Source organism: Panthera uncia (genome assembly GCF_023721935.1).
Source record: "Panthera uncia isolate 11264 chromosome C1 unlocalized genomic scaffold, Puncia_PCG_1.0 HiC_scaffold_3, whole genome shotgun sequence".
In the NCBI taxonomy this organism is placed as follows: Eukaryota; Metazoa; Chordata; class Mammalia; order Carnivora; family Felidae; genus Panthera; species Panthera uncia.
Window position 1 is genome coordinate 52,021,419 of NW_026057584.1, and position 72,089 is coordinate 52,093,507.

General features: G+C 37.8%; 1 long non-coding RNA gene across 1 annotated transcript; it reads left to right on the forward strand.

The window, feature by feature from the left end:
• The first annotated feature begins 27,243 nt into the window (after nt 1–27,243).
• Nucleotides 27,244–57,176, forward strand: LOC125911514 (uncharacterized). Its single transcript, XR_007454346.1, has 3 exons — nt 27,244–27,350; nt 54,762–54,959; nt 56,462–57,176. It is a non-coding gene; the product is annotated as an uncharacterized LOC125911514 (long non-coding RNA).
• Nucleotides 57,177–72,089: the final 14,913 nt, after the last annotated feature.

Consider the following 72,089-nt stretch of genomic DNA (forward strand, 5'->3'; position numbering starts at 1 on the left):
ATTAAAAAAAAGAATTTGAGAAATGAGATTATTTGCTGTGTTTCATTTACATATATGGTCTATATTTTATACTTTATGTATCTGTTTGCCAATATTTAATAAACCCTCTTAATTATCAACTTTCAAATGTTTACTTTTGTATCAGGATTCTGGCATTTCTTAGCATCATGTTTTCTAAGATATATTTTTTATATTATTTTATTTGAGAAAGAGAGAGAGAGAGAGAGAGATGGCAAGTGGGGGAGAGGGGCAGAGGGAAAGAGAAAGAGAATCTTACCCAGGCTCCATGTTCAGCACAGAGCTTGTTATGGGGCTTGATCCCACAACCCTGGGATCACGACCTGAACCGAAATCAAGAATCACATGCTCAACAACTGAGCCACCCAGGTGCCCCCTAAGATATATTTGAAATAAGTCAACACACTGTAGGAAATCTTTTAGTAAGTGATAAAGCACCTTCTTCCCACTTGCTTTCCAACTTCAAGAGAGCCACTGTAAAGAACAATTATTACATTTCTTACACAATTCGAGAAAAGATTTGAGGTGCCAACTATTGTGATTCGTTTGCAAGGTATAGTAGAAAAGTTTCTTAAGAAATTATATGTCATTCCTATCCCTGATGACATCATAAAATATATGAGGAAAAATAAAGTAGTGAGCGAGAGTAAGAAGTGCCCACCACATAGGAAGTGAACGCTGGGAAATGTGAGGGAGCGTTACAACAAAGTATCTGTGTAAATAAGGAGTTGACGATCAGACAGCGGGAAGCATTTTCCTGGGGTTCCACCTGTGTCCGAGCCCACTAATTTTGGGTAAATGAAGTTCCGCTCAAGTTCCTTAGAGTCTTCAGCTTTGAGCTTCTATAAAAATATGCCTTAATTGATTTTGAAGAGTTAGGAATATTTCACAGACACTAACACTTATTATTCATTTGTGTTTCAGCCTTTACTTTCACAGGCCTTATAACAACTTATTGAATAAGTTGTTATAAATATTTATAAAGACACTTCTCATATCCTGGAGTAAATTTGGTGTTCTGCCTTCTATGAAAGCAGGTAAACAGAAACAGAGAGGAATTAAATGAATTTTTTTAAAAAGATAAGAGAAGCTTGAAGATACACAGGCAATCATTCTAAACTATCTTCCCTACAAACTATTTCCTTTCTACCAAACTTCTGAAAATGAAAGGATTTTCCAGTTAAAAAGGAGGAAATGTCTGAAATCCAACGAGGGCCACATATAAGCATCAACACATAATTTTCCTCTAACAATTTAAACATTGATTGCCAAGGCTCTATAAGACTGGTGATAAATTAAGATTTAATACCAAAGAAAAAGTTAAAAAATAAAACTTTAACCTCATTACAGAGTTAGGCTTTATATATTTATTCTTTTTTCCTCTTTAAATTCTGTTTAACTTTATATGTAATTTGTAGGTTCTCTGCTATTTTTCAATAATGCCTTTGTTTTCCCAAATAAGAGATGTAATGATCTCATGAATTCGCTCTAAATTAAAGTTTTACAGAGACGCCTAGGTGGCTCAGTGAGCATCCAACTTTGGCTCAGATCATGATCTTGCAGTCTGTGAGTTCAAGCCCCGCGTCGGGCCCTGTGCTGACAGTTCAGGGCCTGGAGCCTGCTTCTGATTCTGTGTCTCCCTCTCTCTCTGCCCCACCCCCACTCATGCTCTGTCTCTCTCTCTCAAAAATAAACATTAAAAATAATAATAAAAATAAATAAAGCTTTACAGTAAAACTCGTTACCTCTTTATGTTGTTCGTTGCTTTTCTTCAGAAAACAAGTTTGAAAGTTAAATACCTCCATCACAAGCCAACAGAATATGATCAGTTTTTTTTTTTTTAAACTACTGCCCGATGCTGCATTTGGGGCCTCTTTCGCAAATGTGTGATTACATTTTTATGCAATTGAAGCAATAACAATTTCTCCTCCAAATTACTTTGTATCCCCCAACCAAGTGGGCTTTAGTGTATAAAACAAAAGTTTACTGAGGTTTGAGAAGACTGTCCGAGACTGTCCTATTCAGAGACTTGGCTGATTTAATCTGAAATGAGTGCGTCTCCATTTTTTACTCACTGCAAACAAAGAGCTCCCAGCTTTTTGGTAGCAACAATGAGAAACAATTAAAGACTGGTGAGTCACTGTTCAAATCATCAGCCCAGCTGAGGAATTGGCCATTGACAGCTGGACTGACGGAATATTATGAGTCGTCAAAGGAAGCCCATAAGAACCATATGGAGTGACATACCAACACTTTTAATGTGCCCATCAGAAACTCCCACAGCTGATGGTGTTCACACAGCTGTAGGTTATTAGGAAGGAGCCTTAAATGAACGAGGGAGCCCTCTTTAGGGTCATTTGCTATCATAATAATGTTAACTAAAACCTGCTGGTGGCAAAGCAACTTCATAGAGAGGAACCATATATCACAGTTTTTTGACACCTGACATAAGCTATAGGGAGTTCTATCTTTTGTGTGTTTTGAGAAATTAATTTTATGTCGGAGTTTTATAGTGATCTCCTAGGGCTAATAAATGTAGCTTTTTTACCTGACTTGCAGAGCTCTTAAAATTTCAAAACATGCCTTTATTAAATACATAAAATTTTACTTAAACTACACGTAAAAAAAAAAAGAGCTAAAAAAATAAACACAAAGAGCCTCTAAATAATTTCTTGAATATCTCAAGTAAATAACCAAATAAATTTTTTGGTCTACAACCAACATGAAAGTTTTGAAATATTATTCTGAGTAGCCAAGGCTCCATTTGAAGGGAAGATATAGGAGTAGGTGCACTTCTCTGAAAATTATTTCTATAATGTTACCGATAACAGGTTAAGGATATATTACTTATTAGTAAAATCAACCACTAAGTAAAGAGTAGTTTTAGGATAAACCCAACCTGTAACTGTCATTCTACAGTGGAGAAGCCAGGTTCTTTGCCCATTTGAATTTCAAGTATGCCAGAGTTTAGAAAATAATGGTAAAATAAGTCTCACATATCATAGTCCAAAAACATTCTGTGACTCTCTCTACCGTTCTTTCAACAAACACTTAGTAAGCACCTGTTATGTGTAGGATCCTAAGATCCCCATAATTAATAACTCTGGCTCAATTTAAGAGCTTCTGTTTCTGGACATGGCTAAGAGAAATGAAGTCAAGAATTAGGCTAAACATATTGGCCTCTTCCAATAAGGAAAGCCAGAGAACCACTCATGGCTCATTGTAAGATAATGATCAGATTTTTCTCATATGTATAGATGCTTTACTCAACAAGGTTAATATGGTTGAATCAATAAAGCACTTAATCAAAAAGCACCACCAAGAAACCTATTAACTAAAAGAAAAAGAAAGTTTTTAAGGTTTCCTTTTCCATTATAAGGCTTCTCTATAGACGAATAGCACCTGAATTAGGACCAAGGCTAACAGAAAGCATTACTTTGATGCAATACCATTTTTTCCTCTTTCCTACGCACAGCTGTCACTTTATCCACAGACCACCACATGTGGCATTCACGTAGATGAGAAGCTGCAGCCTCAAGCAGGTTTAGCTGCTGACAATCCAACGAGCAAATGTCTAAGAAGCATATTCAGGGGAAACTTGGTGGAAAGTGACTCCCAACTCCAGGACATTCCCTTGATTCCCCTCTTGATTTTTAAGTTTTTCCGTTCTCAAATTTCTGTTTTGTATTATTTTATGACGTGGTCAGGGATGGCCACAGGAGGAGACAGAGGAGGGACTCGGGAAAACAACATTCACTGTACTCACAGGTGGTAGAGACAGGAGGCACGGCAGGGCAGGGCACGGTGTGCAGAGCCACAGGGAAGCTCACCAGGTGGCCAGGAGGCAGAAGACAGGAATGAAGGCAGAGCTTGGGCCTCAGAATTTACTGGGGTTTCTGCAGAAAAAGCAAGCCAGGGCAGATAAACGGTTTGGGATTGGCTTGTTTGAATAATTTCAGCAGTCTGTGGACTATGGAGATGCTTCTCCAGCTGTTCAGGACCGGGCCCTGGGATGAGTAAGGCAAAGAACTGTTATTCCCGGGGTGTAGGAGCCAGATAGAGATGTGGCTCTGGGTTGGATGGTTTGTATATAAAGGCATGCTCTGACTGGGCCCTCCGCTATGCTGTCTCTTAAGAATTCTCTAGTCCCAAGAGGAACAGAGTCTCCCCAGCCAGAAAGATTTTTGTTAAAATGTCAAAACATCATAATATACAGAAGATATATATATATATCCACAGACACACACACACACACACACACACACACACACACACACACACAACACATTGCCTTAGAATGAACTCAAATAAGGAAGAAAACCCTTACATTAATTTATCTTTACACAAAAACAGTAAATGATGGCCATTTATACATTAGGCTTTTCGGGGTGCTTTAATAAGACTGATACTGATTTCTTCCCCATCCACTTTTTTAAGCAGCAATTTTTTTCATAATTAAGCAGCAATTATATCATAATTCAGCAGGGGGCGCCTGGGTGGTGCCAGTTGGGTGTCAGGCCCTTGATTTCAGCTCAGGTCATGATCTCATAGTTTGTGGTATGGAGCCACCCATTGGGCTCTGCGCTGATAGCAGACTCTCTCCCTCTCTCTCTGCCCCCCAAAATAAATAAACATTTTTAAAAATAATAATCAGCAGAAAAACCAAATAAAGACTCAGAAGTCCCATGGTCTTAACCTCACTTGTTGTCTCACCTTTGAGCTGTGTTTCCAAACCCCATTTTTCTTTCCTTCCTCGTACACTACATGAAGACTTGGATACGTAATGTTTGTTTCTACCTAAAATGGAGCACAGCATAACAACCAACTCTTTTGACACACACAGGTTGAGCACAAAGTGTTCTCTGGCTGAGACTCAGACTTTTATGGAGAAGACAAGCAAGGAATTTTTGAGGCCCACTTTGGCGAGGCTCCAGGCTCTGGGGAAAATGTGTGAATAAGTGCTCAAGGCTGAAGAGAAAGGGACTAGCTGAAAATGTTCACATCAAAGGATGTAAAGACCCACAAGAAATAGATTATGTCCATTATTTCTGAAGTGATAAAGACTCTGGGAAGATTTGCCTTCTCTATGCTGCATGGCTAGGTGGTCACATATCTTGTTGGCCCCTTTCCCTGCCGGTTTACACCTGTTGTTCCGGAGAGTTTGAAAGTGTCCTGATGCTTTTAATTTAGACTCTAGCTCCACTGTTTTCTAGGAAAACTGGAGCAAGTTTCTTGATGTCAGTTTTATCATGTGTAAGTGGTAACAGTGGTACCTCCCTCATAGGAGGCTTATGAGAACTATATAAATGCCTGTGATGTGCTCAGAATAGCGTCTTGTACTTAGCAAGTACTAAATAATAGTTATGATTTTCTGTCGTGGCATTTTTTTTATGAATCAAGAACTATTATGTGGTGGTTTCTTACATTTTGGAGTCATCATGGGTTATCTGCCTGTAAATGTGAAATAAATATCAGATTTGGTTTCTAGAAAGAATACACATTCCCATGGTCTATAATGTGTAATTTTTTGGCCAGAGGTAAATTAAAAAAATATATTAGTTGATTCTTTTTTTTCAAGTTTTTATTTAAATTCTAGTTGGTTAACATGTTAGTTTCTCTGATTCATCACTTACATACAACCCTCAGTGCTCGTCATATGAGGTGCCCTCCTTAATACCCATCACCCACTTAGCCCATCCCCCACCCACCTCCCTCCATCAACACTCAGTGTGTTCTCTATAGTTAAGAGTCTGTTTTATGCTTTGCCTTTTTTTCCCCACTATGTTCATTTATTTTGCTTCTTAAATTCCATTTATGAGTGAGATCATATGGTATTTGTCTGACTTTTTTCACTTAGCATAGTACTCTCTGACTCCATCTACATCATTGCAAATGGCAAGATTTTATTCTTCTTTGTAGCTGAGTAATATTCCAGTGTGTGTGTGTGCGTGTGTGTGTGTGTGTGTAGGTTGATTCTTTTAAATTGGAGTTTTTGTATATAAGTAAATGTAGAGTATGCTATTCAATACGAAGATATATTTTTCTTTCAATAACTCTCAATTCAGAAAATAGCTTGCAATCAATGTATATAAAAGTGTGGTATTCGCTATTCCATAAATTTGTTTTATAATCATGAGATTTAGAAACATGAAAATAATATTTGGAAATATATACACACACATATATATGTATATATTTATATTATATGTGTGTATATATATCAAATATCACCTTTTCATATGTGTGTGGATATGTGTGTATAAAGTGGCTTAATTAATAAAGATACTGACACATTTGACCATATTAAAATTAAACAACATTTTAAGAAAGTGATAAAACTAGCCACAAAATGGGAGAAGGTGCTTGTAACACATATAACTGAAGGTGACAGTATCAAGAATATATAAAGGCATACATATCAACAAGAAAAAAAATAGAAAAAACAGGGGAAAGTCAGGAATAAGTATATCATATACAAGAAACACATTTGGCCAACAAACAGATGAAGTTGGTCGCTGTCATGAAACACCTTGACAATGTATATTAGACCACAGTGCAACATCATCTTTCAAAATATGCAGCCAAAATTAAGAAGCCTGAAAATACTTGGGGCGCCTGGGTGGCTCAGTCAGTTAAGTGTCCCACTTCAGCTTAGGTCATGAACTCATGGTTCTTGAATTTGAGTCCCACATCCAGCTCTGTACTGACAGCTCAGAACCTGGAGCCTGCTTCAGATTCTGCGTCTCCCTCTCTCTCTGCCCCTCTCCCTCTCATCTGTCTCCCTCTCTCTCAAAAATAAATAAACATTAAAAAAAAAAAGAAGTCTGGCAATACCAAGTGTTAGAAAATGAAACTATCTCAGCAGTCTTATGAAAGCAACTTGTAAAGTTGTAGGTCTTGTAGATTTGAACATTTGTATCCCCAAGGCCAGCAAGTGACTTCCAAGGCACACATGCAGGGTAAATGTTTGCATGTGTGGACCAGGCACCAACACGAGAGAGCTCCTACACCGCACTTCAGGGTGGCAAAAGCTTTGAAGATGCCAAATGTCCATTTGCAGGAAAATGGGCTCATTGTGGTGCATGTTCATGTGGTGTATGTTTGTTATAGACTAATTTAAAAGTGAATGAATTACAAATACGACAACATGGATGAATCCTAGTTACATACATGTTGAAAAGAAGCAAAAGTAAACAGAATCAAACAATGCGTTGTATAGATATATGCAGATCTTCATGCTTATGTATTTATGATGAAACTATTTGTTAAAGGGGATAAGTTGGGGTGCCCGGGTGGTGAAGCGTCTGGCTCTTGATTTTGGCTCAGGTCATGATCTCATGGTTACTGAGATCAAGCCGTACGTTGGGCTCTGTGCTGACAGGGCAAACCCTACTTGGGATTCTCTCTCTCCTTCTCTCTTCCCTTACCCCGCTTATGCATGCATGTGTGCGTGCTCTCTCTCACTCTCAAAAATAAATAAATTTTAAAAATAAATAAAAGGGATAATAAATAAATATGGGATATCGGTTTCCTCTGAGGCAAGCGACGAGGGTCGGAAAAGAGTGTACGGATTGACTTAAGATAAACATAATATTCCGGTTTTGGGCTTAGGTTGTAGGCTCATGGGCATCTTTATATTATAAAACAAACAAAAGAAGGTCATGCTTATTCAAATGATGATAGTATATCCTGGAGCAAAAAGTATGACTAACTCAATTCCAAGCATCTGGGGTCAAGAAAAGACAGCAATTGGCTTTAAAGGATTAGTGGTGAGTGGGTTATTTGCTTTTACAGACTTCGCTTGAGCATTTTGTGTCATACTGAGTATCTTACGAGGGTCACTCCACATGTCATTACTTTGCCTTTTTGTAACCAATGTCAAAAGTTAGAGTTTTACAGAATAGGAAAACATGTGCTTTGACATTTTACAGTATCTACTATGGTGATCACTGCTTGGCAGGGTGTGGAGAGCAGAGGTGATGCCTTCAAACCTGTTTGGGTAGCATAAAATAAGACAGAACAAGCAAACAGACTAAAAATAATCTAGAAAAGTCTATTTGTTTTTCTTAATTTTTCTTGCCAGTCACATTTATTTGGCAGATCTTTGGGTGCTGCGGCTGCCATGTGTTCCGTGTTCCCAGTGAGAAGCACAGATCAGGTGGAGGTGAATAACGTCCATTGTCAAATTTGAAAATATGAACGTGGGGGGGTACCTGTGTGGCTTGGTCAGTGAAGCAACCGGCCCTTGATCTCAGCTCAGGTTGTGACTTCACGGTTCGTGAGACTGAGCCCCATGATTGGTTCTGTGGTGACAGTGTAGAGCCAGCCTGCTGGGGATTCTCAGTCTCTCTCTCTGCCCCTCCCCGGCTCTCTCTCTCTCTCTCTCAAAATAAATAAATAACCATTTAAGATACAGGTTTATATTTTCTCCCCCCCCCCCCACGTTTTGGTTTAAATTCCAGTTAGTTAACATAGAGTATAACATTAGTTTCTGGTGTAAAATTTAGTGATCACTTAACATAGAACAACCAGGGCTCGTTACGAAAAGTGCCCTCCTTAATACCCATCTGTAGGTACAATCGGAGAGAAAAATGTATGGCACAAAATGGTTTTAAAAAGACTCAAGGAGAAAGAGCTTTTGAAATTCATTAATCTTCTAATTATTACTCCCTACATTCAGAATAAGATGTTACAGAAAAGCACAGCTTTAGACACATTATGTTTTGTACTTGGTCATTTAAAGTTTAAAATTAAAATTCGCTACTGTGATCAACTGAACTCCTGGCAACAGAACAAAGAATACATAATTTCGAGGTGTCCTAAATGTAATAAAATATCGTAGGCAGATCAATATACTGAAGATAAGAACATAAAACCCTGAATTCGAGCCAACCTAACAAAACCTGTTCATAAACACCTAATTATTTACTCTACATAGAATAATCTTGACTAATTCCAGAAATGAAAAGGCAGCACTTTTCTCAGAACTTTAAGACTATGACAACAGACTTGGCGTTTGATCAAAATCTCCAAATTAGTGATGTCAAAAAGTTCAGCTGAGGAGCACATGTGCATCTGTTTCCTCACATGGTCGCTTCCGCGGCCACGCTTCACGAGTCATCTGTGCTTAGCCAGAGAGCTTTCTAGTTCAAGAGGAGTTGGGAGTGGGGATATAATGAGCAAGAAGGGGGGAAAGACCTGTGTGGCATTCCTTCATTTGTGCAATAAATATTTATTCTGTGTCTTCCACGTGCCACATGCTGTGCCGGTTGCTAGCAAAACCGGCTGAGCAAAAACAGCAAGCCCCCTCCCCCCACGCCCTGCAGCTCACCAGGCGAGGGGGGGGGGGGGGGCCTGCAGCCCGGAGAATGGAGATACAGACTGCGGAGACACGTGGGCTGTGACAGAAGCACCGGGGGCTATAATGCTTGCAGCAGTCTGAACTTTTAACAGTCCACAAACACAGGGGTGCCTGGGTGCCTCAGTCGGTTTAGCGTCTGACTCTGGTTTTGGGTTCGGGTCATGATCTCATGGACATGAGATGGAGCCCCATATAGGATTGATTCTCTCTCTGTGTCTCTCTCTTTCTCCCCCTTGGCATCTCCCTCTCTTTCTCTCCAAAAAAAAAAAAAAAAAAAAAGACAAAGAAAGAGAGAGAGAGAAAGAAAGAAAGAAAGAAGAAAGAAACCCACAAACATAGTCTCAAATCCAAGTGTTCTTGTGTAAGAGTAAACCAATGCCTGCACATTAGGACCACCTAGGATTGTTTATTTATTTATCTATTTATTTATTTGAGAGAGGGAGAGAGAGACTGTGTGAGCTAGTGGGGTCTGGGGGTGGGGCAGAGAGAGGAGGACAGAGGATCTGAAGCAGGCTCCATGCTGACAGCAGCTGTCAGCACAGAGCCAGATGTGGGGCTTGAACTCACGAACCGCAAGATGTGACCTGAGCTGAAGTCCGAGGCTCAAGTGACTGAGACAACAAGGTGCCCTATCTCCTAGGACCTTTTTAAAATTGCAAAAGCCAGGGTCACCCTCCAGATTGACCTAAATGATAAGCTCTGAGGATGGAACACAGGCTTGGCAAATTTTTAAGTCCCCCCAAGGGATACTAATGTGTCCACAAGTTTGGGAATCGCCAATCTAAAAACAGGAAGATAAACAAAAGCCAACTGGAAATGAGCTCTGCATAATGGACTCGGTATCATTTTCAGACTACGAACTACAAACCCTATGTAAATGACTGCAACTTCTCTTTTAAGGCCCCAATTGCACAAGGTGGCTGAAGTTTCTCTTACATCTTCCCTTTGTTCTCAATTCACTAGGGCTGGGGATGGGGAGAACGATAAAATACCAAAGCAGCAGAGAGGCGTTGGCAGTGATGAGGTTCCATCTCACCTCCAGCTAACCTCCACCCATGTTGACTCCACTGGGTCCCCTCAACACACATCTTCTCCAGTGTCAGTTTCTGAGACCCTAGTGCGGCTGCTAGGGTCATGCCATCCACAGGGACTCTGGGGCCCCTAGGTCTGCCGCTCCCAGCCTCACCGCTCCTGGCCAAGGCCCAGACATTCTGCTCCACCCCACTTTATATTGACGTTCAAGGGGGCAGGGTCGCCTTTAAAAACAGTGTAGGAAGGAATTACTGGGAATGAAAAGCACTGTTTAATAATATATCAAAATAAATCTTGATTCTTGTTTCTCCCTATCCTCCATTAATTAGGCAAAGAAACTTTTACATTAAAATGTGCTTTGTCTGTATTATCAATATTATCTTCAACCCTCTGCTTCTTGCCTGAACTGTTTTTTAAGCCACTTGTCCATTTGGTCAGGGATGATTTTTTTTTTAATTTAAAATACAATCCATAAACCTCCTTAATTGAATGCACAAAGCTGCAATACTGTGCAATATTCTGAAAGTTACCAAGCTGGGAGGATGGCTCTATCAGACTGTCCACTTCAGAGAACTCCCAGGATGCCCTCCAGAAACCTCCTGAATCCCAGGTGACTCAGACCTGGTTAATAAGGCAACAGTGTCAATTCCTTAAGAGCAAATTTTTCATAAATGCAGGTTAAGCCCATGTAAAGATGAATACTGGCCAGTTTCCGTCTCGCAGTACTTTAGTTCCTGTGTGAATCTCTATTTTGCAAACTCGTATCAGGATTGTGTTTCCAGCATCAGCAAATAATAAATGATTGAAGTGAGAGCCTGTGTCTGTGGTTGGCGAAATTATTGTTGATTTGTGATTTTGTGATATTTAAGCTTTTAATTTCATTAAAAGAGGGAACAATCCACTGGAATATACCAGGATCATTTTTGTTAGGTGAGGAAATATTTAACATGAAACATAATAGCAGTTCAGCGAAACTTTTACCAAGTATGCTTACCACAAGGTAAAAGGTGTTTGCAGATTTGGAAAAATACTAGAAGGAAACAAGAAATCAAATTAGTGATTATGTGTAAGGTAGCGGGGACATGGGCATTTTTCTTTGAGGTGTCCTTGAATCCTTTAGTGATTATTATAACACTCCATATTTTTAATAGTGTCTTGATGCTTATTATGCTAGATATAAACACAACTACAACTCTGCTCACTAGAATATAGTTTAGGGCGTGTCCAGGCTTGAGTAAAGTTTCTTAAAGTAGACTAAAACTCCCAAACTGTTTATAGTCTGTGGTACGAGAATTATGATAGTCCTAAGCATCAGCATTGTAAAGGACTACTGCTTTCTACACAGGCTTGTCTACATCTGAGAAGTAAGGGTTCAAAATGGTAGGCTTATTTTTAAACCGCAATATGGTGGTAGGGCATGCCAAAGCATTTATCATTCATCAATAAAAATTGTGCTCAGGCTGAGTGCTTTTAAATATGCATGACTAAGTTCCCAGTGTACTCTGTGGTCGTTTATTTGCTATGTGGCAGCTTGCCTGATTGCCTGTTATCTGATCAGAAGCAGTCCAGAACTCGAGGTAGAATAGCAGAGAAAGTTCAGGTTCAGAACACTAATTCTGAAGAGTGAGTGCTACTATATGGTGTCTGAAAGAGGAAATAAAAAGTTCTAGGTGAGAACAAGAATGAGCAAATCCGTTGCCTTTGCCTTTTTACTGAGAAAGGAATGGGAGAATCATCTTGGCTAGGATCAACTTTCCAGGAGCATCACCCTGGCTAGGATCAACTTTCCAGGAGCATCACCCTGGCTAGGATCAACTTTCCATCTCCCAGATCTTCCTGTACAGTGATGCTTTTCCTCCTTGAAATAAGCAGATTCCAGGTCACAATCTGAGCCACAAAAGTGAGTTTTTGCAGACATTGTGGATGTAGTATCTGGGCGGTGAGAGAAAGAAGAGGGTTGGATGGCCCCACCTTCTTTTGTTAAGAAGTAGATAGACTGTAAGTTCTGAATGAAATGAAAATACCCAAACACAGACACTCTTTCTTCCCTCTCTTGGCAAATGCAAATCAGACCAAGCTTCAGCTATATTTAGGTGCTATTGACAAAGACTGTGCGATTCCAGAGACGGTCTGACCTCATGCATCTTCTAGTCAAGTAAGAGTATATAAGTGTAAACAGCTAATGTACAAGGGAAAGTTAAGGAATGGGCCACAGAAGAAAGGACTGAAAGTTTGAAAGAAACTAAGGAGGCTGGCCGAGAGGATGAGGAAGAGTTTGGGGGGACATAAAATTTGAGGTGGACTACCATGATAGGTAAGATTTCAATAGACTGGATGTCAAGAAGACGTTCCTGGGAATAAGAACTACAAGAACAAAGGCTAAGAGGTGAGACCATGGAGGTCACAGTGGGAAAAAAGGCAGGACATAGAACTTAAAGTCTATATAGGAGAGAAAAATATACTACATATAGAAGGAACACACTTTCAGACCATAAGCTGAATTTAGCTATCTAATGACTTGTTTGACCTGGTCAATATTTAGTTTTCTTTTTTAACTGAAAAGAGAGAGAGTTTTGTTTGAATGAGCTATCAGTATCTAAATAATGGGAAGTTACACATAAAACTCTAAATGTTTGGCTTCTCTTGAAAAAATCTAAAGTTCTGGCAGCAATGCTAGGCCTGTATTTCCACATATCAGTAATTAGTAGAGATGAGAAGCAGACCTCTGAACAGGGCCCAAAGTCTGTTGATGGCCACAGTTCTATCACTTCCTATCACCTCTGCAAATGTCAGTTACCATTTATTATTATGACTAGGCTGCCTTATTCTTGTTGTCGTTTGTAGTAAAGACACAAGTTTTTCTTAAACCTTGCTTCCCATATGTCTGATGCCTGTAGGGTATTTGAGTTGTTTTACCTCCAACATAAAGGGAGACATTGAACATCAGCTGGAAGCATTTATTCTTCATTTGGTAGCCAGTAAAACTTTGAAATATTTGGAGGATTTAAGTGGCTGAATGGCCTGTGCCTTAAGAAGTGTAATCTAGAAAAGGAAAATGAATTAATGGCAGAGGGAAAATCGAGGTGGAAAAAACAATGAGAGGCCAATTCTTCAGTCAACTAAGAGTAAAGAGGGTTGGAGTTTGGCGGCATGAGTGGGGAAAAAAGACACACGTCAGAGATACTGCAAAGATAGGAGCAAGCAACTACTGAATTGGAAGAAAAGATGAAGAAGGTACAAGCAATTCAAATGACACTTAGGAGCTCCTGGTTGGTTCAGTTGGTTGAGCACCCAGCTCTTGATTTCAGCTCGGGTCATGATCCCAGGGTTGTGGGATGGAGCCCCACATTGGGCTTCATGCTGAGCATGGAGCCTACTTAAGATTCTCTTTCTTCCTCTCCCTCTGCCCCTCCCCCTCCCCTGCACACACACTCTCCAAAAGAAAGAAAGAAAGAAAGAAAGAAAGAAAGAAAGAAAGAAAGAAAAGGAAAATGACAGTGAGATCTGAGACCACAGTAGAATGGTGGTTCCAATAACAGAAATAGAAGTGAATTAAGTAAAATACAGTTAAGTTTAGAGTGGCTGCTATTTTTTGCCAGGGGAAACTATCACTTGCTTTGAGGCATGGTGAGTTTGTGTTGCCTGCTGAACATTCTGGTACAAAAATTCATCAAGAGGTGGAGCCTTTTCTAAAAGTCAATAGAGCAGAGCAGTTAAAAGCATGGGCTTTGGAATTAGATAGAGCTCAGACCCCTCATCTATAAAATGAGGGTAACATAAGACCCAACTTTCCATGAGAAGCTTAACAAGAAAATGTGTAATGTACAATGGCTGCTTAATTAAAAAAAAAAAGTTATTGGGGCACCTGGGTGACTCAGTCTGTTGGGTGACCAACTATTAGTTTTGGCTCAAGCCATGATCCCACAGTTATAAGATCTAGCCCCACATCAGGCTCCACCCTTACCATGGCGCCTGCTTGGGATTCTCTCTCCCTCTCTCTCTGCCCCTCCCCTGCTTGCATGTGCGCTCTCTCTAAGATAAGTAAATTAACTTAAAAAATTGTTAAGTATTTGAGCTGAGAATGGGAGCTATGAGAATGGAAGAAGCTAAAGAAAAGACTGTAGAAAGAGAACACGTGTTATGGATGTCACTAAAAAAAAAAAAAAAAAAAAAAAACTAGAAATGCAGTGATAACTAAGCCAAGCTTTCGGTGATTTGGGATTCAACATAGCTTGACAGTCCCTGGGTGCAGAGTTAGGGACCAGAAGTCTCAGGGAAACAATATACCTGCTCTTAAACTTCCAGGTGGTCTCTCCTTTTTGATTGTTAATCTGTTTGTACATGTATGACTTGAAGACTTATCTCCAGAAGTATCTACTGGCCTCATGTCACATCCCTCCTCGATAGACAGGACTGGTGACAGAGAGGGGAGATGATGGATTGAATAGTACTGCCAGAAATTAAAAGGATTTTGTCAAAAGATCTTACCCTAAGTTACAGATACAGTAGACTCCTGAATTAGTAAATTTAAACTTTTCACTTTTTAACCTCTCACAAAAGTCAGTAATAGTCAGACAAAAGAGAAAACTGGCTAGTGAATAGGCCTAGTGAAGTGTCGCCTTTTATCTCAACATGTCTCTCTTGGCAGATAAATAAGTAAAATAACAAACAAACCATTTCCAACTTCTCTTCCCCAAGATCTTTAACCCTAGAGCTGGCAATAGAAGGAAAGGAGCCAATGAAAGTAGGCTGTGATGAAAGGTTGTCTGTAAGACTGGAATGTTCGATTCAGCAGTGACTTAGTGTCTTGGATTAATACGAACATTTCATATAGAAGCAAGTTCAAGCAGTCGAAGAGCAGTCTTCACCTATACTCCAGCCAGAATAAATGTTGTTTACTTAGCAAGAGAGAAAATTTCATTAGAAGTTGGAAAGGTGGTTAAAATGTGGTAAGTGGCACAAATATTCACTTGTTAATTTAGGAAATCAGGAGATGTCCTGGGTCAAGGGTATACAAATAGTGGTGAAGGTGAAGGGGTTAAACTGAATGACCTCTAGTTTTGAGACCTTCCAGCTCTGACAATTCATGATACTCTATAGAAATAGGTTCTCCAGTATATACTGTGTTAGTTTTCCATTCTTTTTTTTTTTTTTTACACATCTCTAAATTGTATGTTTGGGATGCATAAAAGAGCTTCATCTGCTTCACAGAAAACATTGATTTTTGTTAATTTCCTTCAGTACTAGGTTCCAGAATGACTATAAAATGGAGCCATTAGACGAAGGCAATTTTCCAAGTGAATAGTTGGAATAGGGTAGCCCACAGATCACTTCCCAAAAACAAGATATGTTTCAAAGAATTTCTAACCAAGAGAATCACAAGGGACCTCTCTAAGCTTCTCTTTGCACATAGTTCAGTTAGACCCTTAGCCTCCTATTAGTTCCTCAACAGAGGCCAATATCTACCTGGACTCTGCTCTGCTTGCCAAATTCCCTTATTCAAGCAAGAAGCAGTAGTGCAAAGTTTCAAGGCACTCAAAAGTGCCTCAAATTAGGATATATAATCTAATATTACATATTTTAAGTTTATTTATTTATTGTGTGTGTGTGTGTGTGTGTGTGTGTGTGTGTGTGAGAGAGAGAGAGAGAGAGAGAGAGAGAGAGCGAGCGAGCAGGAAGGGCAGAGAGAGAGGGAGACAGAGAGAATCCCAAGCAGGATCCTCACTGTCCATGCAGAGCCCAATGTGGGGCTCAAACTCATGAACTGTGAGACCATGACCTGAGCTGAAACCCAGAGTCAGATGCCTAACCGACTGAGCCACCCAGGCAACTCAATCTAATATTATATATTTAATGGCTCAGTTATGGTTCTTGACCAAACCTTGTTAGAGTGAGGGCGGCACGGGTTATGGGGCCCAGTCTCTAGCTTCCTCACACGTATCTGGATTCAGCTGGAACAGACATATACAAAACAAAATCATCAGAACGATTTTTCCTCAAAAGATACACTGATTGTTCTTCTCTGACTGAATTCTGTTCATCTTGATATACTGAAAAGCGATTTGTAGTAAGAAAAAATATATATTTCTCAACAATATTTTTATAATAACTTTTACAATTTTAAGGTTGAAGAATTTATTTTGAAATATTTGACCTAAATCAAAGTTTGACTGATTTTAGACTATGCATTCACAGGGCAAAGCTCTGCTCTTTGTGGCTTTCATTATAAAAACAGTCCCAGTCTGCAAAACTCCAAACTGAAACCATTCTGTATCAGACTCCGAAATCTGTTCCACTTGCTGGATCTGACTGCTAAAACAGAAACGTATTCAAAACACAAAAAACATTTCATCAGCGCAATGTGGGCAAGGACCCCTTAAAGAGATCACAACGCATGCCAAACAGATCACAGTAAGTATGTTCAGATATGTTCAGAATATCAAGAATTTATGAGCGAGTTATAGTATATCTGACAACTTTATGGTGTGTACTTTTCACGAATTCTAGAGGCTCTTCCTTGAATAAAATGATCACAACAAAACTGGATAATCAGAGTTACTCTCAGCCTCTTTACCTGGGTCACACGGTACTTGTCATTATTTTTAGAGTAGCATCTGAAAATACTGATGCTACGAAATAGTCCCTTCAGTGTCAGAAGGTCAGAGCCTTCTAATTTTAATACTAATCAAACTATAAACCCTTTGGAAGCACCCTGACTTCTCTTGCTTCTGTAGCTTATTATATTCATTACCTCACTTCCATCAGGTTCTGGATGACTTGTTTCTATTCTAGGCAGATTCCATGTAAGAATGGTTTAATCATACTAATAAGGATTGGCCTGATTCTCCCATCCCAATGCTCATGTAACTTCCATAAAGCTACAATCCCCTTCAAAGTGCCTTAATCTTGAAAATTCATGTGCTGCCCATATGGGAGTATCTGTACATCTTTAAGATGATTGGAGGTTTTTGCCATTATTATCTTCTCAAAACAAATAGAACAAACAGTGCATGTCAGGCCCATCTTTTTCAGACAAGAAATCTCCATGAAGCACTTAATGGGCCAACTGGAAAATGCTCTAACAATACAGTCTTTCCTGGTTTTTCAATTTACTACAGGTGGATAATCTCTGAAAAACCCAAGACAGTGAACAGATTGAATCACTTTTAATAATTTGAGTCTTGAATGAATTCCAAAGTGCTTAGAGTCAAGCTGTTTTTCCTTTAACTAATACCTCAAATAAAGATTAAATAATTTTTCTTTGAAAATTGGCCCAAAGTACCGGAAAACTGTATGCTTCAGAAAACCACATTCATTATAAAATGAGCATTTGGGCATTATCATTACTCTGATATTTTAATTGGTGTTGCCATAAGTTCTGGGGCAGGGAGTATCTCTTCACATTTTTCTTTGGTATGCTGAAGTTTTCTAAAAGAGATACAATCCTAATAAATTGAGAATTAAAACATAACTGGGAGATTTTAATACATAAATATTATAATGGGGCTTTGAAAAGAAAAGTGGCAGACTTTCAATACCAAATACACTAAAGGTATTTTTCAATATTTTAATGGGCCTCAGAATTCTAGTTTTGTATAAAGTCTATCACCAGAATCATAAAACTACTCTAAATTTAGTACCAACCAACATTTTAGGCTGAACTTGCCATCAGCTGAAAAGTAAGGTCAGGAAAGCAAATGTATGTATGCATATGCCTTAAAAAAAAAAAAAAAAGATGGCGTAAAGTCCATTCAATTATAATGCATACAACAAATCAAAATATAAAGCTTGACCAGCTAGCATGCGATCTCTGAGATTTAATTTCAGAAAACCTGAAAATAATCTCTTTTCTAAATATGTATATTCTTGTCTTCAAAATTCACTTGTCTTCAAAATTCACTTCAATTTCCATTGTTAATGAGTATGGCCAGAACTACCTTTTACTTCCTTGATTTAAATATGGCAAATGCTAAAGAGAAAGATAGGTTACTGATTCTTGACATAGATGAAATAGCATTAGCAGATTTATCATCATGTATGAAGAAAATATACTTTTTATAGTCATCCTGTGTCAAGAAAAACCTTTCAATCAAGCCATCTCATTCCCCCATATGCACAGGAAACATTTATCGTCATAATCACAAGGGTCAATGAACAGTGTAGAAACCACACTCAGAGGTTAAATGAGCATAGACTTTGCCATCACTTTTAGGCTGACAAATGTGGCCAAACTTACACTGATTCTGGAAGAATATGAGATATTGAGAAGGAGACCTAAAGATAATTTATCCTAGCAGTTGCTTTGGAGTTTGAACATTAGAAAAAAATGAAATAAAATAAAATTTGGCACCTGTGTTGTCTAAAATGCACAGCTACATAAGAAAATCTCATCTTTTTGTAAAAACTTCTGTTTCCCCAGTTGCACTGCTTGAAAGTGAATCTGTGTACCAGAAGGTTGTTCAGGATTATGAAACTTAATGCATTTTACCACAAGCAAATATAAACATTTTCAAGGAAAGCACAAGGCAAGAGACGTGAAAGACCATATGTTTTCAATGCTCTCCATGTCAAAACAATACCAGTCTCCAAGAAATCACTGCTAGTCATATTGAATTATTTTGCCAGATATCTTCCAAAAGTTACTTGGAAGAAAGTGCAGGGCACTCCACATACAGTGTAATAGATAAAAATAGATTTCCCCAGACCAAACATATTACATTCATGAATTATTTTATTGGCCATAATACTTGAGAAGATTCTGCAGTTCTACTGCTCATGGGTTAGTGGCAAGGTAAAAATGAGATAAGAGAAAACCGAGACTTAATTCTTTGGAAAATGTTTCTTAACAAGCTGTGTAAACTCCTTTCAGATAAACTAATGTTCTTAATATACAATAACAAACAGGGCATTTTCCTCTCTCTTGCAGAGGCTAAAATTATTTTTTTTTTCTTCCTGCTGAGAGTCTACAACCTTTAACAGGTTCACGCCTTTCTTACCATGCTCCATTTTGAAGTTCAAATACACATACAGAGGACAAGAACAAATCAACCTGGAAATGGAGGGGCTGAGGTAAAGGTTTTATAACGCCTTCCGGCTCTAACATCCCCTGGGCTACCTTTTAACTGGTATCAAAATACCACTCAGGTGAACGGATAGACAGGCACCGCAAATGAGGTGTTCAGCCAGTCATCCTTCCTCACACCGCTCTAGAAATGGCCTCTTAAATTGCAAACCACTTTCCAGATAATGCTATCAAAAGCTTGGGGAACGAGTCCTCAAGAACAAAATCTCTATTACCAAAGGAGCAAGACATGCCCTAGAAATAGTCACTGATACTGAAGACAGGGAAAGAGGAGGGAAAGCAAAATGGAAGGATTCTTCGCTTGTGATTCTGGTAGGATTGTCCCTTCCAGAATTTCCTTTCTCATCTCTTCATATTTTGAGCACACCCGATTTGCTTCCTAATCCTGCTACTTATTGAAAGTCTACTATGTATCAGACCCTTTGTGAAATGTTTACCATATCTTACCACATCTAATCTTTTCAGCAACCTAATGCACACCTTGACACAGAGAACAGACTAAGTAAATTGCAGGGCCCAGTGAAAAATAAAAAATGTGTGACCCTTGGTTCAATAAAACAGGTACAGAGTGTCATTATAGACACTAAAACCGAAGGACTTCCTTTCATTTGTGGTCTCTGTCTCAGGTGCTTTTGTTTGTTTGTTTTTGTTTTGTTTTGTTTTGCTATGCAATGTTAGTTCCCTTGGGCTGAGGCCAGTCAGCACAGCCGCTCACAGAGCCGTGGCCTCACCCATCGTGTGGAGTGTGTGCACATCTACAACATGTGGACACTCATCAGCTGCCACGTGTCCCTTCTTGCCAGTCACTGAACACACACACAGTACCCCAGGCGGGGTCAAGGGTACTGAACCAGGCGTCTTCATTATCCTCCCCTCCCACAAGCTCAACACCCCAGCCCAAGACAGATAGGTTATACTAGTTACTTGGATCAGGAGTGGGCAAAAGGCTGGTCCCCATGTGTGCAATGCACCAAGGCCCAGCTCTTAGATACTGTGGGATGGGCAAGACCCTCTCCTCAGCTGTGCCCAGGACCCTGCAGAGGGAGGAATATATGGGAGGCCAGAAAGGGTCCAGGGATCAAAGGAGCCAGCAGCTAAGAACCACCTCAGGGTGGCAGGGCATCAACTGGGAGGTCCTCAATTCTTCTCCATTGTCATATCCAATTTCACCTACAGATCACAAAATTAAGATAAAATGACTAAGAATTTTAGGGTGGTGGCCATAGAAGCTTCAATCAAGTGGGAGATCCTGCTGACCACGGAGCCCTTTGCAACTGCACTGGTCACGTGCCCATGAAACCAGCCCTGCTGATGTAGAGAAGACAACCCCTACGTACCTGTTCCTGTCTCTCCCCCAAACTTTCCCTCGCTCTGAGAACCCCAAAGGAAAAAAAGAATCACTTTTTTGCTCTTATCTCCTTTTTTCTTTTTAAACAAATGAAAAGAGTGATGCAGAGAAAGCTTAAGTGACACCTAAAACCGATGCTCCTTGTGGTGTGTATGTAGTAGACCTGGATCTAAAACCAGGGTCCTTGGCCTCTTCCATTATGTGGAGCTGCTGGGGTAACTAAGAGGGAAAAATGCATAACGAAGGCCTCCTAACAAATACATTGATATCTGACAATGTTACAACCCTACTTATACGATTGACTTTTAGGGAAAAAATAACCAAAATATCCTGACACTTTCAGCAAATGTTTGTGAAATATTCTCCTTTTGTGTGTTATGGTTTTAATGTGAATGCCAACATTTATTAGAAGAACAAAAGTATCTTTGAAGCTGGCCATCATTAACTTGTTAATTACTCACATATAGTATAATTTACAGATGCCGTCTCACTGATTTATACTTTAGAAAGAAGACATACCTAACTGCAATCCTATTCTTGTGATAGTCTTGAAATGCATTGTAAAATTAATCTTTTAATGGTCTTGAAATACACATGTGTGTCATTATATATTATATAATACAATGTATTTTAGATAACTTTTGTTTTATTCTTTAATTCATATTAACCAAAACATCAAAAAGTCATTTTACAGAAAATTTGGAATATAAGGAAAGCAAATAGGTTACCCATGACCTTTCCAGTCTCACACAACCAGTTTTAATTCTGGAGTATGTTTGTCCTAATACTGTTATATAAGCAACAATAGTAGCCATACTGTAGTACTTTGCTTACATAAAAGGAAAATCTAAAACCAAAGGTAAATGCCCCTACATGATTTTATTATTTACCTAAAGACAGAGACATGGGCTAGATCTTTTAAAAGATACTTTAAATTATAACTACTTTTTTTTTAAGTTTACTTATTTAGAGAGACAGAGAGATTGAGAGAACGTGTGTGTGAGTGAGAAGGGGAGGGGCAGAGATAGAGGGAGAGAGAGAATCTCAAGCAGGCTCCACTCTGTCAGCGCAGAGCCCGACATGGGGCTTGATTTCACAATCATCACGAGATCATGACCTGAGACAGAATCAAGGGTCAGACACTTAACTGAAGGAGCCAACATGGTGCCACCCAGGCACCCCTAGAAGTGAAATTATAATTTCTTAATTTGAAAAATACTAAAGAGAAAAAAAAAGTAAAAATCTCCCAAAGTTCACCTTAGAAGTGAAAGTTTCTCTCTGTTCCACCCACCCAACTCCATCTCCTAGACTTGACTCTTCAAGTTTGGTATACATCTGGCCCCAAATTTTCCAAACCTAGATAGACACATATCGATGTACATGAATATACACATGAATTTTTATAAAATATGAATCATACTACAAACTGGTCTATAACTTTATTTGTTTATTCAACAGGTTATAACGTGAGCTGGTACTAAAATGTTAAATCACAGGTTTTTTTAAATATTTATTTTGAGGAGAGTACAAGCAGGGGGGTTGGGGGGGTACAGAGGATCCTAAGTGGGCTCTGCGTTAACAAGCTGACAGCAGCGAGCCTGATGTGGGGCTTGAACTCACAAAATGCTAGATTATGACCTGAGCCGAAGGTGGACGCTCAACCGACTAAGCCACCCAGGTGCCCCCTAAATCACAGTTTTGACCTGCTTATGTTTATTAATGTCTATCTAAATAAGCCTAAAGGGCTAAGATATTTTCAGGTCAGAAAATAACATTTCTCGCACTGACATACCTAGAGGTCTTTTGGTTTTTTTAACATGAAGACTCTTTTATTAACTCATCATCAAAACAAACCTAATGTATCTTGTTTCTCCTGTAGTTATTAGAACAGTGCCTTGTATAAAATATGCCTTGTAGTTAATGTTTGCTGCTCAAACAAGTGAATGAATGACAGATGTGATTTACTTCAAGTTGTTTCACTAACAGTAGTATGCTTTGCACTCATCAGTCCAGATTCTCATGTAGTCTTTGTCATTAACCAATATTTGACATGACAATTCAAGTTCAGTAAGTGAGAACTACTGAGACAACCAACAGACCCATGTAACAACTAAACTTGAAGCCTTGTTCTCTATCCTGATCATGAACAGGGGACTTGCATTAGGCATTATAGCCTTTAAAAATATCCTCTTACATTTGATCATCTTTAACCCATTTGAGTAGCTCAAGAGAGTAACAAGCTTCTAAAACCTTGACTCTTTTTAATCTCTAGGAATAATTATTCAAATAAACCTTTTTTTGTAAGATTTGAATTTGCAGTCCTATCAAATTACATACATATGTCTTTATTTATTAATGAATACATATATACATGTCTTTGTGTCCATTTTAAGTTCTCTATTCTTTTTTTAAAGTTCATTTATTTTTGAGAAAGAGAGAGAGCATGATCTGGGGAGGGGCAAAGAGAGAGGGAGACACAGAATCTGCAGCAGGCTCCAGGCTCCAAGCTGTCAGCACAGAGCCTAACGCAGGGCTCGAACTCACGAACTATGAGATCATGACCTGAGCAGAAGTTGGATGCTCAACCAACTGAGCCACCCAGTCATCCCTTAAGTTCTCTATTTTTACACAACCCTGACCTTATAAATAGTATTTTCCCTTGTTCAAGTCCCTGTGTTTTTTTTTCAGGTTTTGCTTATGCAGATTTTCAAATGTACACAAGACAGAATAGTATAATAAACCCATTATTATTTTAACAATAATCTACCAGATGTTTACAATCCCAAAAGTGACATAATTTGTTCCCAGAGAATCAAACAGCAGTTCTTGTCAAGCTCCTTTTCAAGTGCTAGACAAGGCTCTCTGCAAAAGTAAACAGGACAAGAGTCACTTCAAAACAAACGATCCTCAGGAAGTGAAAACCGGAACCACATGTGCACCCTAACTGCAGCTTTCAGTGCAGGACAGGCTTTATGCTACAGCATGTTGCTCACAAGGTAGAGCAGTAGAACACAGAGTTAGGAGAAGTGACTGCATGTGACGAAGGCTGCTGCGTGCACAGAATTGTCCTGGGCCTTCTGGAATGCACCGAGAGGGTATGAAGCATAGTCTTCGCCATCAAGGAACTCATACATTTATATGTAGGAAATAATAAGCTATCCAATTATCAGAAGAAATGTATGCATGTAATTTGATAATCCAGAAAGAAATTATTGCGACGGTGTTGAATCATTTATACTCTATGTATGTTTTTTTCAATGTAAGCAAAAAATGTCCTTGTTTTCAAATCACTAAGCAACATGTTAGTGATAAACACATAGTTTGGTAGAAAATTCCAAATTTTTTACCTTTAACTATTAACAAAACCATATAAAACTAAAAAAAAAAATTAAAAAAAAATAAAAACTCATGTCATACATATGTTACCAACAATCTTTTTATTTGTTGTAGCCCAGGAGTGATCTTAGCATGCTAATATATGATAGAACAGGTACCTTCTTTTTAGTTGACTTATCTGCAGCAAAGTGTTAAAGAAACTACTCCCTCACCTTACTCTGTTGGTATCAATTCACCCTGGCTTGAGTAGATTAGAAGGTCAGCCCACTGTTGGGAGAAAAGAGAAAAATGGAGTGGAATCATGAGATTTACCCCAATCTCTCCTCCACATAATGGAAGTGTGGTCCAAGGACCGAGAGCAGAGGCATTCCCTGAAAGCTTGTTAGATATGCAGTAATGAAGGCCCACTCAGTTCTACTAAAGCAGAATTTACGTTTCTATAAGATCCCCTGCTGATTGATATGCCCATTCAAGTTTGAGAAGTATTGTCTTAAACTTTATCTCTAGGCAGTGACTATGACACCACAATACAACTATCAGTTGAGTTATTTTACCACATTTCTGATAACATGGTCTCTCTCTTGATTAGAGAATCAGGTTTCACATACCTTTTTTGAATGATATAGATGTTCACAGATACATTTGATGTAGTAATATTTTGTGTATACATCTTGAGCTAAAAGCCTAGCCCTTTTCCTGCCCCCCACTTTAAAGTTAATACTTACAGTTCAGACCTTTGATTTCTAGAAATCAGAAATATAAGCTAGAAAAGAAAATTATTTTACATTTCTTTAACAATCAAAAGATTCATCCATGATGCTCTGTCTCAGCAAGAGAAAGAGTAAACACTAAAACCAAATATTAGATTGAATAAATGGAAATATTGCCATTAGCATAATCTAACTCAAGACATTTTAAGAACACACACACACACACACACACACACACAATTTCATGGCATCTTTCATAGCCATTTTGTATAGAGAAGATAAGAATTTAAACTTTAAAAGGTTTTAGTTTCTGAATATCTGCAAATTACTTTTAATTGGAGAAGTATGAGAAGGCTAAAGTACTTCCCATTTTATTATATTGGGCCATTTAGAAAACTCTGGCTTTGAAAATTATTTGAAATGTTAATAAAATATTTTTATTTAACTATTCCTACATAGATTTGACTTAAGCAACATTATAATACAGATATACAATTTAGCTTTGTCCTTGTATGTGGGTTAGAATACATCTGTCACAAATGTCTTTATGAATCCACAGAGTATTTAACAAATCTCTCCCAATTTACTACTTTTATTTATTTTAATTTTTTTTAATGTTTTATTTATTTTTGAGAGAGAGAGAGAGTGCAAGTGGGGGAGGGGCAGAGAGAGAGGGAGACACAGAATCTGAAGCAGGCTCCAGGCTCTGAGCTGTCAGCACAGAGCCTGATGCGGGGCTCAAACTCAGAGATCATGAACTGTGAGATCATGATCTGAGCTGAAGTCAGATGCTTAACCGACTAAGCCACCCAGGCACCCCTTTACCACTTTTATTTAAACATACACACACACACACACACACACACACACACACACACACACACACAGTCTGATCTCAGTAAACTAACAGTTCCTTTGGAAAACTAATTTGGAGTGGAAATGAGATTAAGTGCAGACCAGAGAAGAGTTTGGCTTGGGTAATGGCTAAAAGGACAGACCCAAATATTGGGTATTTGGTTGACTCTAGGATGGGGTGTCCCTCTTCTTTCTTCTCTCCACATTCTCCACCCCTCTTCCCCCTCCACCATCAGGGCCAGGTCCTATGCTCATCCCTTCACAGATCAAGGACTCCTCTCCTCACCCCTTAGGAAAGGCCAGAAAACATCTTTAGACTGTTCCCAGTAATTTGCCATAGGCAGATTATTAGGGACTATCCTTGAAGACAGAAACACCTAGTGGTCTCAGCTTTAAATTAATTATATCCATGATTTTAACACAGGTCACAAAATAACACGTATGATCTTAGTAGTTATGAACCTCCCTGGGGGCGCCTGGGTGGCTCAGTCGGTTAAGTGTCCGACTTTGGCTCAGATCATGATCTCGCGGCTTGTGAGTTCAAGCCTCATGGCGGGCTCCGTGCTGACATCCCGGAGCCTGCTTCAAATTCTGTGTCTCCCTATCTCTTTGCTCCTCCCCTGTTTGTTCTCTCTCTTTCTCTCTCTCTCAAAAATAAACAAAAATTTAAAAAAAAGAAGCTCTCTGAAGCTTTTATTATAAAACACGTCTCCTTAGTATGTTTGATTCATAAACATAAGAGCAATTCAGCATTGGACTTGCCCAAACTTAGGCTGCTTCAGAAAGGGAAGATTCTGGAATTAGGCAGACCCAGGACAAAGAAATGAAACTAAGTTCATCATGGTTCCAGAGGACGTGGGCAGAAGCCTAAGCAAGACCCTCCAGAAGGGCCATGGAGAGGCCCATTTTAGCCTCCATGAACAATGGGACCCAGACCTGGGTCTGGCAGCAGTAGGCAGTAGCAGGCACTGTGATCAGGGATAGTCCTCGAGGACAGCCAGGTGGTAGTATTCTTCTGAAATATTTGTCTTATTTTGGTAAACAATTATATTTTGGGAGTTAGACATTTGAGGCTCTTAGAATAGTGTCTAATAGTTTTTCCTAAGAAACACTTGGCATCTTTGCTCCTTTTGCTTTTCTTATGCCAAAACCCTCTTAAATTTTAAATTCTCTTCTCCAATCTGAGATCATCTTGACAGACCCACAAGCTGTAATGAGACATTTCCTCCTCCTGACAGACCCATGTGTTTTTCATCATAAGCAATGGTATCAAAAAAATCATGTTCTTCAACATTATTTGTGAAGTCAGTGTTTCACTTCCCTTGTTCAACTTTCTGTTCCAAACTCTTGACTTTCAAAAGCAGGAAGAATTTTTTTTTTTTAATTTCTGCCTATATACTCAAACCATTCTGTTTCTATATTTGAATTAAAATTTACAAGAAACACATTCTACTTCTTTTTCTCAGTGGTATCATTTTCTTCTTGGTGTATTAGAAGCATGTAGAAGTTGGTAGGCGGTAAGAATCTTGACACATCTCGCGATTTGCCATGGACACCACGTCAAAGATCACTACTATTCTGTAGAATGTGGTTCTGCTTCAGCAAAAGGTAAGAGTTCATATTTTATGAGAAAAGCCTTATTTGACTCCGGAAGTAGTTTCTTCTTCAACCTTTCCTCTGTGACATAACATGTGCATTCACTTGCCAATATTTTAACCTTAATATTTGTTTTCCTACACCTCCTCAAACTACTTATTTTGTGTCTGGTTTTTTGTGGGTCTTAATGGTTTGTCTAGGAGCTCTTCATCCTCCCAAATTAGTTAGAGTGAACCCAGTCCACTCCTCAAAACGTTTTTCAACATTTTGTTGTGTTTTTCTCTATCACGTAGTAGCAACATATTTTACATACTCTATCAGGTCGTGTTGTCAAGCTTTCCATATGTCATCAAGCTTTTCTTCTCTCCCAAAGGACTATATTCTCTTCAGAATGTATTAATTTCTTTTTAACCACCACCACAACCAGCATCACCACTACTGGGCCTCACACACTGATGACATCAAATAGAGATCTAGCAGTGTTTACTGAATTACAAAATGAACCAAGACCTATTTGTTTTGACCGTAATTCTTTTAACTGAAAATGGATTATAAACTCGTACGGTAGAACACTACTGCAAATTCTTGAGTAACAGGGGGTCCCTTTGAACTCTGTCTCCTTCTTGGGTCCAAAAACTAGCAATCTTCTGTGTAGTTATCAATTAGCACATCGTCATCCACTGAGCCCAAACTCCTTCAATAACCACAATAGCACCCTCATAGTTTTACCAGCAGTGAAACAAAATATTTCACTCACCTCTTCCTGCCATTATGTATATCTCTTATCGCTTCCTGCTTTGGGAACATGAGAGTTTTAGGAATGCCATTTTAAAGCCTTGTCTGGCTATTTTACCATCCCTTGATTCCTCCTGTGAGAAATTTTCTTTTCTTTTTTCGTTTTCTTTTGAGAGAAAGAGAGTGAGTGAGCATGTGCACGCATCCAAGCAGGGAAGGGGCAGAGGGAGAGGGAGTGAGAGAATCCTCAGCAGGCTCCACCCACGGCCCTTCCAGGGGCTCTGTCTCACGACCTTGAGATCACCTGAGCCGAAATCAAGAGTCAGATGCTTAATGGACTGAGCCTGAGCCACCCAGGTGCCCCTTCTGTTAGAAATTCTCTATTTCTAATTTAACAAAATATTAGATTCCAAAGAATAAATAAATTTATACTCTACATTTGCATAATCAAAGTGAAACAGAAAACAAAATTATAAATCTTGTGTAACATTTTGGTCATTTTACCTTGGTTTCCAAATATGTTTAAAAATCTTTTCATAATTGCATAATAACAACAAGGGAAAAAAGATTAACAGATTCTTAAATGGGGACAGAGATATAGCATGTAAAGTGTTACAGTTAGAATTGAAAATCAAACTCCAAGGCAACCATAATTCAATAAATGCTGAATACCAGCAACATACTGTTCACTGAAAGCTACCTGTTATCCATAAGTCTTTACAAAAATTATTCATCCTTGAACTTGTAGGACCTAGCATGGTGCCTAGCTTGTAATATGTCAGTTTAGCTGAATTGTACACAGTATTGAATCAGGTACTAAGGAGAGCTGTGACAAAAATTAAGGATATTTACTTTTAAGAAATCTGCAATTTAACGTCTGCAATATATAACAAATGTAACATAAGTATTGGAGCTTATATTAATAAGATTGGATACAAAGTTAGTTTCCTTACTGAAAAAGTTCTTAGAACATTTAATACATTCAAGTGCATTAAAAAAGATAGATATAGGGAGCAGAATGAACCAAATTTAGTTTACCGTGAATTTATTTCCCTACACCTCCGAAAGAACACTTATTGATATCTTTCAAGAAAACAGTGGTCCCTAAAAAACCTTTCAGAAAGTGATGAACTAAGATAACGGCACTGACTAAACAAGACATCGTTAAGCAAGAGAAGATTCCTAGACAGAAGTGCTGAATTGAGTTTTGACACGTTTGGAAAAGATGGGGAAAGACATCAGAAGGCAAGACTAACACAGGGTCTTTCACTCCCATGGAGAAGGGTTGCAAAGAATTGAATATAGACTAGCTTAACTGTAGTGGTATCAGTAAACCAAAGCTAACAAGGAAAGAGTATTTAGGTAGAATTTACTAGCGTAGATGAAGAGCAGACCCAACCTTTAAAATGGAGGTTATGCAAAGATGGTGCTTGCAGGTACATTGATATTGATGTGATCATTGGCACACGTTCAAATTATAACAGCATGAAAATGAAGTCTGTTACTTAACCTAAGTAATATTAATCTACTCCCATGTCTCGCTACTTCAAAAATAGCTTCCCTTATCTGTTTGAGAGACTAAAGTCCTCTTCCAAAATTGAGGGTCCGCTTGGACAAGTTGAAATGCATTCAAGCTTTTGTATTTCCTCACTGAAAGGAGGAAATAGGAAGTATGTGGGAGTTGGAGATTGGAAGGACCTAGGGAAAACCAGAGGGAAAAAAATGATAAATAATGTGATGCCCTGGCATCCTTCTGCCAGACAGTTCTAAGGATAGGTTTTGCAGCATATAAGGAAGAAAAGTTGGATTCAGAGCTAAAGCTTCTATTTTCCAGTCAAACTCTGAGATCATGGGCTCTGGCACCTAGATAAAACTTTTAAATGAATATGGAAAAAGAAGCATCCCCACCACTGTTCTGAATAAGACTGGAAACATCTGGTGAGGGCTGCAGAGCAGTGGCCAAGCACCCCTGAGGCCAACAGAGACCAAGGAAGCTGCTTTCCCAGAAAGGCATCAACTGCAGGGGTTGCAATGCGATACCTACTCCAAATGACTTGGTGGCAGCATGGTAGAAAACATGAGTGATTTTTTTTTCATGTGCACATATGAGATATCATGGAGATTTTAAGAAATAGGTGGTGCTAAGATGTGTAGTCAGGTATATAGAAGAACCATAATTATTTAGCAATAATGTTAATGAGACTTTATTTGAACTTGTAGGTTGGTCAGACCTGGCCATATTTATGTAAGGTAAAAAGATACAGTGTTTATATGGTATCAGATGCCTACATCTAGATCAGGAATTGCAAACAGTAATGTCTTTGAGAGCTGTGCAATGAACATAAATAGGAGTAGGACACCAGGTATGATGCAATACGTACAAAACAGATAGTATCCAATCCAGCATCACTCTTGCTGGATGTTATGTTTTAAAACACTATTCAGGCATAACATGAAAGCTGTATAAAGCTAACAGACCTCTGTTGTTTCAGCTTGCTCTCAATGCTTCTCTTGACCCTTCCATTACTCCCCATGTCTTAGAAATAAAATCTACTTTCATTGGCTTGTCACATAAGAGTCCATCATAATTTGTTCTATCATTTTGTCTTCATTTCTCATCGGCCCTCATATATGCTCTAGTGTTCAGCTGAAAATACATGATGAATAAATAAATAATAAATAAATTTCATATCCAAAACACTACTAAAAGCATGGTTGTGGGGCTCCTGGGTGGCCTAGGCAGTTACGCGAACGAACTCTTAATTTCAGCTTATGTCATGATCTCACAATTTGTAGGTTCAAGCCCTGTATCAGACTCCATGCTGACAGTGCAGAGCCTGCATGGCATTCTCTCTCTCTCTTTCTCTCTGTCCCATCTCTCCCCCCTCACTCTCTCTCAAAATAAATAAAATAAACTTTAATAAATAGATAGCCTGGTTGTGACAAAACTTGCCTAACTTTTCATCAAGAGTCTGAGCCAACATTTCTCCATGAAATGGGCAGAGACTATAGGACAATAACATGAAATAATTAATGTCACAGGAAAAGAATAGTTCTAATTCGTTTGCGGTATGCCATTATTTGGATGAAAGATTTCTGTATACCAAAATTCCTGCTTGCAATTGCTCACAAAGATGCAAAACCTTCCTGGTACCAAAATGGTTCTGCATTCTTTAGTCCTTCCAAAGCTGGAGAAACTGAAGCTTACCCATAGACTAGGCTTGTGAACACATCCCATAATGTTGCCATCATTTCAGCATCACCCTCTTCAAAGGCCCTAAGATCCAGGACACAAAACTTCATTCCTGTAGACCCTCTCCATCCTATCTAAATAGAGATACTGAGGGAAGTCACCACCCACAAATCACCAATTTCAATGAAGGCTTTCCTGCGATGACACTGCTACTCATCTACAGAAATAATTACCACCAATGTTTCTCTGCTTTGCCTAAATTAATACTATTAATCACTTCTGACCCCTGTCCTTTGGACTACTCTGTATTAGTCATTGAAATAAAATCTGTACGCCATCAAGAAAAGACCACAGATCTGAACACATTCTTCCTGAGGGCTACCCATCACTGTAGTTAATGGATTAGTTGCCCCCCAAGCTCTCTCTCATCAAGATGCTGCAGATAAACTACTCCACTGACATATAGCAAATGTATTTGGTTTGGTTCACTAAGACTCACATGTTTCCACAGTAAAAATTGCTCTTCTGGGTCCCAGCCTAGGATAATTCAAAGTAGGATTTTGAAACTTCATTTCTGGTCACTCTGCTTTCTCTCACAATAATAAAGACTAAAATATAGTATTTTCCTTAAAATCATTTTTTTGTCTAAAAGTATTTTGAGTCTATGGTTATGTTTGAAGAAAGCCAACAATGATGAAAATATAACTATTTACTAATTGAGCCAGGTAACTAAAAAGATGTTATATGTAACTTCTTTAGGATACAAATTGTCTTCAGCAGGAAACTGTTGAGACAACCACTTGGTCAGGCTCATCTTCTCTTTTTGCTGACGAAAAGTAGGCTCAAGAACCTTCCTAGCTCTCTGGTGCAGATGCTGCCTCTTGATAAAGTGTCTTCCTTCTCTGTAATTGCCTTGGGAGACATGCCAGCTACAGATAGTTAGTGCAAGGATGAAATTTCAGATTCTTAGAACTTTAAAAGCACTACCACCTGCAGGATTTGAAAAGGTTACACCATAGTAACCCCTCTGATATGGCATAGCTGATTCCTCTCCCATTTAAAAGGTCATTTCAAATCCTTCATATTTTTATGTCCCATAACCAACATCCATTTTACAAGCCAAGTGCACTAAATCTAAGAACTTCAAAGAATCGCAGGCTTCAGATGGAGTTTGAGGAATTACTGAAAACAAATTCTTGCTTACAAGGAATCCTACACTTAAGCCATCCCAGAAAACTACCCTATTTTTAAAGACTATCACAGAAAGTTTTTCTCAGTTTGCATAAATATCCTATTACAAACCCCTAGAAGTCTTCCTTCACAAGAAGTTCTTAGTCACATATTATCAAAATCTTTCACATCCTAGCCTAAGTACGTTTTCCCCTACTCCAATCCTTTGCTAACTCACCATCTTTCCTACCAACTTCCATTGCTTATTTCAGTTGATGGAATTATTCTCTTTACTTATCAGGGGTCTAAATTGTAGCCATCTATCTTTTATGACTGCCAAGTCATCACTTGACTGATCACCAATCAATTCTTCTTCTACAAACTTCTCTGAATCCATTTGTTTCATCCACATTCCAAGAGTCTCCAAGCTACTCACTATGCTGTCTAGTAAATGGGGTAAAATGGAAAGAATGCTAAACAGAATCCTGGAAACATCTCCAGCATTGGTTCTGCTCAAAATAAATTAATGACCTTGGATAAGTCTTTGCATTTTCTTGAGTAAGTCCTCCTCAATAAAATGAAAGAATTAAATTTATCAGGTTAGTTTACCACTTACTACTCTGTAAGTTTATGATTCCTCAAAACTTGTTAATGGGTTCTCTGTTTTTGTATTCCCCTCATCTGCACACTGTCATGAAATTAAAATTCTCAAGATGCCACCATCTGTTCATGAGGAAACTAAGGTTTAGAGAGAGTAATTTACACCTCCAAGGCCACATACTTCATAAGCGATAGAACCAGGACATGTTTAGGGCCAAGACTAGGATCAGGCAGACAAAGTACACAGGGAACAAAATTTAAAGTAACACTTTCTCTCTGGCTAGTGCAAATGCAAAGTTGGCACCTAAAACTCTACCCTGAGAGCCTTATTTGCTATATTTTAAAGAAATATATTCTCTTAGCTCTGGAATTATATGATCATCATGACCTTTATATTTTATATTACTATTATTTATGCCATATTAGATATGAAAGGACATAAAATTTTGTTCAATAAAGCACTTCCACTATTATTCATCTTAAATAAAATAAAGAAACATGCATCCTGTTTTATTTTAAAATAAAAAACTCCAGAAGAGAGCACGAAGATAGCAATGGACTAGGAGGAGCCTAGGCTCACAAAGCTAGATATCCCAAAAATCAACCTGAAGACTGTCAGAATAAACTCCACAACTAAAGGGAGAGAAGAAGCCACATTCAGGAAAAGTAGGAAGATCAGAGACATGGTTTAGGGGAGAAACCAATCATGGGTGCTGTGATGGGGAAGGAGACATAGTCACAGAGAAGGGCAAGAGAGAGAGGAACACACAGGTGAACACACAAGGAAAATGTTTCCCCAAAACCATTGGCTTGGAAAATGAGAGGGGCTGAATTTCTTATGTTGTTACAAGAGGAATCAACAAAAGCAGGCCAACATCAAGACATATAGTAATTAGATTTGCAAAACATAATAATAAAGAAAAATCTTAAAGAAAGCAAGACAAAAGAAGTTATTAACTTACAAAGGAAAAATCCATAAGTTTAGCTGGTGATCTTTCAAAAGAAACTTGGCAAGTTAGAAGGGAGTGGCATGATATATTCAATGCACTGAATGGGAAAAATCTGCAGCCACTAATACTCTATCCAGCAAGGCTATCATTCAGGATAGAAAGAGAATTAAAGAGTCTACCAGACAAACAAAATAAAGGAGTTTGTAACCACTAAAGTAGCCCTGCAGGAAATATTAAAGAGGACGCTTTGAGGGGAAAGCAGAGACAAAAGGGACAGTATAAAGGCAGGAAACACAAAAATAGTAAAAATGAACATTTATGGAGAAGTCAATTAACTCACACACCAAAAAAAAAGGATGTAAAATATAGGGAGCCTGGGTGGCTCAGTCAGTTAAGTGTTCAACTTTGGCTCAGGTCATGATCTCACAGCTAGTGAATTCAGACCCCACATCAGGCTCTGTGCTAACAGCTTGGAGCCTGGAGCTTGCTTTGGATTCTGTGTCTCCCTCTCTCTCTGCCCCTTCACTGCTCCTGCTCTATCTGTCTCTCTCAAAAAAATAAATAAACATTAAAAATATTTTTTTATAAAAAAGATATAAAATATAATAACAAATACCTAAAACATGTTGATGAGAGGAGAAAAGAATGGGTTGAAACTTGAATAACCATCAACTTAATATAGACTGCTATATGCAGAAGATGTTATATGCAAACCTAATAGTAACCATATATCAAAAACTGCTAATAAACATGCAAAAGAGAAAGAGAAAAATCCAAACATATCACTAAAGAAAATCAGCAAAACATTAAAAAACAGAAAGACAAGAATGGATCAGAGAACATCTCCAGTAACAAACACAAAACAAGTAATAACATGGCAATCAATACATGTCTATCAATGATTACTTTGAATTTAAATGGACTAAATGCTCTAATCAAAAGACATAAGGTATCAGAATGGATTAAAAAAATAAGACCCATATATATGCTGCTTACAAGAGACTCATTTTAGACCTAAACACACCTGCAGATTGAAAGTGAGGGGATAGAGAAACATTTATCATGAAAATGGATGGCAGAAGAAAGCTAGAGTATTATATTGGACAAACTAGACTTTAAACAAAGACTATAACAAGAGACAAAGAAGGGCACTATATAATAATAAAGGGGACAACCAACAAGAAGATATAGCTATTTTAAATATTTATTCACCCAAATATGTGAGGACCCAAATACATCAAACAATTAATAATGAACATAAAGGATCTAATTGATAATAACACAATAATAGTAGGGGACTTTAATATCCCACTTACATCAATGGACAGATAATCTAAAGAGCAAATAAACAAGGAAACAATGACTTTGAATGGACCATATGGAGTTAACAGATATATTCAGAACATTCCATCCTAAAACAGCAGAATACACATTCTTTTCAAGTGCACATGGGACATTCTCCAGAATAGATCACATATTAGGCCACAAAACAGACCTCAACAAATTCAAGGAAACTGAAGTCACACCATGCATCTCTTTTGACCACAACACTATGAAATTAGAAGACAAACACAAGAAAAATCTGGAAAGACCACAAATACATGGAGGCTAAATAACATGCTACTAAAAAAATAAATGGGTCAAGAAGGAAATCACAGAAAATAGAAGAACAGATCAATGAAACAGGAGCTGGTTCTTTGAAAAAATTAATAAAATTGATAAACCTCTAGCCAGATTTATCAAAAAGAAAAGAGAAACAATCCAAATAAAGTCACAAATGAGAGAAGAGAAATAACAACCAACACCACAGAAATACAAGCAATTATAAGAGAATATTTATGGGGGCGCCTGGGTGGCTCAGTCGATTAGGTGTCCAAATTCGGCTCAGGTCATGATCTCACAATTCATGAGTTCAAGCCCCACAATGGGCCATCAGGCTCTGTCCTGACAGCTCCAGTCCTGGAGCCTGCTTCAGATTCTGCGTCTGCCTCTCTCTCTGCCCCTCTCCCACTCACACTCTCTCTTTCTCTCAAAAATAAACATTAAAAAAAATTTTAGAAAGGAGAATGTTATGAAAAACTATATGCCAACAAATTAGACAACCTAGAAGAAATGGATGAATTCCTAGAGACATATAAATTGTCAAAAATGAAACAGGAATAAATAAAAAACTTGAAAGATCAATAACCAGCAAAGAAATTAGATCAGTAATCAAAAAATTCCCAAGAAACAAAAGTCCAGGACCACATGGCTTCATAGACACATTCTATAACACATTAAAGAAGAGTTAATACCTATTACTCTCAAACTATTCCAAAATATACAAAAGGAAGGAAAACTTCCAAATTCATTCTATGAGGCCAGCATTACCCTGATACCAAAACCAGGTAAAGACAGCACTAGAAAAGAGACCTATAGGCCAATAACCACAATGAACATGGATGCAAAAATTCTCCATAAAATACAAGCAAACTGAATCCAACAATGCATTAAAGAATAATTCACCAAGATCAAGGGGATTTATTCTTGGGTTTCGAAGGTAGTTCAATACTCACAAATCAATCAACATGATATATCACATCAAAAAAGAAAGGATAAGAACCATATGATCATTTCAATAGATGCATAAAAAGCATTGGACAAAGTACATCCATTCATGATACAAATTCTCAACAAAGTAGATTTAGAGGGAACATACCTCAACATAATAAAGGTCATATATGAAAACCCCACAGCTAATAGCCTCCTCAGTGGGGAAAAACTGAGAGGTTTTCCTCTACAGTCAGGAACAAGACAGGGCTGTTCACTCTCACCACTTTTACTCAGTGTAGTACTGGAAGTCCTACCCACAGCAATCAGACAACAAAAAGAAAAAAAAGGCATCCAAATCAGCAAGGAAGAAGTAAAACTTTCACTATTTGCAGAGGACATGATACTCTATATGAAACCCCGAAAGACTCCACCAAAACATTGCTACCACTAATAAATGAATTCAGTACAGTCACAGTACACTAAATCAATATACAGAAATCTATTGCATTTCTATATGCAAATAATGAAGCAGAAGAGAAAGAAATTAAGAAATTAATCCCATATATAATTGCACCAAAAACAGTAAGATACTAGGAACAAACCTAACCAAAGAGGAGAAAGACCTATATTCTGAAAACTATAAAACACTCATGAAAGAAACTGAAGATGACACAAAAATGGAAAGACATTCCATGATCATTCATTGGAAGAACATTATTAAAATGTCTATACTGTCCAAAGCAATCTACACATTTAATGCAATCCCCATCAAAATACAGCATTTTTCACAGAACTATAACAAACAATTTTAAAATTTATATGTAACCACAAAAGACCCTGAATAGCCACAACAATTTGGAAAAGAAAAGCAAAGTTGGAGGCATCACAATTACAGACTTCAAGTTATATTTCAAAGTGGTAGTAATCAAAAAAGTATGGTACTGGCACAAAAACAGACAAAACAGTATAGAAAACCCACAAACGAATCTCTAATTATGTGGCCAATTAATCTTTGACAAAGCAGGGAAGAATATCCAATGGGAAAAAGAGAGTCTTTTCAACAAATAGTGCTGGGAAAACTGGACAGCAACATGGAAAATAATGAAACTGAATAATGGAAATAATGGAAATAATGAAACTTTCCTACACCATACACAAAAATAAATTCAAAATGGATTAATCACTTAAATGTGACACATGAAACCATGAAAATCCTAGAAGAGAGACCAGGCAGTAACTTTTTTGACATTGGCTGTAGCAACTTCTTTCTGGATATGTATCCTGAGACAAGGGAAACAAAAATTAATTATTGAAACTACATCAAAAGAATAAAGCTTTTACACAGTGAAGGAAACAACCAACAAAACTAAAACATACCCAATGGAATGAGAGAAGACATTTGTAAATGATCTGATAAAGGGTTAGTATCCAAAACATATAAAGAGCTTATAAAACAACACCCCAAAAACAAATAATCCAATTTAAAAATGGGCAGAAGTCATAAATAGACATTTTTCCAAAGAAGACATACAAATGGCAAACAAACACATGAAAAGATACTCAATATCACTTACAGTCATGGAAATGCACATCAATACTACAATGAGATATCACCTCACACCTGTCAGAATGGTGAAAATCAACAACACAAGAAACAGCATGTGTGGCAAGGATGTGGAAAAAGGAGAATGCTTTTGCATTGTTGGTGAAATTGCAAACTGGGGTAGCCACTCTGGGAATATAGTATGGAGGTTCATCAAAAAGTTAAAAATAGAACTACCCTATGATCCAGCAATTTCACTACTACGTATTACCCAAAGAATACAAAAACACTAATTCAAAGGGATACATGCACCATGATGTTTATCCTAGCATTTTCTACAGCAGCCAAATTACGGAAACAGCCCAAGTGTCCACCAATTGATGAAAGGATAAAGTAGGTGTGTTATATACATACAAGAGAATATTATTCAGCCATAAAAAAAAGAATGAAATCTGGGACGCCTGGGTGGCTCAGTCGATTCAGTGTCCGACTTCTGCTCAGGTCATGATCTCATGGTTCATGAGTTCAGACCTTGCGTCAGGCTCTGTGCTGACGGCTCAGAGCCTGGAGCCTGCTTCAGATTCTCTGTCTCCCTCTCTCTCTCTCTGCCCCTCGCCCACTCACGTTCTGTCTCTCTCTCTCTTAAAAATAAATAAACATTAAAAAAAAAGAATGAAATCTTGCCATTTGCAACAACATGGATGGAGCTAGAGTATTATTATGCTAAGTGAAATAAGTCAGTCAGAGAAAGACAAATGTCATATGGTTTCACTCATATGTGGAGATTAAGAAACAAAACAAATGAGCAAAGGGGAACAAAAGAGAAAGAGAGAGAGAGAAACCAAGAAAAGACTCTTAACTATAGAGAACAAACTGACAGTTACCAGAAGGGAGGTAGGTGCAGAAATGGGTTAAATAGGTGATGGATAATAAGGATTACTTGTGATGAGCACAGGGTTATGGAAGTGTTGAATCACTACACCGTACACCTGAAACTCATATTTTAGTGTGTGTTAACTAACTGGAATTTAAGCAAAAACTTTAAAAATTAAAAATGGCACAGAACTTGAAACAAAATAAATAATAAAGAATTCCAAGATAACTGTATAATATGATTATTCTGTATTTCTTCATTTGCCTACAAATAAACAAACATGATTTACACATGGATGTTCACATCATAATTTTGACCATCATACCATCATAAGATGTAAAGCACTAAATTTTGAGACCCTCCTCTGCAACCTTTGAACTAGAAGCAGGCCTATTACTTCTGAGAGGACAATGAAGTTTCTCTTCAAAGACCCAGATGCAGTTGTTTATTTTATAATGTACGATGGTGGCATAAATTCTTGTCAATGAACATGTCGCAGACTGAGATTCAACTCTGCTTACTCCAGGATTCAAGCCTGAGTGGACATATTAGGGAACTGTTAGAACCCTACATCCTAGCCTCAGGGACTAAGAATCTTCTCATTAAACAATCAAAGAGGAAAGATAGTAGAGCTATGCATGTTTTGTTTAAGAACGGTAGGTCAGTTTCAGAGGAACCGAAGTTTCTAAAATAGCATTCGTTCAATAATCATTTGTTGATCCCTTATTTTGCGTCATGTGTCATGAAAGGTGCCAGACATGCAAAGGTAAATAGGACCCGTTGCTGCCCTGAGTACTTCACAGTCTAGAATATTGGGCAGGTTACAGTGTGTCATGTCATCATACGTTTCGTGGGGTTTAGAGGCCAAGCGAATGTGCTGTGAGAGCACTAGGGACAGCTCTCCCCCACACTGAGGCAGTCAAGGATGCTTTCCTATGGGAAGTGACCTCTGATCTGAATCTTGAAAGGGAATCAAGAGTTATCCAGGCAAAAATAAGTATGAAAAGCATCTCCAGCAGAGGAAGCAAAATGTGGCAGAGAGAAAAGACAATAGTTTCTACTATTGGGAATGCCCTCTGTGTTGGGGCTATCAATTCACATAATAAGGTAATAATCAGAAAAAATATAATCAGTAAAAAACAAAGAGAACTACCTCTCAGAAATCTCCATAGGTTACCAAGAAGACAGAGTGTCAACTCCATCAGTACCAATTGTCTCTGCAATGACAAGAACACAGTGCCCTGAATATCCTTGAGGGATTAATGGGTATAAATAGTTATCTTAAAGTTTTTATCTGACATTAATAACAAACATGTAAAGATTTGGCCTTGCCTGAAGACAAGGGTTGGCCTTTGGTAGGTAATCTCAAATTCTGGGAGGTGGTCTCTCCTGATAGGAATGACTTTAGTTACCTTGGGACATCAGGTCATGCTGCATAGCCTAAGGAAGTGATTTAGGGTGGGAAAGGGCCGCACCCAATGGTATTTAGGGTGGGGGCTGACCACGTGACTGTGTCTGAACAACCAACAATGCAACCTATGGCTGGGGTGGGGAGGATTTGAGTCATACATACCCAAATGGGCTAGAGACTAGAGATTGAGATCAACCACATGGGCATGCCTTCATGGTGGAGCCCGCAGTAGACACTCTGAACACCATGGCTCAGGTGGGCTTCCCTGGTTTGCAATATTCTATGTATCCGGTCACACACTGATAGCAAGTAAAGCATCCTGACTCCAGAGGGAAAGAACAATGGAAGCTTTGTGCTTGGTGCTTCTTCTAGATTCTGCCCTATGTGCTTCTTTGGCTGATTTTAATCTGTATCTATTCCCCATAATAAGCTGTAACATAAGTTTTCAGTGAGTTTTTGGTGCCTTTCTAGTAAGTTATCAAACCTGAGGGAAACCCCTAAATTTGCAGTTGGTCCTGGAGTTGAGGGTAGTCTCTTGTGGGAACTGTTTCCCCTAGCTTATATTGGACCAAAATTCTCACAAAAGATAAAAGTTATAGCAAGCCAGAGAAGGAGAAAAGAAAATGGGAGACACTGTTTATGGAGAATAAATGAAACATCCACTGAGGACTTCTAAATAATTTAGTAGAAAACTGACAGGGGCTAAAATTCTCTCTGAGTAGGCAATGGTGTGGCTGAAAATTTTTTCTTAAAACTGTTATGATTGTATTTTAACCCTTTATCTAGTATAGCCTGAGAAATACAGGATGCATTTTACTGTGAACATTCTATTTCCTGTCATGGCCAAATAAGCTCCTCTCAGGCAAACCCTTTTGTAGGTAAAACTACAAAACTCTACATAAAATGTAAAATAAAACTACTTGAAGACACTGGAGACTGAAAAAAAAATAGGATGATACTGTAGAGGATTCAACACTTAAACTAAGGAAAGGGCATAATGTGCTTCCCATTTTTTTTAATGTTTGTGGGTTTGTTTGGTTTTTTTTTTATGTTTATTTATGTTTGAGGGAGAGAACATGAGCAGGGGAAGGTCAGAGAGAGAGAAACAGAGAGAGGGAATCCCAAGTAGGCTCTGAGCTGTCAGGGCAGAGGCTGATGTGGATCTTGAACTCATGAACCATGAGATCATGACCTAAGCTGAAATCAACAGTCTGACACCCAACCAACTGAACCACTTACACACCCAGGTTTGTGGGTTTTTTAAACCCAAATGTAGGATGGTGCTATGAAGGGCACGTATATGGGATGGCTAGAACTCAGATAGAAAGCCATGGTCTTATGACCTAAACCACAGGCAAAGTTTAGGACAATTACAACTGCTGGAAAATGGGGATGGATTAGGAGATAAAACCCTCATTTTGCACGGGTAACAACAATTAAAATGAATGTCTACATCTCGGCAGAAACACTGGGAGCTAAAACACCAACAAACACCTCTCATGAGTTGAAAGGGAAAATAACTGGTCAACCTAGAATTCTATATCTAGTGAAAATATCTTTCAAGAATGAAGTCAAGATATACATACAGGGAGACGCATGCCAATGAAAACCGTGTAAGTACAGAATTATTTGCTGTTTTATCCCTGCTTCTTTCATTCCTATAGAAAATGTGTTTCCTAACTTGCTTCAAAAACTCGAGATTTATAACTGTTCACGTAAAGCACCCTCTACCCTCCACTCAGTATTATAACGTTTACCTGCTGGTTTACCCATTATATCAACATGTTTTTAAACTTTATGGGATTGGGGATATACCTTTTTATATCTTTTCAATGTCTTCCATGGTTATATCATTGCCTTTATGAATGTGAGACGTGTCATGACCCTCAGCCATCAACAAGAAAGCCGACAATACCTCCCTTAAAGAGTAGGCCAAGAAAGGGTTTGGGATTACATCAATACTTTGAGAGCCTTATGCAAAAGGATATCAGAATGTTGTTTACAGCAATATTAAAACAATTAAACTGTTTGGCACTCAGATGTAAACATAGATCCTTAAATTTATATAAAGTGTTTTGAATTTCTCTGACAAAATAATCATGTAAACAGAGCATATTTAGATAAAATGATCCTAAATATTCCAGATGTCCTAGATGATAAACATCAATATAAACATTGCTGTATCCATTTTTTTCTTTCCGTTTCTTAAACCTACCAAGTTAAAATGTTTCTTGGAGAAACCTGATACAGAGAGATTTTTGTTTTCTCTTTGCACGAATATTAATCTTTCATGAAACACAATATTGAGTGTTGTTTATGTTTAGAATATTGGTTAAGACTCCTGAAGACTATTTTCCTTTCTTAAACATCTGGTTGTCAAACAAGAAATGTTAACAGACTTCCAAGTTTGAGAAGCCAAATAAGCAGAAATTTTTTCACAATGATGCTCGTTTCAGAGACTCTCCATTAGCCTTTCTGGTGGGAGTTCTGACGGGGGAATTGAGAAAGCCATGTGGAAAATTCTACCGTTAACTGCAAAGTTCTCAGCCAAATACTGTTCAGGGAGCTTTGACTTTGTGGCTTGGTTTTAAACATCAACCTTCTCATGTTACATTCACTAGCCTTAACCCTGATATGAACTCTTGAAAACTGAAGAGTCATTTTAAATAAGCATTTTCCCACCACACAAAGTATTCTGTAAGAATTCTGCCATCACAAACCACACACTCCAATTGATGTGTTTGCAAATCTTCCCTCACATTGGTCATTTTCATTCTTCAAAGTCTCACTTGCCCTGAGTTATTCAAGAAATAACCACTCTCTCCTTGTGTGAGAACACCAAATTATTTTTTTCTCATTTTAGAATTTTTAAATCCACGCTCTGTGTTTGAAAGTCAAGTTATACGTTATAAAGTAATTCAGCATGGTTACTGGAATTGTGACAATGCAAGTGAATATATGAATACTCGTAAAGCTGTGTCTTGCTGCTCTGAATGCCCCTCTCTCCTTTTCTATTCTACTGACAATGTATTTTATGCTTACCCAATACCAGCTATGCCAATAAGTTTTTGTATGCATTCCCTGACCTCATACTCACAATTGTAAGATGGTATTATTTTTCCCATTTGAAGTTGAAAAAAACGAAGCATATTTAACTTGTGTTAGTGAGTAAGGGGCAGACCTAAGATCTGAAACATCAAGTGGAGTAGATTCTATTACTTATGCTACACTGTTCTCCTATCATCTCTCTTTTAATAGAATATATTTGAATTACGTGTATATATGTCACAAAACTACATAACTATATATGTTTACATAATTACACATTATAATCATACATTGTAAGTATATGGTTATTTTATATATTATACTTAAATAACATATAATGTATAATTATGTATGTTATAGTGTAAATAATATGAATATGTATTAGAAAATCATATAAAATATACCTAATTCGGGGCGCCTGGGTGGCTCAGTCGGTTGGGCATCTGACTTCGGCTCAGATCATGATCTCACTGTTCGTGAGTTCAAGCCCCACATCAGGCTCTGCGCTGACAGCTCAGAGCCTGGAGTCTGCTTCAGATTCTATGTCTCCCTCTCTCTCTGTTTGCCCCTGCTTGTGCTCTGTCTCTCAAAGATAAATAAAGATTTTTTAAAAATTTAAAAAATACGTATATATATCTAATTCATGGGGCACCTGGGTGGCTCAGTTGGTTAAGCATCTGACTCTTTGTTTCAGCTCAGGTCATGATCTCACGGTTCGTGGGTTCGAGCCCTGCATCAGATGCTTGGAGCCTGTTTGGGATTCTCTCTCTCTCTCTGCCCCCACCCTACTCGTGCTCACTCACTCTCTCTCTCTCTCTCTCAAAATAAACTTTAAAAAATCATTTAAAAAATAATATATGTAATTCAATACATACATTATATATGCAATACATATGTGATTATAGCATCAGGGTTCCAAAAAATTTGTAATCTATAAGTATAAAGTCATGAGAACCAAGGTGTTCTGCAGATATAACTGAACAGGAGTCAGTACATTTTAGTCCTATCTCATACTTTGAAAACATCCCTGTTCCAGACCTTTATAGCTCTCAAATTATGATTGCCTCTTCACACAAGCCAGTCTAATAATAGCCCCATAAAATATGCCACTCTAAAAGAATTATGACTATTTCAGCCAGGAGTGGATGTGGCAATAGTTTTTGTTAAAGCAGCTTGTATTCATTACAATGAACAAGACTTTATTTGTAAAACTAGTCATTCTACTGAAGATCATGTGAAGCTATGGTTTGGTGACGTAGAAAGAAAATAACCTGCTGGCAAACGTGTTGCTGTTTTTCTTTATGTTGTCAAAGATCTAACAGTATCCACCAGAAGAGTATATGGCAAATGAACATGTGTCTGCCATGATTAGTTGTTTCCTGTGCTATATTGGTTAAGTACTTTTAAAGTAACCCTAGATGCATAATAAACACAGCTTGAATTTTCCTGTGCTTGTGTGGTAAAGATAAAGATTTAATAAATGGCCCTAACACTCATATTTTAGGCATTTGGTTTAGAAATAACAGCATACATTTCCTTTGTGGTCCCTTTAACTCATTTTCAATCTACATCAGTATTTTTGGGCTGGATAAACTTGTTTCTGCCAGATAAAAGTACATAGTCTAATGAAACATAATATTCAAATAAAGGAGACTGAAGGCTATTTTTTATTCAAGAACAAAATTTCAAAGGACCAAGATCAGCTTTAAATGATCATTTGGTTTTTTTATACGCATGCACCAGCGTGGATATCCACATATATGTCTCCATTTTCTGTGACAGCAAAGCAGATTTAAAATGTAAAACTGACAATTTGAAACTTTTATTGGATAAGCTGGTGCTTGGTTTTGTTTTTGCTTTTGTTTTTTTTTGTTTTTTGTTTTTTTGTTTTTTTGGGTTTTTTTTTTTGCGCTGAGATCTTAACTTGCCAAAAATAAGCTCTTTATCTTATCTTTACCATTTCTTAATAGTATGGTATATACAGCAATGATTTCAAACAGAAATATTTTCTACTTTGCTTTTTGGTAGAGCAGGCTATTTCACTGCACATAAAAGAAGTGATATGGGCAGCATATAAAGGAGCTAAAACTAATGAGCTCTAGTATTTAAGAAAAAAAAAAGTGTGAAGCCATGTTAGAAGTGGGTGAGAAAAATGTATACAAAGTAACTACAAGGGCAAGCCTGAGAAGTTATGCAGGCATTAGTTTACGAATAGGTGTGAATATAACTTAAAATGCTTGCACGAAAAAAAAAGTGTAAAACAGGGTGTAGAATAAATTAAGTGCATGTTTACAGCTGTGATGCCTAAAAAAAAAAAACAAAAAACAAAACAAAAAAAAAACTCTCACCAACCAGACTAAGAATCATGGGGCCTTAAAGATAATGCCTGGTCAGAAATAATGTAATTTCCATAATGATACTAATAGTTGTCTTTGAAAGGCTATAAGACATCTATAAAGACATCTACGCTGGGTTACTGACTAAGGATAGCTTGGAGTTTCCAGCTGGGCAGTTTTGATACTCCTAGAAATCGGCTCTCTTTGACTTACAGTTGAACCACAAAGAATCTCACTATGCATTTCATTCCCAAGAGGTAGAAAGTGTGTCTGAGTGGGAAGACACAAATTAACTTGTCATCTGGAAGGAGTGTGGGACATAGAATTTTAAAAGATGGGTAAATACCTGAAATTTTTTAATGCTTTCTTTTCTTCAGTTTAGATTTGCCTTAATTTTTAAAGTAAGCCACAGTTAGACACATTTCCATATAGATTTTAGGTGTTTGCCTTGACATTCTTTTATTCCATGTTAATTAAAATATTTATGATATGTGTTCTTTGTGAAATAAAGATCATGGGATTTGGAATCAGAAAAAGTCAGTTTAGTTCTGACTAAACTCGAACAAATCATTTATTTTGCCTGAGTCTAAGTTTCTTGGGCTATTAAAATCTTAAAAGCATTGAGTAAGTCAGTTGAATGATAATCACTATTTTTTTAAAAAACAGAGTAGGTACTAAGGTAGATGCTTTAAAATTATAATTCATTTAACCCTCATAATTCTCAAGGAAAGGATTATTCGTTTCATTTTTCTGATGAGAACTAAAAGCATAAAGAGGTAACTAATCAGCCTCAGCTCACACAGGTGGTAGGTGTGGGAGCCACAAATTAAATCCAAGCCTGTGTTATCTCAAAGACCGTGTTCTTTTCATTATGGCACCTTACCCCCCTAAAGGATATGACTGTATTTTATAAACTGAGAAGTTTATTCAATGTTATTCTAATTGAATGCAAGGTTAGTGATTAGGATTTTTATCACTTAATATAATCAGTTAACCCTTTGCTTCATATTTTGAGCATGTCATAATACACTGTAGCAATTTCTTCTTTCCACTTTCTATCCTGGTTGACATGTAAACAAAAGCTCAGGAAGAAACCTGTGACAGATATTTTCTCTCCCTTCTGGGCCCACAGCCAGACCACCTTTCCCAGCCTCCAATTCAGTTACAGTAGGCAATGTATTTAAAGTTCCAGGTGATGAACCATGGGCAGAAGTAATGTACAGAGCCTCTGGGGCTGGCCCACAACACTTTCCATTTTTCTTTCTTCCCTTACCAGCTGTTTCAACGCCAAGGTCCCAGAAGGGGACTCCAAAGCCCTTGGGGATGGTAGAGCCATTAGACAAAAGGAATTATGTCCTTAAATAACTACATAAAATAGAGCTGCTTCTACTCCCAGACCATGCCATCCACACTCTGCTCTAACTTGAGTAATCCACCTTTGCTGTCTTAAACCACTCAGATTTGGGAGTAATTCATTACATTCGTTAGCCTGCCCTGACTCATTTAAGAGCATACCTAAGAAATGGTTTATTGAACCTGACCTGTGGCCCATTTAGCTCAGGTGCCTGTCTCACCTTTGCACAGGGGTACATTACATAAGAATAATGAAGTAACAACGGCCGCTACAATTCTATAAAGTACCTACTATGTGCTAAGCTTATACTTAAATGTTAAGTACAAGCCACTGACCTCAGCTTTACATATTTTATTAAATCTTCACCCTATGAGAAGGGCACTATTCATTATTTTCACTTTACAAAAAAAAAAAAAAAAAAGATTCTAATTCAGTTTAAGTCACTTGCTCAAACTCTAATACAATTCATTCTGACTCCTAAACTATAAGTCTGTATCCATTATACAGGAAGGTTTGTTGTCCTGGATTCCTTAAATAATCTAACCACAATGTATCATTATAAATTTACCTAAACATTTAAGCAATGTATGTATAGTTTCAATTTGAAACACCAATATTTAGACCTTTCCAATCTTTACTAATTTCTTTATATGTCTTCCAGCTTCTTGCTTGGAGCTGTAAGAGGTGACCCCTCATTCTCTGCAATTCACTGGCTTTCCTGATGCAAAACCTCCAAAATATAGCTTATCATGTAGTTTTTGAAACTCCATTTTTAAAATAACTTCATAAAAGTATTTTGGTTGACCTCAAAGAGGTTTTCTACTAACTTCCAGGATTTCCTTTTTGGTCATGAAAGAACGTTGAGCCAATTTTTTTGAAAAAAAAATCATCTATAAGTTGTCCATTAGATCTGAAATAAAGTTCTAATTATTCTCCGTCAAGACAGACTTACCCTTGTCTGTATCAAAGTTAGTGGCCATTTTCTGCTCACTCTCAGAGCCTGCGGTTTTTTCTCCTCTCAGATTTTACTGGCCAGAAGAGACTGTATCATATACAAACTTGAACATTTCCCTCTGCCTTCTTTACTCCAATACTCAATAAAACAACATCACCGCCACTAATCTGCAATGGACACTAGTGGCAGTGCTTTATCTATGTGGTAAAATAACTGTTCATCATTAGTCAGTTCTTGGTTTTTTTAAAGCCAGTTCCCAACCACTGATGTATGTGGAGGCTGTCTGTGCCCGCACAAAACCAGAGGAATGATGGGGAGAAGGTGGGAGAGAGGAGGAGGAGACTTTGTCATGACCATTGAAATGGGTAATGAGAAAGATATAGAATTTTATATGTTTATCTCATGTAAGTGAGGGCTCTGCATAAATTGGTTTGTTTATAATGAAGAGAACTGTTAGGAACAGGATTCATACTTGCTCTTATGCAACTACTTTTTTTTTTTTTTTTTTGCATTGGATAGTTTACGATTCTTTTTGGGCAGTGAAAAAAAAAAAGTGTTTATTATCTTACACTCTTCTACCTTAATCTTACCACTCTGTACATTTATCCTTTCTAGCTCTTCACTATAGATACTGGAAACATAAATGATAAAAAGTAAAGACTGGATTACCATATCAATTAAATTAGTGACCTCTAAATAAGTTACCCAAACCAAATTTTGCCTCTAAAAAAGCTCCAGCTGTAATTGTTTTCACCTCTGTGGCCCCCAAGGAGCACAGTGTCCATTTTTCCTTGATTGCAGGTGAAGGCTGGGAGCAAAGCCTCATTACTTCCCTACTACTCTTTTCCCCTCTCCCTGCCCTGCCCCCCATAAGTTTCTCTATCTACAGGGAAGGAAAAAATTATCATACAAAAAGGACTAGTTTTAGACTCTGCTCTTAATTTTCTGAAGATTTTCCATGAGGAGATTCTAGATTGCCCTAGAAAATAAGCATTCTCTCCGTTTCATGTATCATGTCCCTCAATTCCACCCTCTATAGAAATAGCAGGATAACCTCTCTAAGACATAAGGTGCAGGTTTGGGGGCGCCTGGGTGGCTCAGTCCATTGAACATCCAACTCTTGACTTCAGCTCAGGTCATGATTTCACAGTTGGTGGGTTCAAGCCCCCCCCACCCCCACCCCAGGCTCTACGTGGACAGTGTGGAGCCTGCTTGGGATTCTCTCTCTGCCCCTCTCCCACTCACTCATTCTCTCTCAAAATAAATAAATAAATAAATACAAATTTAAAAATGTAAGTTGCAGGTTTAAAACTCTAAAATGACTTTCCCCTCCCCCTCCAGAAAAAAGTCCCAGCATCTTCACATAGCCACCGTGCTCCTGCACAGTGTCTACTCCCGGCCGACCTGTCCGGTCTTCCCATCTCAGAGATTTTGCATCCCCAGCACAGCACTAACACAAGCAAGCAGTCTGCAGTCTGTCACTTCCAGGGCTTGGTTTATACCTCTCTCACCCTCCACTCTGCCTATTGCCCCCACAGTCGCACAATTCCATGTCACCTCCCCAGGAATCCTTCCCTGAAACTGTCATCCCCTCCCCTACCTCGGGTTGGCTACACTGACTTTCCCTTGGATGTCATAATAACCTGCGCCCAACACCATCACTGCTTTTGCCCCGTTACGTTTTAATTATCTATGTACCTGTCTTCATCATTACACTGTTAGCTGGAGGGCAAAAACTTTGTCTTTTGTTTTTACATCTCAAGGTCCTAGCGGATGTTCCAGCACATAGCAACTGATATTTCGCAAATGAAAACATTAAGTGTATTCACAGTAAGCTCATGTGACCACCCAAATTAAGTTCTGACAAACTTCACTGATATGCATGTCTATGGACGTTGCTGCCTCAAATCTGGTCTTCCAGCCTTCTTTTTAACTGAGGACCTCTTTTAACTGTATAGGGTTTTTTGCGTTGTTTTTTTTTTGTTTGTTTGTTTGTTTTTCATGTCTATATTCCTGCTTCTTTGAAGGTTTTTTTTTTTTTTTTTTTTGGTACCTTATCAAACATTGTCTGGGTTTTTTCTTATTTTTTTCTCTCTATGTTCTCATACAGTATTTTGGTTACTTGGTAATGGAGTGAAGTGGTTGGCAAAAATTATACTACAACTTATGTGTTTTTTTTAATTATCCTTAACTAGTTGTACATGCTATGACATTTTGATAACAAACTATGATTTAACCAAATTAAATTATTTCAAAGTATGTGCATCTGCACCCATTTTGACCATCTGTAGATTCAAAATTAATATCGGTCTATACAGTAGCTTTACTGATTATTGGTTTCAGATTATGCTAGTCCATGGGTGTTTCAAATTTCTGCATTCTTGAAGCTGAGGGTTTCGTCAACTTCCTTTCCTCCACCTCAAATTTTCATAACAAATTTTGCTGCAATTAGGACATACCAACAAATATACCTATGGGCAGAACATTTTGATCGTTTATAATGCAGCAGAGTAAAAAGGTACTTGATTTTATGATTAAAGTAAAGCTAAAAATGACTTCTTGTGACAGTTTTTAGCGTCTAAAACTTTTCACCTCCCAAAGTGCAAAGTAAAGACTGTGCATATGTTATGCTACAAGACACACAAAACATACAAATAAACCAGGAAAAACTTTGCCTTCTACATATAGAGTAAGTCTATTTACTCTACAAAGAAATTGACAACAGTGACTTAAAGAAACATGGCTTGTTGGTACACTAGCAACACGCAAACATTAAAGTAAGACATAATGGATATCAAAATGTATTTCCAGTAAAACTTAAATGATTACATCAAGATGTTAATAGTATCTCTCTTTAAGTGGACGAAATATAGGCTTTTTTTCTTCTTCTCGATTTTCTGGATTTTCCAGTTTTCCAAAATAAAGATCTGTTCAAATAGGAAAATTACTTCTGTTCCAAAAAAGAAATAAACAAAGACAGTATCTCTGTCTTTCTATAGCTCACATTTCTAACCATAATCTCTACTAATTTGCAAGTTTTAATGTATTTTCACATTTAAAATGTCATTTGATCCACTCAAGAAAAGAGAGTCCTACAAATGAGAAAAATTAGGCTCAAAACTTAAGGAAACTTTCTTAAGATTGCCCAGCTAGTTATTAAGTGGCAGAGACACTTTTTAAACAAATTCTGATTCTATCTTGAGTATTGACTATTTTGTTGAAAAAGGTAATCATAGACATGTGAAGAAGGTACAGGGGGGAGAGAGCCACAAACCTGGAGAACAGGAGGGGTTATCAGGAGGAAAACCAAGAGCTAACATTCACTCATTGTGGACCACATGCCCCACACTGAGTTAAAAGGGCGGCACAGAGAATGGCCTTTAATCTTCTATGAAGTACTTATTATTACCATCTCAGTTCTACAAAAAGGGAAACAGAAGTACAGAGAGGCCACGAAAGTTGGTCAGTCACGGAGATGTAAGTGGCAGGGCCAGGATTCAAACCCACACATTCTGACTCATTCTGGGTCAACACATTCTGACTCCAGGGCTGCTCCATGCTAGCTAGTGGCATAAGCATAAAATCACCAAAAGACCTAGTCAAGTTTCAGGTTTCCTTGAAAGACCAGAATGATTAGCTATGAATCAGTTTTCAATCAGTTCAGCAACCTATGATCTTTTAAAACTCATCATTTAAAAAAATATTAGTTTTTGTTGCTGTTTAACAGATGAAGGGAAAGCAAAAGATTAAACAGCAAAATGTAACCGTGATTTAACAATCTTTTTAAAACCATGACTGTAGGGCACCTGAATGGCTCAGTCAGTTAAGCATCCGCCTGTGGCCAAGATCATGATCTCATGGTTCCTGATCTGGAGCTCCGCTTGGGATAAAACATGAGCCCCGCTTCTCTCTCTCTCTCTCTCTCTCTCTCTCTCTCTCTCTCTCTCTTTCTGCCCCTCGCTCACTTGTGCCCCACCCCTCACACACACACACACACACACACACACACACACACACACAAACATGATTGTGGGAGAAAAAATGCTTTTATTGCATGAAAATACAAATCAACTGGTTGTATTAATCATGAAGCAGATTCAACAGCAGAATCGACACTAACAGAATAACCATCTGATTTTCAGGTTACAGCATCACTTCAACCTTCCCCTTTTACTTATAAAGCTAACATCCTGGCTTTGGTTTTCCTCTTACTCAGAGCCCTAGCTGTCACCATTTTAAGTGGGAGAGCAAGGAAATGTGTATATGTATGTGTCTGTGTGTATATTTGCGTGTGTATGTAACAAATATACATCGACAGAAAGAGAGAGAATTTTTAAGGGTCTTGCCTTCTCATACTAAACCCACCAATGGAGTATTTTACTTTGGACTTTACTAGACTTTGCTGAAAATACATTTTCTGACCCATGACGCCTCCTGAGTCAAAAAAGAATTTTTTTTTTAATCTTTGAGTTCTATAAAATTAGATTTGAATTTAACCACTTAGCCATTCCAGATTACAAGTCTGGTTTCCTCCTGGGTATAAACCCAATGAATATAAATCATTATCTATTGCAATCCCACTTGAACATGGTACACTTCATAAAACAAGCACAAGAAGAGTGCAGCTAGATTCTAACGCAAACGCTAAATCTCAGGTTTAATTTCCTTTAGACTTTCTACATGGAATTTAATGAATCAATTATTAAATATTAGCGTCACTCCTGGCATTAGATAATCTACTAGCTTTCCTGACCTAAGTATTACCAATTCACTTCCTTTGTCTGCACTGATTTTCCACAGAGAGAGACCCAAGATAAATTGCCTGGTAGATTTTAAACTCTTTACCTTTAGACGTTTCCTTGCAGTTTTGGTTTTTTTTTTTAATCCTTGCAAATTTAGACACGACAGAAAACTGTTATTTGCCTCATAATGGCCTCTTCAGTGTGTTTCACAGTCTTTTGTAGAGAATAATGACATAATGATAGTGTTCTCAGACCTATATTTTCTACTGGATAAACTAGCAATTATATGATTAAAGCATTTTTAGAAACTCACATTAAGTATATGATACCCTAGAAACCAGTCCATCATGTAATTACACAGTCAGGAGAGAAATAATTTACATAACTAAAAACCATCTGAAACAGTATTCAGGACCAATATGTGATTTTTCTAGCAGATTAAGTATTTCAAAAATATTAAATAATTTAATTATAATATACTTTTAATGTTAGGATTAAAAATTCTGAATTTTATAAACTGTGTACTTAGTGAAAGGAAACTATGCGAAACTCTGCTGAAAACATGTGCTAATGTGCTGGGTACATTAGGACCAGCATAGAGAAACCTTATGATTTCTCTTCACAGAACACATACTTAGAACAGAGAAGGTTCTGTTCTAAGCAGGCTATGCCTAGGTATTCAAGCTCTATGATGAACATCAACTTTGCCCCGGACTTTTCTTAGATATAGCTTATAGGCAAATTTGATTAGATCTTTGTGATTTTTTTTTTTTTTTTGAACATCAGATTACTACACCTACATTGTGTTCAGTTGGAGGAGATATAAACATATTCATACATATCATTTTCTTTAGAAAATAGGAAAGACACTTAATGGATGTCCAAGAGATTCAAACACCATATACCATAACCAAAGGATATAAACACCATCCTTAAAACATCAAGATAATGTCTCTTTTCAGTTTTTTGCTCAGCTTCTGGAAGAACCAGTTACTTTGCTTTTCCCAAATTCACTGAGGAAAACTATAAAAAATTATAGAAGTATATCCTGAGGTCTAGCCCTTCAAAGGGATAATTTCATACACATAATCACAGCAGTGAGAACTACCTCAAAAAGTAAGCATGTGTTATTAAGTAAAAATAAGGGTGCCAAACTCTGTGTATTAAGACACTGTGTGTTTAAGGAAAACAATGTATATTTATATATTTGCATGGGGTTATAAACATAAAAAATTATTTCTGTGAATGTACACAAGACACTTATACCTGGGTTACCTTGTTCATGTCCATGGCGGGGAAGGATGTGTGTGAATTAAGCATGTAGGCAGGAAACCAAGCATGACTTTTCCTGTGTATTGTATACTTTATGATTTTCGAATCATTTGAATGCATTATGTACTCGAAAAATATGTCAATCTTAAAAAAAAATAAATAAAAGAAAAAGGAAAAGAATGCAAGAGGTCTTGATCCATGTGTGGAGATAAGAAATATAGACCAAGTGTGTTCTTAACTATGATACCAAGTGAGTTTTAAGAGGAAAAAACAGCAAAATTAGATGCCTCTTGTTACTAGTTTATTCCACCACCACTACCAGCCCTCAGTGAGGTTGGCTTTTATGTTTTCTAACTCAAAAAGAGTTATGTTAACATTTTGTGTTAATAATGATAGCAATAGAATCAGACCACCACAAGGCATTTGGGTATCCATATCTGATGATCAGCAAAATCATAAATACCCTTGACAGTTTCTGAGAGATATGATGAGGAAATCAGCCATGGCCAACAACTAATTGCCACCATCATATATAAAGCTTACCTTGGCCCTCAGTAATGTAATCGGGATATCCATTCTCAAAGCCTCTGCTATCTAAAGCACTACAAAGGGCTGGAGATAAAAACAAAGACAGCGAGGAAGTACATAAATACCATCACAACATCGCTGATCTGACCAAACTTATGTGCTGTTATCTGTTTTTTCCAGATCTACACTTCCTGAAACATTCGCTTTACAACTGAGTAACCATCCCCTCTGATATTAGGAAACAAGAAAAAAAGAATTGTTAATTTGTCAGTCCTGTGTAAAGAATAATAATGATGGAGATACCATCTGACATTGGCATAAAGCTTCACAGAACTATCGCTTACAGAACCTCATGGCCCCATCATCTCTGGGAATTAGGTAGGCTTGGCATCATTAACTGTACTTCGGGGGGGGGGGGGGGGGGGGGGGAGGGAAGAGCCTGTTTCAAGGCTAGCAAGTGGCAGGCCTAGGACCCATCCCAGGTCTTCTGAGCTCATGTTCACTGCCATTATATGCTGTGTGTCTTCTCAGCATCTGGGTTTTCTCCTTCCCCAAAGAGCAAAGGCTTTCCACAGTTGTGGACAGTTTGATACATAATAAAGTTTACGGCTCCATTGAGGAAGGAGGCCAACAACATGCTGTTGTCTAGGTCTCTAGTGAAATTTCTTTATAAAGATCAAAACTGTTAAAAAGGAACTGCAGTATTTTGCAAAATGAAACAAACATCGATTGCAACATTTGAGCTTTCAACTGGGACTTAAGAACATCGTGTCCTGTAATTTTGATTTTAGATAACCAATTGTAACTACTGATACAACTCCTGGCTGACCTTGTCAGTTTACATCTAGGGATGCATGAATGGAAAAAATATTGAATTGTTTCTTTATTCTATTTCTGCCTGCTCGTAAAAATCCCATCTTCCTAGCCACAATGGGAGGCAATGTGGTAGCATAGCAATATAATACACTACAGAAATGAATCAAAACTTGATGGGAAATCTAAATCACATTATACTTTGGGCTATTCAAATAAGAAAAAAAACAACCTTGAAGAAGTCTGTTCTGAGTTTATTTGCACTGCCCTTTGGTATATGCTGGTAGAATTTCATTGCACCCTCTAAGGTCTTCAATGTAGACCTTTAGAGGTGTTGAGTTCAGGCAGGCTACGCTGTTGTCACTAATTTCTTGTGCTAATGTTATACTGAAGAAATTTTTAATTTTTTGGTATAAACAGAGCAAGATAAAAAAGAAAGCTTTTCAAAACTAGACTTTCAGAAAATTAAAGACAATAATTATGACATTAAAAAATGTCACCATTTGTGCCTTGATAATATGACCTATCACAAAAATGCCATTTTAATTGTTTTACCATATATTTAAACATTTTGTGTTGTTTTTCCCAGTAGGGCCAAGCTTAGTTTAAGACCGTTTTTAAAAATTTTTTTAATGTTTATTAATTTTGAGAGAGAGAAAGCACCAGTGGAAGAGGGTCAGAGAGAGAGGGAGACACAGAATCCGAAGCAGACTCGAGGCTCTGAGCTGTCAGCACAGAGCTCAACACAGGACTCAAACTCACTAACTGTGAGATCATGACCTGAGCCGAAGTTGGACGCTCAACTGACTGAGCCACCCAGATGCCCCGAGACCATTTTTTTACTAGAAATCATGATACTACTGAGCTCTAAGGAAAACGCTATCCATCACACTTCTGTTGCAGTCATAAAATAATTACTAACGCTTACATATAAACTATATATAACATAAATACGTGTATGTGTATAACTTGACAGGTAAACTTTTTAAATAAAAAATAAAACACTTTAGTTTTTCTCTTTTCCATAAAACAAATCACGTCTAATGAATTTCACTTAAATTTTACAGATAGATGAAACAAAAGAGAACACAACGCAGCAAAGAATTTCAGTGTATGTTGAACAGCACTCAGGTCCTGTTGATAAAGACACCTATCACAGGAGCAGATAATCCTGGGATTTGGGGGCAGGTACGTGAAAGGCTCTATGATAACGCTGCCGGTGGGTGCTCTTGGGGTCAGAAGATGTGGAGGCCAGCCCTGCCCTCTCCTGACCTAGCCATCCACTCTACGCTTGAGAGCCGAATTCTCACCTTCACATCTTTACAATGGAGATCACCATTCCTGTTTTAGGTGGTATTTGGGGAAAATTAAATTCAGCATCTAAATGAAAATACCTAATATACTGTAAAATGCCACATAAATGTAAGATAGCACTATGACTAATAATACCTGAATTTTAATGCGAAAGACCATGCTAAGATTGTAGCGTACAAATTTAAACAATACAAAACGTTGTAAAAGTGAGTAGCAAGAATAAATAGGCTATCATTTTAATTTTTATTTCATATGTTTTAAAAAATATAATACAGATGCTATTTATACTGGGGAAGCAGCAAAACATCTGTACCTATTCTTAAAGATTCATTTACATCTCCTACTCCTGCTTCTCAGGCAAAACACAAAATGTTCATCTCCTACTTGCTAGACAGAACACATAGATGTTAATAGCGTTATTTTTTTTAATGTTTATTTATTTTTGAGAGAGCAAGAGAGAGAGCACAAGCAGGGGAAGGGCAGAGAGAGAGGGAGAGAGAGAGAAGGAGGGAGGGAGAGAGGGAGACACAGAATCTGAAACAGGCTACAGGCTCTCAGGTGTCAGCACAGAGCCCAAAGTGGGGCTCGAACTCACAAACCATGAGATCATGACCTGAGCCACAGTCATAGGCTTAACCGACTGAGCCACCCAGATGCCGCAATAATGTTACATTTAATAAGGCAGTATGGGAGCTGGGGTCTTGAATCCTACAAACCTCCCGAAGTCCGCTAATTTTGTGAGCGTGGGTACATAATGTGTTTCTGTTTCTTCAGTTATGAAAAGCAGTTAACAGTCTTACCAAGGCCTCAGAAGACTTAGGGATATAAATGAGTGATCAAAGGTTTAGAGCTTAGCACACTGTCTGCCACCTAGTAAGAACTAAAACATGTCTGCTGTTTCAATATGATTATATATTTCCTCATATGGGCATTTCAGACATGCCGACCACTTTCCAAATTCTATTTATAAACACCAAGGAGATAGGAATGCAACCCAGATTCACTTTCTTTCATGAGTTGGGGCACTTGCCCTATAAAGTCCATTCAGATGAAATCTAAGCAATCTTGCTTTCAGGTGTAGCTAGTGAACTTGATAACCAAGATCAATTCACCAAAAAAAGTTCTAACACACTCTAATAGTTTAACAACTGTATTTTCTAATCTTTAATTTTTTTTTTAACGTTTATTTATTTTTGAGACAGAGAGAGACAGAGCATGAACAGGGGAGGGGCAGAGAGAGAGGGAGACACAGAATCTGAAACAGGCTCCAGGCTCTGAGCTGTCAGCACAGAGCCCGACGCGGGGCTCGAACTCACAGACCAGGAGATCATGCCCTGAGCCGAAGTCGGACGCTTAACTGACCGAGCCACCCAGGCGCCCCTGTATTTTCTAATCTTAAATGATTACAATAGACTTAGTAAAGTTTTTTTTTTTTTTTCAAATTCTTGCCTTGTAGTTTTTATTTCTTCATTTATTTTTTTTTTTTAATGTTTATTTTTGAGAGCAAGAGAGACAGAGCATGAGCGGGGGAGGGTGAGAGAGAGAGGGAGACACAGAATCTGAAGCAGGCTCCAGGCTCTGAGCTGTCAGCACAGAGCCCGACATAGGGCTCAAACCCACGAGATCATGACCTGAGCCGAAGTCAAACACTCAACTGACTGAGCCACCCAGGTGCCCCCTCTTCACTTATTTAAAAAAAAAAAAAAAAAAAAAAAGGTATTTATGGAGCCCCCTATGACATTCTAGGTATTGCATTTGGTGGTGGGATACAAAGTCAAGCAAAAATACCTCTGCTTTCCTATTTTAAGATTGACATGGTGCCCCTGGATGGCTCAGTCAGTTGTGCGTCTGACTTTTGATTTTAGCTCAGGTCGTGATCTCACAGTTCCATGAGTCTGAACCCCACAAAAGGCCCTGTGCCCTGGCCAGTGTAGACTCTCCTTGGGATTCTCTCTCTCTCCTAATCTCTCTGCCCCTCCCTTGCTCGTGCTCTCACGCTCTCAAAATAAACATTTTTTTTTTTAAAAAGGTGGATATTAATCACAATCACTCCACAAAATGAATATAAAATTACAACTGTAAAATGTACTATACGGGAGGAAAATCTAGCCCTAATGGGAGTAGGTCATTAAAAGGAAATGAACAAATTATGTCAATGGGGAAAGCTTCCCTGAGGAAGTGAGAATTGAGTTAATATCTGAAGAAAGAGTGGACTTAAAAGGATAAGAAGTGTAGAAGTGTAAGCTACTGTGTTACAAGATTTATGATCTGGGTACCAGTAGGAAGGAACTTGGCCCCTTTCGGGCCTAAGGGAAGGCCAGTGAGACTGGACCTCAGAGAAGCAGCAGCCGGCAGGGCATCGATGAGGCTGGTGGACTGAGCCACACCCTGAAAGCGTGGGTAAGACTGTTTTCTTATCCTACCCGCAAAGGAAAACCACTGAAGAATGTTAAGCCTGGGTACGTGAGTGGTTTTGAGAAGAGGAAGAGGTTGACAGGATCCAATATGAATTATGTGTATAATCAGTTTAGCGGGGGTCAGAGTGGTTGTGGAGAAACCGGTTAGGTGACTGCTGCTGGCGTTCAAGAAAGAGAATGTGAAAGCTTAGATTAGGGCAGTTGGGTTGGATGTGCTTATAAGTGATAGAGCAAGAGCTTTGCTTTCCATAATGCATGTATTCTTCTCTTTGATTGCACAGGCCTGTTTTTCATGTAAAGACATTTTTCTCTTGAAACGTTCTCTTGAAAGGCTAATGGTGGGTATGCCATTTAGAAATGCCAATTTCCAAATAATCAGAACCACCTCCCTTTGGTGAAAGTCTTGTCCTGTATTTCGGTAAAACATGGACTGAGAATGAACCAAAAGAAATAAGGTCCATTGAAATACTCTTTTTAGTGTGAAAATGCCACTGATTAGCAATCACTTAGGAAAAGTTAGATCAAAGAGCAGTAATATCTTTGAAATGAAGCCCAAAGACAGACAAACACATCCCGGAAAGGAAAAGAGTCAGAGGAAACAGACTCTACTAACAGTAGTAATTCTAAAATAACCAATGGCATCATCTTTAGAATCTCCCCCAAAGACTAGCTGCTGCCTTAGCAAAAGTACCCCCCATATTTTGGCCACTAATCAACCATACCTAATACATAAAAGTGACACACAATAGTCAAGACACCTTATAGTACCACACACCAACTGAATGCAGAAATACACACACATACACACACACAGCACTGAAATGAAGCCCACACATATCAAAGGATTAAGCAGAAAAGCAAAAAGGATAGCACAAAACATACCTTCATTTTGCAAACCAGACACACAGAAGCATCCATTACAATTGCCTCTAAGACAAATTGTATCTCTCAACTGAGAGGGAGAAAAAAAAAATGAAATCGTTGGCAGCCTAGTTCTCCCTGAGTAGAAGTGAGACATTAATTTAGATCATTGTGCACATTGAAAAGTTATTGCACTGCAGGGATTTCCAATTACATAATGCAGACTCGGAACTCTGTTTGGGTGTCACTTGGCTGCCAGCATCCATGGGTGAGCTGTGTAACACTCCTCTGTCATGTAGCTCATGTGAGAAAAGAATTCTGCAGTTCCAAGAAATGGCACTCATCTTGGAGACCTTCCCAGTTACACAAAAGAACATAATTTCCACATTATCCCCAGGCATACTGTCTAGGATGATAACTCTATGAGAGCTTTATGTGTAAATTATACACACAGTTCTACTAACGAAAGGCATGCAGACTGCCTTTTGGTGGTGGCAGGGCCGAGATGCAAAACCAATTTGTTTTTCAATTTTTTAAAAATGACGCCTGAGCTCTCTAATAATCAAGAGAGACCATGAGGGTTAGGTGGTAGATAGGGTAATTGCACCATGGTTATGTAACAGATCAGAACTAGAGCTGACAAGCAATGTCGAAAGTGCAGACCTAACAACCACCTCGTAGCTGGCTTATTTCAGTACTTCAGATTTAAGTCCTTCAAACTTTTAATTTCATACTAATCTCAATTTTTCATCAGGAACTGCACTCTTGCATTCTGGTTTAATTTTTCTGAAAAAAATGGAATGAAAGCACACTTACGAAAAAAAGAGGCCGGAAGTTAAAAAAAATAAAAAGATGGATATTTTCATATTTATTGTCTATTTGGTGACAAAATTCCACATGTAGTACATAGTGTGCGCCAGACATGAGATAAACCAGAAGACGAGACTGTGTTCTTTTCCTCTAGCACCTCACACCTCCCTTTCTAAGAAGTCCAAAATATGAAAGCTTCTGTGTACTGCTTACCAGTACCATTTGGAGGACTTATTTTCTTGTACTAAATTCAATCATTTTAAACCAAATGAAGAACAGAGATTAGAAAAGTGAGGCAGGCTTAAGAACACGGAGCATTTGTTGAGAATTTACTATATATACGTAAGCTTTGCACATATTTAAACCTACTGACGGTCTTGCCATTAGATCATTACGTTCGTCATTTTAAAGATGGGGACACTGAAGTTTACACGAGTTAGAACACAAGATCACAGATCTAAGAAGCGTAGTGTGAATTCAAACCAACGTGATCTGATTCCACAGTGCTCTTTTAAGTAGGTGACACACAATGTTACATTAGTTTCAGGTGTGCAACATAGTGAGATGACAAGTTTGTATGTAATGTTGTGTTCACAAGTGTAGCTACCATCTGTCATCATACAACACTATTACAATACCCCTGGCAGTTCTCAAGTTTTGTTTGTTTAAGTTCATTGCTTGATTTGGGAACTTTTTTCCCATCCATTCTCCCTTTTATCTTATCTAGAAGAACTTATGGAGGAAATTAACCAAGCGTTTTTCTGGGTTATTTCATTATTGTTGAATATATAACCATGCTGCTCTCTCAAACTATTCTTCTCTTGCTTTCGGGCTAAAATTAATTTACTCAGCACCTGTCATCTGCCAAGCACTGTGTTACATGCTTTATGAGTAAAGATATGGTCCTTGCCCTATACTTACAGGAAAATCAGAATTAAGGTAATAAATAAAGATCCAGTAAGTGATATGGTAAAAAGAGTGCAGGGTGCTAAGGAAGCAATGGCCAGCAGGGGGCCCAGGTGAGGCTACCTGTAAGAACTGGCATTGGAACTGTTGCCCGAAGCTTGAGGAGTAGTACCTGGACCAGGTTCAATCTTTATGTCTCCCACCTTGACCTATCTCCCAGAATGTGGCTTTTCTCCATACTGCTCAACTAAGTTTGCATTCTCATTGGCCTCCAACCATCACCTAATTTTCCAACAGAAACTAAACAGCTAAACTCTCCTGAACTCTTCCCCCTTTTTTATTTTTGTATTATTTATTATTCTTATTTTATATCTAGCATTTACCTTTATTTTTAGTCTTTCATTCAACATAATTATTTTTTAATATCATTTCTTTTTTTAATTTTTTTTTAATTTACATCAAAATTGGTTAGCATATAGGGCAACAATGATTTCAGGAGTAGATTCCTTACTGCCCCTTATCCATTTAGCCCATCCTCCCTCCCACAACCCCTCCAGTAACCCTCAATTTGTTCTCCATATTTAAGAGTCCCTTATGTTTTGTCCCCCTCCCTGTTTTTATATTATTTTTGCTTCCCTTCCCTTATGTTCATCTGTTCTGTGTCTTAAAGTCCTCATATGAGTGAAGTCATATGATATTTGTCTTTCTCTAATTTCGCTTAGCATAATACCCTCCAGTTCCACTCACATAGTTGCAAATGGCAAGATTTCATTCTTTTTGATTTCCAAGTAATACTCCATTATATATATGTACATCTTTTTTATCCATTCATCCATCAATGGACATTTGGGCTCTTTCCATACTTTGGCTATTGTTGATAGTGCTGCTATAAACATTGGAGTGCATGTGCCCCTTTGAAACAGCATACCTGTATCCCTTGGATAAATACCTAGTAGTGCAATTGCTGGGTTATAGGGTAGTTTTATTTCTAATTTTTTGAGGAACCTCCATACTGTTTTCCAGAGTGGCTGCACCAGCTTGCATTCCCACCAGCAATGCAAAAGAGATACTCTTTCTCCACATCCTTGCCAATATCTGTTGCTGCCTGAGTTGTTAAGTTAGCCATTCTGACAGGTGTGAAGTGGTATTTCATTGTGGTTTTGATTTGTATTTCCCTGATGATGAGTGATGTGGAGCATTTTTTCATGTGTCGGTTGGCCATCTGGATGTCTTCTTGGGAGAAGTGTCTATTCATGTCTTTTGCCCATTTCTTCACTGGATGATTTGTTTTTTGGTGTTGAGTTTGATAAGTTCTTTATATATTTGGGATACTAATCCTTTATCTGATATGTCATTTGCAAATATCTTCTCCCATTCTGTTGGTTGCCTTTTAGTTTTGCTGATTGTTTCCTTCTCTGTGCAGAAGCTTTTTATTTTGATGAGGTCCCAGTAGTTCATCTTTGCTTTGGTTTCCCTTGCCTCTGGAGACATGTTGAGTAAGAAGTTGCTGCAGGCAAGGTCAAAGAGGTTTTTGCCTGCTTTCTCCTTGAGGATTCTGATGGCTTCCTGTCTTACATTGAGGTCTTTCATCCATTTTGAGTTTATTTTTATGTATGGTGTAAGAAAGTGGTCCAGGTTCATTCTTCTGCATGTCGCTGTCCAGTTTTCCCAGCACCACTTGCTGAAGAGATGGTCTTTATTCCATTGGACATTCCTTCCTGCTTTGTCAGAATTAGATTAGTTGTCAAGATTAGTTGGCTATATGTTTGTGGGTCCATTTCTGAGTTCTCTATTCTGTTCCATTGATCTGAGTGTATGTTTTTGTGCCATCTTCTCCCTTTTTTAAATACCTGATTTAAACTTTCCTCACCTTTTTTTGTTGATTTCCCATTGCATATATGATATTCTTATATATTTATATATAAAACATGTAATGTGGTATATTAAATTATGTACTATATATGACATTAATGAAAAAATTATAAATTCAGTTAAAATATTTAAAATTGTATCCCTATCTTAAAAAATATTCTGTTATGTTATAGGAATCATTTTTGTATTATATGTGGAATTAACATATGTTAAGATTCTTTTGAAAAGCAAATAGATTACCTATGCTTAGAAATAACGATAAAAAATTACAAAGAATAATAAATACGTATTCATACCCAAAATGCCACTGATCCCCAGATCTTCCTTTTGATTTATCAAGGGACAGAGATATTAGTTTTTTGGATTGGAGCCAGAAGGAAGAGTGGCATTTTTTTCACAATTTCTAAAATTGAGAGAAATGTTACTGTCTCTTCAGATAATAGACTTCATGTAGAAATGCCTATGGCTTTCCAACAGCCCTACTATTCAAAAGTATCAGAAACATGAGTGAAACTCTATACTGAATGGGATAAATCAACAACATCTTTATTTTGTCACAAAGATGAAAACCCAAGTATTTCACGAAGTTAGTTGAAAACAGACTTTGAAGCTGGGAATGAATAAATGTATCTGTAGGAGATTACATTTACTGAATTTGCTGTGGAAAATGTAATCATATGATTGACATGAGTTAAAATTGCATCAGCTTCCTAAATTTGTCATCTTTGTAGAGTAAAAGAAACACTCAGAATTAAGAATGTTAACAGTTGATTAAAAGGTCATGGATAGGTCTATTTTTAGCACTTTGAGGAACCCCCATACTGTTCTCTAGAGTGACTGCACCAGTTTGCATTCCTGCCAGCAATGCAAGAGGATTCCCCTTTCTCTGCAGCCTCGCCAACACCTGTGGTGTTTCTTGTGTTGTTAATTTTAGCCAATCTGACAGATGTGAGGTACTATCTTATCATGGTTTTGATTTGTATTTCCCTGATGATGAGTGATGTTGAACATCTTTTCATGCATCTGTCAGCTGTCCATTGACTGATGAATGGATAAAGAAGATGTAGGATGTATGTGTGTGTCTGTATACACACACACACACACACACACACACAATGGAATATCACTCGGCCAACAAAAAGAATGAAATCCTGCCATTTGCAATAATGTGGGTGGAGCTAGAATATATTACGGTAAGCAAAATAAGTCTATCAGAGAAAGAGAAATATCATATGATTTCATGCATATGTGGAATTTAAGAAAAAAACAGATGAACAGGATGAAAGAGAGGAGAGAAGAAAGAGAAACAAACCATGAAAGACTCTTAACATTAGAGAATTGAGGGTTCATGGAGGGAAGTGGGTGGGAGATGGGTGATGTGTATTAAGGTGGGCACTTGTGATGTGCACCGGGTATTACAGGTAAGTGATGAATCACTGACTTCTATTTCTGAAATCAATACTGCACGTATATTAGTTAATTTTAATTTAAATTTTTTAAAAAGGTCATGGAATATATTCTATATATGAATAAATTTTGTCTTTCTCTCCTTGTCTCCTTCTCTCCTAGTAAGGTAGGAGTTGATGAGGGAGTGATAGGACTGTAATGGCCCAGCATGACACATGGTACTGTGGTGTTAGAGCCCAAAAGGGATTAGGAAGTTGATTAGGAAGTTGATTAGTTGATTAGGAGAGATGGTGGGCAGAAGCCTGGAGCATAGTTGGAATCTGAGCAGGATAAGGAAGGTACCTATTTAGGAAGCAGTGGTACTGAGGCATGGAGGTGGGAAGTTTTACATACAGGGGAGGTCATATTAGTATAGGGAACCTATACTCACTATACATATGATTTCTTTATGGAAAGGGGGAACACTGAAATGAACTTCATGGTATTGGATCAGGATTGTAGTATCAGTGTAAATTCAAGGTTTTCATTACTCATTAACAGATATAATAATACAAAATAAGTGTAAATTTATGTATGCATATATTCCCTAACACTGTCTACCAGGAGAACCTGGGAGCATTGACACTCCAGCAACAATAAACACATCTAACACCCAGATGATGGTTTCTAAATACCATCCTTTAAAACAAGAAACAGAGACACTTGGAGAAAAAGCCAGGGCAGAAAAAGTACAGCCATGTGCCTTCTTGTGCCAGAAAGTAAGAAACTCCTCAGTGAATTAAGGAACATGCTAATAATACACAGAAGCCAGAATAAACTCCCACTGGCGAATCTGGGACAAAATAAGCATCAAAATAAGTAATGATATTAGCAAATGATAAGTCATTGGATAAAACAGGAATCCATGAATTCATACTAATAAAAATAAATAAGTGATTAAATGGGGAGAATAGAAGGATTTTTCTTACAGTAGACTACAATTAATAAATGCAGAATGAATGATAGAATTCAAAAATCACCATTTGTCAACCATCACAATAATTCAGTCAAGAAACATGAATAAATGTTAAAACAAGGGGAGTGAAAGTTTGATAAGAAATGAGATATTTGCATGGTTTCAAATTATCTCCATACAAATAGTGATTAAATTATGAAGGGAAATGAGTAACTTTACAACGGAGAAACCTAACAAACATAACCTTAACCAACAGATCAAAGTTCCATCACCACTACTGAGATAAATAAAGTGAAGCAGCGGGCTATGTAATATCCTGGAACAGGGTACAAAATACATAACATCCCTTCTGTAATATTCACACCACAATTGCAAAATCTAAATCTAATATTGAGGAAACTGGAAACATACTTAAACTGAAGAACAGTCTACAAAATAGCTGACCAGTGTCTGGGTTACAAAAGCAAGGAAACACTAAGGAACTGTGCCAGACAGAAACTTTAAGAATCACAGCATTGCAATGTCACATTATCCTAAACTGGATCCTTTTGAGACAATGGGTGAAACTTCAATAGGTTCTGTGGATTAAATGGTAGTAATGTATCAGTGTTAATTTCTTGACTTTGGTGGTGGTACTGTGGCAATGCGGAAGAATATCCTTGTTAATCGACATTATACACTAAACTATTTGGGGGTGATGTGGCAACTTGGTGTCACCTTACTCTCAGAAAAGTTCTTTGTATTGGACTTGTTACTTCTCAGTAAAACTGATGTTATTTCAAAATAAACTTATATACATATTTGTGTGTGTGTGTGTGTGTGTGTGTGCGCACGCACATTACACACACAGGAAATACGTGAAAGTCAATTTTCAACCAGTCTTTTTTTTCTCTCACAAATTTTTTCACTTAACATGTGCAAAATGTGTAACTTTCTCTCTATAGTAGAAAACCAGCATTAATTTTTGTCATTTGCTAAGGATGTTTTCAGTTCTGAAGCAAAGCTTTATCCACAAAAGAATCCCATACAAGTAACACTATTGTAGAAATATACGGATATTCTTACTCTTTTATCTGGCATCTACTTTTCCATATGGCACAAATGGGCATTTCTTCCATTTGAGCAGGGAAGGACAGCTGCTGAAAACTGAGGGGAAGCTTCACAGTGCGAGAAAAAGAGGAATTTTCCTAAGGACAAAACTGCTAATTGGCTCTGGAGGTCATGCATAATGATCAAATAGAAAGAGAGCCCCTCAATGTGCTTTAAAGTGATGGGTAAGCCAAAACACTCCAGAAAAGAGCTATCTGCATGGATTTTGTTTTTGTCAATAAGAACCTTCTAAATGACACTAACATTTAAAATCAAAGGGCCCATATTCATATTCTTGCCATTTTTTCTTAAACTGACTTCACTTGAGCTTTGGCCAGAACCATTTTACCCAAATTGCTGTTTCTAAGACCACCAAGGACCCACATATTGCCATACACACTGGTTATGTTCATTTTCTTCTCACTTATTCTGTCAGCAAAATTTTACAGTAGTGATCACCTCTTCCTCTTTTCTTCACCTTGCTTTCATGTCAACACTAATCTTCTTCCAAACTCACATCTATGGAATGATGTGCAATCTTGGAATACCCCAGAGGAGGGACCTTAGACATCTTCTCTATTCATATATTTCTTAAGTGATCTCATCCATCCCCTTAATGCAATCTATAGCTCTTAATGCAATCTATTGAGGCTGGACCCCTCCCCTGGTTCCAAATTCCAACTAAGAAATTGTCCACTTAATACCTACTAAATATTGAATAGAGGTAACATGTCTACGCTCCTGACTCTCCCTTCTAAGAGCTGCTTTTCTGTCTTCTTATCTCTATTAATGGCAAATCCACCTTGCTAGCTGATCAGAACAGAAACTCTTGGAGCCATTCTTGACTTTCTTTCATACCCATATCAAATCTAATGCAAACCCTGTCAGCTCCAGCTTCAAAATATATTCAGAATCCCACTGCATTTGACCACCTTCACTGTCACCTTCCTGGTTCAAGCCACCTTCATTTTGCCAAGAATACTAAAATGGTCTTTTAAGTAGTCTCACTGCTTTATCTTTTGCCCCTGTAGTCTATTTTCAACACAGAAGCCAAAATGATCCTTTAAAATTCATCATATTATATTATTGTTCTGGCGAAAGCCTTCCAATGGCATCTTATTTCAAAGAGTAAAAGCCAAAGTACTTACAATGCTGTATAAAGTCCACACCATCTACCATTCTGTACTTTTTTTCTTTAACTTCACCTTATAGTTCCTTCCACTTGGTCACTCTACTCTAGCCCCTCTGACCTCCTTGCTGCCTCTAGAATATTCCTGGCATGCGCCAACCTCAGAGCATGTGCTGTTTCCTCTAGTAGGAAAGCTCTTGCCCAGATATTTACATGGAGACCTCCCTTTCGTCTTGTCATCTTTTCAGTGAGGCCTTCCCTGGTTACTCTACTTAGAATTACCACTCTTCCCATTTCAATCCACTCCAGGCTCTCAAATTCCCGTTTCCTGCTATATTTTCTTAATAGATATGCATAGACAGTGCCTAACATTGTCTATCTAATATGCTATATAATACCTTTGTTTTGTTTCATGTTTATCTTCCTGCTAAAATATAAAACACAAACATATTTTTTCTCATCTTTTAGTTTACTGCACACATTTCTAGTACTAAATGCCTGGCACAGAGTACTCCCTTCATAAATATATTTTTTTAATTATTTTTAAGTTTATTTATTTTACAGAGAGAGAAAGAGAGAGAGAGAGAGAGCAATCAGGGGAGGGACAGAAAGAGAGGGAGAAAGAGAGAATCCCAAGCAGGCTCTGTACTGCCATCGCAGCGCCTGATGTGGGGCTTGAACTCACTAACCATGAGATCATGACCTGAACCAAAATCCAGAGTCAGGTGCTTAACCAACTGAGCCACCCAGGCGTCCCTCTGTAAGTATTTATGAATGGATGAAACTTCATGGGAAAACAATAAAGTAGGTCACCCAGCAGCTAGAACTTGATGGACAATGTGGTAAGGTAGGAAAGAGAGAAAATAGAAACCACACCCTTATATAGCATAGATACCAACCTCAACTTGGCAGTAAGGTCAGCCTGCCAAACTATAGCTGTTTGAAATCTTCTTGGGCAATGAGGTATCTCAGCATGAATAAGAATTACACCCTAGTTACTTCTGATCTCATCAGTGCAATGTAGTATGTACTGAAAGGAAGAAAGGGCCAAGAACTTAGATCACAGACTTTGACAAACTAGTGTCTACACAGAATTTCAAATATTAAAAGTTAAAATAATCAGCACAAAGGCTGATGTTAGTTTAATAACTGTGCTTTTAGCAATTCTAAATATCACAGGAGAGTGGGACTGGTCATTAGCTGATTTTAGCTACTTAAGATTTGGCAAATCACAGAATCTTGACAATTTATATATATATATATATATATATATATATATATATATATATATATAAGAATAGTATTTTTAATATTAGAACCTCTTGGGAGAATGAGAGCAGTGCTTTTGAACCTACACAGAATACAATCTCATCTCTCAGACATGTCCCTGGTCCTTTATAGACGTTGTATAGATTCCTTATGTATATTTGCAAAAGGTTGTCTGGCAGCAGGACTGAGCAACTTAAAGCTCATGGTATGAATGTAAGTATTAGTTTTGTGACTTTGAGGGAATAATATAATCTTTCTTAACTTTATTTCCCATCTATAATATGAGAATAATAAAGATAACGTCTTCACTGGGTTGTGAAAATTAAATGAGATATTGTGGCCTATTACATAAATGTTAACTACTACAGTCACTAGCACATATAGTAGATATAAATACAGAAAGAATATAATGATTAGGACTCACCTAGGTAAGTAAATACGACATAATTTGTGTTTGTAGGATATGTCCTAAAAATATTTTTTGCTCCTTTCTTGCACTCTCTCATTCTTTCTGCTCTGAATGTCCTTCTCATATGGCCAGTATTCACATATTTACTCTACCCTCTGATTGTAATTGTCAGGATCTCATAAATGAAAATCTAAAAAGTCTAATTTTTTTCCCAAAGTAATAGCTCTTAAAGAGGTTATCCTCTAATTGCAGGATTTGACCAATCTATAAGCAAGTAGCAATGATAGTCTTTCTAGTATCAGGAAATCACAACAAATGTGATTTCAACTCAATCAGTTTCTTCATTTGAATACCTGCTATGTGATGGGCAGCATCAAGTGCCGGGGATACAGTAGTAAGCAAAGAGATATGTTTCAGACCCCCCAAAGTTTACAATCTAGTAGAGAAAGACATAAAACATGTAAATAAATAAATAATTACAGAATATAAGTGCAAGATGATTAAGTTCCATGAAGATAACAGGCAAGGCACTATGATAGAAAACCAGAGTACTTAGATGAAAAGTTAGTGGATGGGAATGCAAGCTGGTGCAGCCACTCTGGAAAACAGTATGGAGGTTCCTCAAAAAACTAAAAATATAACCTACCCTATGACCCAGCAATTGCACTACTAAGCATTTATCCACGGGATACAGGTGTGCTATTTCGAAGGGACACATGCACCCCCATGTTTCTAGCAGCACTATCAACAATAGCCAAAGTATGGAAAAAGCCCAAATGTCCATCAATGGATGACTGGAAAAAGAAGATGTGGTATGTATGTGTGTGTGTATATATATATATATATATACACACACACATACACAATGGAGTATTACTCGGCATTCAAAAAGAATGAAATCTTGCCATTTGCAACTACATGGATGGAACTAGAGGGTATTATTCTAAGTGAAATTAGTCAGAGAAAGACAAATATCATATGACTTCACTCATATGAGGACTTTAAGAGACAAAACAGATGAACATAAGGGAAGGGAAGCAAAAATAATATAAAAACAGGGAGAGGGACAAAACAGAAGAAACTCATAAATATGGAGAACAAACTGAGGGTTACTGGATGCGTTGTGGGAGGGGGCATGGGCTAAATGGGTAAGGAGCACTAAGGAATCTACTCCTGAAATCATTGTTGCACTATATGCTAACTAATTTGGATGTAAATTTTAAAAAATTAAAAAACAAATTAAAAACAAAACAAAAAACAAAGCAAAAACAAAAAGTTAGTGGAAGCTTGACTTCAGAGGTATTATTATCTAGGTCAAGACGTGGAAAACGAGAGAACATCAGTCATACCACGAAACAAAGGGGAAAACATTCCATGTGGTGGTAAGTCTCTAAAGTAGGAAAGAGTTTGGATTTTTCTAGAAAGTAGAGTTGCCAGTGTGACTCAAGCCTAGTTAAGAAGGATGTGGGGGTACCTGGGTGACTCAGTTAGTTAACACTCTGACTCCTGGTTTTGGCTCAGGTCATGATCTCATGATTCGTGGGTTTGAGCCCTGCACTGGGCTCCATGCTGCCAGTTCTGAGCCTGCCTGGAATATATTCTCTCTCTCTCTCTCTCTCTCTCTCTCTCTCTCTCTCTCTCTTTCTGCCTCTCCTCTATTTGTATGCTCGCTCTCTCTCAAAATAAATGAAACTTTAACAAAAAAAGAAGTATGTGAAGAGTTCAAGGTAATGTTGGACAAATCTCTTATATCTTGTAGGACATTATAGGGTGTTTGGACTTTTATTTTATGTGCAATGAGAAGGATTTTTTTTTAATATGATTTGACTTGGTTTACAGTTTTAAAAGTTCACAAAACTTCTATATAATAAATGATTATGATGGGGTAAAGAGGAAGCAAAGGAAGGAATAGGGAGACTAGTTAGGAGACTGTTACGGTAATCTCAATGAAAAATGTCTGTACCCTCAACTAGGATGACAGAGGTAGGGATGAAGAGAAATGAATATACATTTAAGATATACTATGGAGGTATAATCTATGATTTGCTGAAGGATTGGGTATTGGTCATGAAGAGGAAGGAGAAGTCAAGAACGATTTTCAGATTTAAGTATGAGCAACTTGTGTTTGCTGGTATCACATGCTGAGGGGAAAAGCAGCGTTAAGAGTTTAAGACAACTGTGAATCATCCAAGTAGACAGATCAAGAAGCTAGCTAGACAAGGCTTCCACATGCAACCAAAATGAAGTTGGAACAACA